The following is a 72,089-nucleotide window of genomic DNA, read 5'->3' on the forward strand; positions in this document are numbered from 1 at the left end:
GGAAGGTCAGGGACAAGGACACTTCACCCTTCTCACGGTCAGGGTAAAGGTCCTTGGTGTCCGTATATAGAGTCAGTGAGCAGGTTCATTTACCATAGGGTACGTACAGTCCGTCTGAAGGACGAGGAGGAGGAGGAGGAGGAGGAGGAGGAAAAGAAGAAGGAGGAGGAGGAGGAGAAGAAAGAGGAGGAGAAAGAGAAGGGGGAGGAGGAGGAGGAGGAATAGCGTCAGCTTATGCCCAGGGGTATTTTAAGTCACAATGGGAGGGGTATGTTCTTCGTGGAGTGGGTATTAATGGTGTGGGTATGATTGGAGACCTGTGGTGTAATGGTCAGCATTCTCGCCTCGCAAGCGAGCGGACCCGGGTTCGATCCTCTAGCAGGGTGAAACTATGGGCATGTGTCTTTACGCCATTTGCCTCTGTCTCCCCAGCAGTAATTGGGAACCCTGGATGTTAATCGATTTGCGTGTCGTATTCCGGGGTAATGGTTAGCCAGTGCAGTTGGCGAGTTGTCCGGTCTTCTCGGACTATTCCTTGACACTGGGTCATGCAACTCGTTAACTTGGGGTGTGGTTGTTGTGTTGGCGACAGCTTCTTCACCTTAAACAAATTCACGCCTAGGTGGCCCTTGGGCCGGCCATCCTCGTTACTCGAGGGGCAACCATTATAATATTATGTATGTATGTACAGTATGTGTGAGTGTATATACATATATATACCCCGAGAGGGTGATGGGAAATGGTGAAGGGAGGATAAGGAAGGGAGGAAGGGGACACATTACGAAAGAATAAAAATAAGAAAATCTAACTAGAAAAACAAAGACAACGATAAACAAAAAATAAGAGGCATAAAAAAAATTCGAAACTCGTGAGAAAGATTCTGTCTGGTTAGATATGCACTAGAATCAGCGTCAAAAATAAGGTAGATAACAGGTTTAGGTTTAATGGTATAATAGGAATAAACCTTTTGAATTCGTGAAGTAAAGTAAATGTATGTGTAAAGAATGATAAATGGTGTTTGGACCTCCCCTTAGTTTAGGTGGTAGAGTAAGAACCGGGCTGGTCTCCCAGTTAAGAACCACCTGAAAGCCCTTAATTACCTGTGATGGTTATACGTGGGAGGTTAACGAGCCATCATCTGCAGTTAAGGTTGTTAGACGTTAAGTTCTTTAGTGGTTGGTGGGTGGGTCTATATGCTAGTTCAGAGAGAGGGAGGGAGGGAGGGAGGGGTGTTCTTCAAGGTAAGTGGAGGGGAGGGGGTTGTTCTTCTAGGCAAGTATAGCCGGGCGGTGTACCTTGTATGTAATTAGCTCCAGGTAATGTATACACCTCGTGAGCTGAAGTAGTGCCTCAGTTGACAGCTGACGAGCACACACACATATTCAGTTCCCATCAGTTAAAGCATCACTAAGAACCAAGACCATTACCTCCTGACAGAGAACAAATTATCTAAACGTAAATAATGTTTAGGTATTGTTTACAAATACTCGTCCATACAGAAACCAAACAACTTAGTGATACTTCGACAAACAGACAGACAGACAGACAGACAAATAACTAAGAGACACATAGACAGACCATCACACAACTTATAAGACACAGACAGACAGACAGACAGACAGACAAATAACTAAGAACCATTCAAGCAAGGATCTCACTGCACATTCCTAGCCTTAAATCCCATCCCTAGGCACATCTCTGATCCACGAGATGTGTATGAACTTGTGGATAAAATAAATGATTTTTTTTTTATATATAGAAACTCGATACAGGAAATGGATCAGTCTCATTATACATTTGCTTTTGTTTTCCCCGTGATAACTCTCCCTTCAGGCCCGTATAAGAAACCCCTGTAAGGAAAAACAAAACAAATCCTCCTTCGTCGCCTTCACCAGGAAAGAAGTACAGTACCCCTCCCCCTTCTCACCCTCTCCTACCCTCCCAGTGTATCAATTACTACGTAGGATGGTAAGTTTTTTTATCCTTCTATCCCTTAATGCTTCATGTGACTCCTCCTTCTCCTCCTACTTCTCCTTCTTTCCCTCTTCGTATCCTTCCTTCCTCCGTATTCTTTTATTTTACTTCCTTCGTCTATTCTTTCATATTCTCATACTTTACTCTTTTGTCTTTCGGGTCTAATTTTTCCTATCTCTTTGTGTCCTCTTAATCTTCTTTTCCTGACTTTCTCTTTTTTCCTCCGTTTTCCTCTTTCTCTTCTTTTTTATTTTCCTCTCCCCTTCCATCTCCTTTTTCAAGTTCCCATAGATCTCTCTCTCTCTCTCTCTCTCTCTCTCTCTCTCTCTCTCTCTCTCTCCACTCCTCTTCCGCCACCCCCACACCCGACCTCCCACAAAAACAGAGATGATGCTATACTTAGTTATCTCAGCAGATGGACATTTTAGTTCTACGAATGCTGTTTAGTCACACGCGAGACCTTGGGTTTATGCGTATGACTGAGTGCTTGTGTCGGCTTGTGTGTGCTTGTGTGAGCTTGTAAGTGTGATTATGTGTGTGTATGTGTGTGTGTGTGTGTGTGTGTGTGTGTAATTGTGTTTAAATGTGTGTTTGTGTATACTTGAGGTCATGTGTATGATTTGTATGTACGTTTGTGTAATTGTGTGTGGTTGTATGTGTGTTTTTATGTGTGCTTGTGTACTTTTATGTGATGTGATTGATGTTATTGTGTGTGTACTGGTGTTTGCGTGTGTGTGTTTGTATATGTGTTTCAAAGTGTGCGTATGTGTACTTGAGTTTATGTGTTTTCGTGTGTGTTTGAGTGTGCTTGTATGTTTAGGGGTTTATATCTCTGTCTGTGTTTGTGACCGACTGATCTTGTTTGTGTGCGTGCGTGTGTGAAAGCATGACAGAACGTAAATTACACACACACACACACACACACACACACACACACACACACACACACACACACACCTCTAAGACCCGATATTTATGCAGCCCACAAAGCAAATGTTTGTAGAAACACGACAGACGCTCGTACTCTGCCATCAAGACCCACCAGACTGCTTGCCTGCATGTCTGCTTACCTGCCTGCTTGCGTACCTGCTGGACCACCTTGGCATACCTGTTAGGCAGCCCCTGGAATCCCCTCCCTCCCCCCTCCACGCCCCTACCCTCCCTCCTTCCCTCTCCTAGCGGCTTTCCTATTCTTAGCCACCATGATCAGCACCGCCGTAAACAGACTATCTTACCAAGCTTTATCACCTCACAGGCAAATTGGTTATTACTCAATCGTCAGCTGTACAAGACGCCAAGGTGAGTGGATTTCTTCATAACATTCTATCAGAGAATTTATATTTTACTCTCTCTCTCTCTCTCTCTCTCTCTCTCTCTCTCTCTCAACATTTATAACAAAGGGAAAAAAATACTTGGTTGAGAAACTTAAAAGCATCTCTAGAGAGCGAGACAAAATGCACATCAGGACAACAAGTAGAAAAATATCCACATATTCTTGTTCATATCCTCAACACACACACACACACACACACACACACACACACACACACTCATCATTTACAATACACTATACTACACTACTACCTGTTCGTTAATGTTAGATCCTAACCTAACGTAACATTAACTGAACCTAACTTAACCTAACCTAACATTAACCTAGTCTAACCTAACCTAATATTAATCTAACTTAACCTAACCTAATATTAACTTAACCTAACGTAACATTCACTTTACCTAATCTAACATTAAGCTAAGCTAACCTAACCTAACCTAATCTAACCTAACCTAACCTAACCTAACCCCCCAGGTAGCGTCCGGATGTTTTAAGTGTCAGAAGAAATAAATTGGAGTGGCTAATCTTCAGGTGATCTTAAATATATAATCATTCTTTATTTTTCTCGGTTCTCTTTCGAGTTTAATCTCTCCATCCAATCACCAAACCTCATCCTAGCATCCAATCACCAAACCACATCCTAGCATCCAATCACCAAACCACATCCTAGCATCCAATCACCAAACCACATCCTAGCATCCAATCACCAAACCACATCCTAGCATCCAATCACCAAACCACATCCTAGCATTCAATCACCAAACCACATCCTAGCATCCAATCACCAAACCACATCCTAGCATTCAATCACCAAACCACATCCTAGCATCCAATCACCAAACCACATCCTAGCATCCAATCACCAAACCACATCCTAGCATCCAATCACTAAACCTCATCCAATCATCTAATCATAAACTTTGTAAGATACACAAAAAAAAAACCCTCGACTTCCCCTAATCACTTCACGATTCGCAGTGCTTCGTATGCTAATCACTTTTAGGCTGAAAGAGGATGAGGGAACAGATCTATTCACTTTCAGACTGACTTATTCTGTCGTTTACACCCACCTCTTGTCTTCCTTCCCAAGAACGTCTCGCTATATGAATTCTCAAACACATCGTCAGGGGTTTTTCCTAGTGATGTTCTTGCAGCTAAGAAAATCAACCAGGGTGTTCAATGTCCGCTTGTTACTGTATATCCCTGGTTGGATCACATGACGATTAGCCCCCCCCCCTCTCCTCCAACTAATTACATCGGAAAGTCACCCGATGATTAAACACCTGACGTATATTCACCTGACGTATTTCATATTTGTTTACACTTATTCTTTATCATCTAAGAATATTCACATAAAACATCATATGCTTTGGTATCTCTTATTCTTTCATTAATCGCTTATTATCATTAGTCCTGAATATAAACACCACTCCTATGATTCAAAATGACAGTCACACACACACAAAATTGCAAAACAAAATCTGTCGGATCAATAAGACGATTTCGCGACTACAGATTTTACCAACAGTATTTGACTCGACTCTTTCAATAACTTTCACATATTTCTTGTTTTTTTTTAGTACACAAACCTGTAAGCTGAACACAAAACCAATTACCTGGAGAAAACGATTAGATTAAGTACTTTTTTTTCTCGATACATTTCTGTTAACATCTTGACTAAAAAAACCATTTCAATTAATTTGGTCACCAGGTGTAAATTACTGCACCTGCATTGTGTACCTGAGTACGTAATTGGTATATTTCTGTATAATGCCTTATTCTACGTTACGTCCAGTTTCGTACACAGATCAGCTGACCAAGGACCATAAGGTCGTGTTTACCATTTGTTCAAAGGTCATCCTCGGCACTCGGGATACACTAAGCAGTTCGTCATTCATGAGGTACTGCTGTGGATGGCGTAGCTGTGTGTAAGAATGGACCATAATTCATCGATCCGTGCCGTCTCTATCTCTCTCCCCTGACCCGTAGCTAAAAACTTGCATCCCTCCTCCAATCACATCTGTTAATAGGGATTATGTGCAATCAATTGATTACCTTACAATCCCTCCCTGATCACCTGATTCGTTAACATGTCACAAGGTACAGGTTTACGGTCTTCAAGTGGCACTCATGTTGAAGTACACACAGTTAGTATAAATTAAAGCCTTTCCTCTCACTTCTTTCACTCCTCCCTGGACAACCTGAACAACAATCAACCTTCAATTGCAATACGTGTTCGATATTACATTGCTCCAGACACAGCGAAAGAGGTTTATTGGCTGTCGTAGAATAATTTAAGAAACAATACTTAAGACACGGAACAATTTATTAGTCATCTCTTTGTATAGATGTCGAGGACTTCCACCAAAGAACTAATGAAAGAAATTGGTAGCGAATCTGAAACGCCCATTCCATCCCGACGCAGAGGTATTCGGATTGAAGATATTTTAGAGCCACGATAAGAAAACAAGACAAGTCACAGATACCTTAAACCCCCTTGAGTACGATGTCAACCCTCCGAGTACGATGAATTAGTCCAATGATATAAATATGTTGAACCCTAGAGTACGATAACAAAGCCTAATTACAATAAATTATCCCAATAATGAGTATATCTTAACTCTTTCAGTACGATGACTTAACCCCTCAAGCATAATAAGTTAACCCCTTGAGCATATCTTAATCCCTCGAGCACAATATCTTAATCCCTCGAGCAAAATATCTTAATCCCTTGAGCATAATATCTTAATCCCTCGAGCATAATACCTTAACCCTCTGAACACCACCATCATCTAATTCCTCGAGTACCATACCACACAATGTACTCGAGGGATCAAATCATCGTACTCAGGGAAAGATTATGCCTTGATGTTTTAACCCTAAATATATTGATGATTAAACCTCGCTTGAGAACACTGGGAAGGTTTTGAAAATATAGTATTTTTTTTATTTGTGACGAAAACTATTACTTATATAGATACTTTTAGTTATATAAAAAAAGACTTAATATACAATTTTACTTTTCAATAACCGTATAATTTGTTCACTGTTCATAAGTAACTTCAATCACTTTAAATGCTATACACTGTCAGTCATTTACTTTACGTACTGTCAGTTTGTTACTTATAAACTGCAAGTCATGATGATGCGGCAATATTCGTTCTCATCATCGACCCTAAATACAGAGACCCTAATGAAGACCTTAATTAACATATTAATTAGTATGATAATTGGTGTAATAAACAAGGGCTCACGAAATGGAGTATAATTTTCTTGGGTGAAGTAAAAGGCTCCTTTCATCATTAATGGCATGACGTCACCAAATACGTCACAATGATGTCATCACCGCCGTGTTGATGGTAGTTCCCGTAATGCCTTGCCTAACATTCCCCGCTCGCAGGTGTGTGTGTGTGTGTGACGCCAGCGAAGGTATTCAACACACACACACACACAACACACCCACACGGTCTAGCTTCGTCTTAAACCGTCGAATGAAGTTTGGATTATCTGTACATATTAGCAGAAAATTCTAAATCCGCCTCTCTCTCTCTCTCTCTCTCTCTCTTTCTTTGTTTGATTTACCCTCCTTCTTACTTTCTCTTTACAAATGTCGATAAATTTTGTAAACTTGAAGCCAAACCTGTTGCTGTCAGACACATGAAGACACCCATCTTCTTTTCCACAAACCCACCCACCCACCCACCCACCCACCCACACACCTCTTGCCCAAGCACATCCATACCCACATACGAAGAATTAATTTCCTCAAGAAAAAGACAAATAACTTTCAAGAATTAAAACCCGTAAATTGTCTCGTATGTTCAAATGTTCTTCAATAAAACGCTGGGAACTTCCTCAGGTAACCGTAATTCGGTACCAGAAACACCAGGTACCAGGAAGGGGGGCACAGGTGAGAGGAGACAGACTGGGTACCAATACCTCGCTGGTGGGGTGTTTGGTATTCCCGCGGCGCCCACACTAAGGTATAATTTGGGCGGGCGTGGGCGTCCTCCTCTAACTCCGCCACCATGCTTATTATAGATCCACCCCTCCACCACACACTCTCCTCCACCACATCTTCCCCTCCACATAGCCTCCACCACACTCTCCCCCGCCACCACCACACCTTCCCCTCTACCACATCCTCCCCTCTACACCCTCCAGTCCACACACGCGTCACCTCCACACCCATCATCTCCACCACATCCACACCAACCTCCCTATCACACCCACACCACCTTCCCTACCACATCCCCACCACACCTCCACCATATCCCCACCACATTCGCAGTACCTAATTTACCACACATTCAACTAACACACACACACACACACACACACACACATACACCCGGAGAGGAGATGGACCAGAGTGAAGCCAATTCCTGTAGGTGCGTCGACGACATGATACGCTGGTGGGCGGTGAGATCAAGGCGTAGAAGGGAGTGGGGGGCGTAGTGGTCACCTGAGAGAGGGGGGGGGGACTTCTGATGGATCGTTAACAGTTTTGTAGAATCAAGAGAACTTAGAAAACAACTCCTTGATCGTCGTTGATGGAGACAAAGGAAAATGTAAAGTCGAAGTGAGAAAAATATCCTCAAGTGAAGGAATCTTTTTAAGAATCCAGAACAGAGTCGTCGAGGAATCTAAAACGACTTCGAATGATCATCTAGGGATTCTTATTAAGGTGCTGGAGGAAGGGATTATATAATACACACACAGAGGTTAGGTTAAGTTAGGTTAGGTTAGGTTATAGCCGAGGACGACAGAGAATCAGCGAGCAGGTGAAACTATATGTTTTTACGCCATTTGCCCTGTCTACCCAGCAGTAATTGGGAACCTGGATGTTAATCGATTTGCGGATCGTGTTCCGGGGTAATGGTTAGCCAGTGCAGTTGGCTAGTTTTCCGGTCTTCTCGGACTATTCCTTGACACTGGGTCATGCAACTCGTTAACTTAGGGTGTGGTTGTTGTGTTGGCGACAGCTTCTGTACCTTAAACAAATCCAAGCCTAGGTGGTCCTTGGGCCGGCCATCCTCGTTACACGAGGGGTAACCATTATATTTGTATTATGTGTGTGTGTGTGTGCGTGTGAGGTTACCATTATCCATGAACAACTACGTTGGACTGGCCATGTTACCCGCATGGACGACAGTAGAAAACCAAAGCAGCTACTTTACAGTCACCTAACGAATAGCAAACGTAACGCTGGCGGGCAACTGAAAAGGTATAATATAAGGATAGTCTTAAAACAAACCTAAAAAGGTGCCAAATCGACCCCCTCACCTGGGAGTCGATTACTCCACACCGTAACGCTTGGAGGAGCACCATACGGGAAGGTGTCATTACTTTCAAGTTAGCCCGACTGCAAACCGAGGCAGATAAGCGCTAACGTCGGAAAAACGCTGCCACCGCCCCTCCCACAGTAGATGGAGCCCTCCACATGTGCAACAAATGTGAACGAAGCTGCGGGTATCGGGCTCTTTAGTCACCTCAAAACTCACTAACCTAGGTGATATCCCTAATAACCCATATCATTTTAACATAGCTGGATGATCGTCATACTCGATTCCGAGCGACAGCAAAGTAGTAGTAGTAGCAGTATGTGTGTGTGTGTGTGTGTCATATAATAAGTAAAAATAATAAAAAAGAAGAAATAAAATATTACGGCAAAAGACGAGAAAGAAATTAAAGTATCACAGGTGGGACCGACCTGTGTTACTGTCAGACAAGGCGGGTCACCTCACGATGCTGGTAAGACGCGTCTATGTTGATGACGGCTGAACTCACACACACACACACACACACACACCAAAAGCTACTAAGAGAACTACTTGTTTAAGAAGCTTCAGACTCAAAAGCTCAAGAGATTCAGTGTCCATATTACTCCAGGTAGGTGTCTACCAACTTTTGTCCGCGAGTGTACAGTACCTGAGGAAGGCTTTTAGTAAGGTTCAGCTGTGTAGTTCAATTCACCCCCCCCCACAAAAGACCTTAGAAGCGTCATTAGAGAAACTTAGAATTGACTTGAGACTATTGAAGAAATCCCACTATAAAGATTGGACGACATACACACAAGATCACAACACTGAATCTAAAGGGAAACTGAAAAAAACCCGAAATGTTAAAGCGATGGGACCAAATTAATACTTAAAAAAAATAATTAAACAGAATGGGGGTGGAGGTGAGAGAGATGGAGGAGTGGGAGAGGTGGGTTAGTGTGAGAGATGGAGGAGTGGGAAAGATAGGCTAGTGAGAGAGGAGTGAGAGAGATGGGGGTGTGAGAGATGGGGGCGTGAGAGATGGGGGCGTGAGAGATGGACTTCATAATGTTTACACAAATTACAGGATCATCAGGAGAAGGCTAAGTAAAGCCGTGAAGGAGGCGCAGAAGATGTCACAAGAACAGAGAGAGAGAGAGAGAGAGAGAGAGAGAGAGAGAGAGAGAGAGAGCAAAGAACAGCAGCAGCAGTAGTTAAGAGGTTGGGGAATTTTCCCTGGTACAGAGGCGTTGACTGGGTGCTCGTGTTGCAGGAAGCGGGCGTGGGTGAGGGAATGCCGCCGGGACATAGGCGTGGGAAGTACAGGAGGGAGTGTTCAGGCGTGGGGGTGCTGACAGGAAGCCGCTCATAAAATACAAATATATTATACAATTTCTTGAATATAAAACTAAAGAAAGACATCACCATTCACCAGGTTTAATAGAAAGTGACTTTTTACCGATATGGCCAAACTTTCGATACGGAGAAAGTTAAAAAAAAATATTTATTTAAAGCTACAGTGGTGGATCTGTGATGTGTCTGATCTACACCCGACCTCTACAGAATATATGAATATTTAACTACATAAAAACAAAACAATCATATTATGTTTTAAGCGAGACACCACAGCTCTCATGTCCGTTCGTGTGTATGAGTGTGGGATATATGTCCGTTCGTGTGTATGAGTGTGGGATATCTGTCTTATTATCAATTATTTCGTGACCAAAATCCTCGACAAATAAAAAAAAATGTATTGTTACGTATGCATATTTTATACCTGTACTATTAATGTATACTGTATACCTGCACTATGTATAATGTATTATTGCATTGTTTGTATACATGGTGAATCAGTGTGAATTTATATGACGATTTGACTTAAAAATATGTATGTATGTATGTATGTATGTATGTATGTATGTATGTATGCATGTATGTATGTAACTACCTATCTACAGTGCTAATGATCTCGATTTTTAGCATCACAGGATATGTTTTCTCACAACTTAGACGTGTGTGTGTGTGTGTTTGTGTGTGTGTGTGTGTGTGTGTGTGTGTGTGTGTGTGTGTGTGTGTGTGTGTGTGTAATAATAATAATAATAATTAACGGTTTATTGAAAAAGTTCTGCAACCCGAAGGATGAAAATATACATTGGACATAAATGACTTATTACATACAGTGGTGGTTTTACAAAAGCCTTCATTAGAGAAAGGTAAAGGAACATACAGTGAACATATAGATTAATGTTTACAGTGGAGGTCACGTAGATCATGTGCGCTGAGGTGTTGGACAGCAGACACGTAGTGTAGTAACTCCCTCCCAGATGGTGTTATGAGGGACCTGACGTGGTGTAGTAATTCCCTCACAGATGGTGTTATGAGGGGCCTGACGTGGTGTAGTAACTCCCTCACAGATGGTGTTATGAGGGGCATCACGTGGTGTAGTAACTCCCTCACAGATGGTGTTATATGAGTGAGGTGTGGTCCCAGGCCTTCCTATCGTAGACGATTAACACATCGCTGGTTGTTGTTGGGTCTCACGGGCAGTTATCACTGGGTACCCTCTGTGTGAAGGTTAACTTGGGTACGACTCGGCTGTTACTGTTGAGTTGTTCTCACTGACTTAAGTACTGTTCACCACTGTTCACCACTGTTCACCACTGTTCAACACTGGTTCCATTCCTTTACTAAATGAAATTATAACTTCTGGCGAGAACTTGTTGATATTCCGGTGGGGAGGAGGGTTCAGGGGAGGGAGTTGGTATGGGCCAACTTAACAGTTGACCTGGCTGCTGCCAGAGGAGCGCCAGGTACGTCTTGACCCTTCGGTGGTCAAGGATATAATGTGTGCGTGTGTGTGGGTGTGTGCGTGCGTGTGTGTGTGTGTGTGTGTTCATCCCGGGTACACTTAGTTGATAATCCTCTACTATTGACATGCATCTAGGCGCGTCAACCAACACACGCTGTACAGTAACTTTTCCTGGGGGGGGGTCTCTCATCTTGTAGAATAATGAATCGTAAATCTCTGTCATGTCTTTCATCATGTTGTACAGACCGACGTCATTTTGTTTTGTTTTTAATTAGAAAGTTAAATAAAATAGGATCACATGAAGATTAGTCACCCCAGCTTATTACACCTGATGATTAAACACCCTAACGTTACCTGCAAATGGGTAGGTTAGGTTAGGTTAGGTTAGTGTGTTTAATCATCGCGTGATATAAACTGGCGTGTCTATTATTAATTAGTATATTTAACTACTACTGCTACTGCTACTACTACTACTACTACTACTATCATTATCATTGTTGCCATTTTATCATCGATAACTATTGTTCACGAATTTCTTCAATACCCAGCCATTCCTCTTCTTAAGATAGACAGTAAACCAAATGTGACAAAAAACAAAAACAAACAAAAAACAAGTCAATGAACAAGTAAGACAGACAGACAGGCAGGCAGACAGACAGACAGACAGCTTAAGTCAGTACAGCTGTGAATTACAACTTAGTCTCGTCACACAATTTCCTGGGGACAGTGACTCCTTCCCCACCCTCAAGATTCCGACCGACTGCTGCAACCACCTCCACTCAGGTCACTCAAAACTGGTTCCCCGCTACACACACGACAACAGGTAATGACTGACCAAGGAAGGCGTGTGTCTGACTGGCTGGCTTGCTTGCTGGGCTAAACAAAGGGACGTGACGGAAATATTGTTGGACGCTATATTTCATTTTTGTGGGTTACTTGAAGATTAGTCCCACTAGCTTATTTCACCTGAAGATTAAGCACTCTAATATTAACGTAATCTAATCTAACCTAATCTAACCCCCTCACAGGCAGCGTACTTAACATAATATTTGATTACTATTGTCTGGTTAGTTATACGTCAGGCAGCGAGACCTACGGACTTATACGTGGCAGCAAACATATCGTACAGTTTACATAATATTACTGATTATTTATATTCTTCAGACATTTTATTAATATTTATAGAAGCTAAAACACGTACGTTATTTATGCTACATGGAACGGAGTAATCAAATCACCTGGTAATTAGGGTTAATAGCTCATTTTACCTGTTAACATAACATCCTAAGGGGGGAGGGAGCAGATTAATGTAAGGTAGGTTAGGTTAGGTTGGTTTAGATTTCACTATGGTTAGGTTAGGTTTAATTATATCGTTAGGGTGTCTAATCATCAGGTGAAATAAGTTAAGGATGTCTAATCATCAGGTGAAATAAGTTAAGGATGCCTAACCATCAGGTAAAATAAGTTAAGGATGCCTAATCATCAGGTAAAATAAGTTAAGGATGCCTAATCCAGGTTAAGTAAGTTAAGGATGCCTAACCATCAGGTAAAATAAGTTAAGGATGCCTAATCATCAGGTAAAATAAGTTAAGGATGCCTAATCCAGGTTAAGTAAGTCAAGGATGCCTAATCATCAGGTAAAATAAGTTAAGGATGCCTATTCATCAGGTATTTCGGTTAATCATCCAAATCATATTCGTGTATCAGAAATCCAATAATTGTTGTCCACGTGTATGACAACAAGGAACAAGTTATGGTCTTTCCTCCTTGGTCGGGAAGGGAGGAGGAGGAGGAGGAGGAGGTGAGGGAACAGGGAAAAATAATAGACCGGTTATCATGAGCCATAAATACGGCTCACACACACTGGCTGATTCAGTGAGGAAACCTGACGGGGAATTGAACGGGTGGAATCTGACGGGGAACCGATAGGGGAAACTGACGGGGTGAAACCCAACGGGGCGGACTTAAGATAAAAAACACCAAAATAACATCCAATATGGCACGTAACTTATACTGAGACTCTACCTTAACTAGATACATTCACTTACTACTATTTAGAGTCCGTGAAATAGGACTCTAGTATATTTTCGTACTCTAAGGTACTGTAGGATGCTCCGGGCAATAAGGAGACAAGCGACAAAGGGGTGAGGGAGGGAGGCGGGTGTCAGATATGTTTAATATATTATAATATTTATTTCATTAACTGTGACATCTAGCTGATTATTTTACTCCTGTCGCTTGTCTCCTTCTTGCCCGGAGTGTCTCATGTACTCAAATAATAGATATAAGAACAAATGAGAAAACACACACACACACACACACGAGCTATGAGTCCCATCAACCTTAAAACAGAAAGAAAGATAATATTTAAAGAGAAAACAAAACGTGATGGTGAATTAAATAAAAAAGTGAGAGGCGAAGGAATACATAAGAGGGAGTGAATGATGGTGCAGGTGTCCAGGTAAATTATTAACCTGGTAAATTATAACTAATACTTTTAACATGTAATATGTTAAGGTATTTTTTTATAATAACTTACGGTATTTTATAATAACTTAAGTTATTATAAAAATACCTTAAGTTATTATAAAAATACCTTAAGTTATTATCAAAATAACTTAAGGTATTTATATAGTACCAACTGGAGGGAACAACAACTAGAAAAATCAATGTATTTTTGGGTGGTTTAAATTTGTTCATAATTTGTTTTTTTTAAGCAAATGTATTTAAGGGGTTAAGTCAGAGTACTGAAATATAAGGTAGCGTTAATTAATTGCCTAATACTTCGTAATTCGGGAGTTAAGTCAATGTACTCAAGTGGTTAATTCCTTGTTCTTTGGATGGTTAATTTATCGTACTCAAGGGGTTAAGTCATCGTACTTAAGAGATTTAATCACAGTACTCACGGGGTTCATTCATCGTAATTAGGAGGTTTAGACATCGTCCTCAACGGGGTTAAAATAATCATTGTACTCTGAGGCATAAAAGTTCATCGTACTCAAGTGAATAAGGACTCATCGTAACCATCCCTGAACGAAGAGAGAGATGGTGATGAATGCTAACAGCTCGTTCCATCTTCGTCTTTCATAATTCTTCGTCTTTCATAATTACCCGTGTAATTTCTTTGTATACCAGTGGATCAATTATCGAATTTCTCTCTGATTGGTGGGAGTGTTTTCATGTGTGTGGTGGGGGGAGAGCAGAAGACAGGCTGTGAGTTAAACAGTATAATTCGCATCACAAATACACTGACAACTTAGAAAAAGCGGATTTTCCTGCCTTCTCCTCCCCCTCCCCACCCCTCATCCTCACTCTCCCAGTCTCTCCACCCCTCCCCCTCTCACCCCTCCCCTCCCTCCCCTCCCCCTCTCTCCACCCCCTCCTCCTCCTACCTCCACCGTGAAATTAACGAGAGAATACCTAAGATGTCAGGTAGAGTTCCCGTGAGAAGAACCACCTTTACCCCTCAAGAGTGAAAGTCGCAACAAGAAATTGAATCAACATATGTGCTTCCTACACGCTCCACCAGGTGTCGCTAGTGAGGATGTCATACCACCTGTGTTGACAAAGAAAATTAGATCACCTGAGGATTAGGTGAGGTTAGGTAAGGTATCAACACTGCCTCGTGGACACTACAGGTGATTACATATAAATATTGGCCACTGACCCACGCCACTCGCCATCTATTTACTAAACAGACTTTGTTCTAACCTGTTTGCAGAGGTCACGAAGCCATTGCTGGAAATTTCTTCACGACTCGGTACCTGAAGACAGCAGAGTCCAGAACCCCCGCTGGAAGTCATTTGGCGATCTGATTGGCAACGACAGATCTCCCACTTCCTAACAGAGATGCTCAGCTTCTGAAAAAAATGGACAATGATACATATTAATATCGCTAAACCCATAAATAACACTCTCTATAATCACCGGTAATGTACAGGCAACACACGAGAGAATAATTGTATTTTAAGCGATCATAGTTACACACCTTTGTGGTAATTCGTTAGGATAATCACAGGTAAATTCATTGAGACTTTATAATGCTACAATACCTTGCTGACGATAATTAAGGGGGTAGCCTCAAATACCTTAGCATAACCAATTAAACATTTTGTAATTCTATGTACGTAACATCATTTAACCTAAAGACTGTCGCTATTTAAAGGGTCGTCTCATAAATGGTAAAATAAGACATCCTCAGAGGCTTCACACTGTCGGCACGTGACGGTTCGAATACACTTGAAAATATTGGTGAATGTTGACGCTTGATATCACGGCCACCCTCTCAACCTACCTCCTTCCTCTTAACACTACCTCTCTGTCTCTCTCACTCACTCTCTGTCTCACTCTCTGTCTGTCTCCGTCACTCACTCACTCTGTCTCTCACTGACTCACTCTGTCTATCACTCTCCCTCACTCACTCACTCTGTCTACCTCTCACTCACTCTGCCTCACTTACTGTCTGTCTTACTCACTCTGTACCTATCTTACTCACTCTATCTGTCTCTCTCACTCACTCTGTCTGTCTCTCTCTGTCTCACTCTCTGTCTGTCTCCCTCACTCACTCACTCTGTCTCTTACTGACTCACTCTGTCACTTTCCCTCACTGACTCGCTCTGTCTCTCACTGACTCACTCTGACTGTCACTTCCCTCACTCACTCACTCTGTCTCTCACTCACTCACTCTGTCTGTCTCTCTCACTTAATCTGTCTCTCTCACTCACTCTGTTCCTGTCTTACTCACTCGCAGTCTCTCACTGTCTGTCTCACTCATACACACACTGACCCTCACTCACTACTCTTTGTCTTACTCACTTCATCCTTCGTTTACTCATTCTCTCTCTCCCTCTCTTATTCATTCCTTCTTTTACAAATTAATTTCATCTGTCACTCATCCCTTGCCTCCCTCCCTCCCTCCCTCCCTCCTTCCCTCCTTCCTTCCTTCCCTCCCTTGCTTAAAATCTTTGCTTCTCAATCCTTATCAATTACAAGTTTAGCTTCAGAAACACCCAGCCAGTGTGATCGATCTTCATTATAAAGAAAATAATAAACATTTCTTTTACCATATCACACTAAGAACAACCTAACCAGCCAACGAGCTCCAATTGGCTCTTTACGTTACCCTCGACCAACCAATGGCAAGGGTAAACGAGGTAACGAGCCAGTTAAAAACCCTAAAGACTCGTTACGTGCAAGGTACTCAAACAGTCATCTCTATTTATATAACCTACACCTCGTTTAGCTCGTTAACCAGGGAGGGCAGGAGGGGGTGGGGGTGGGAGGTGAGGGTGGGGGAGTGGGGGGAGAGGATGGAGGAGGGAGGATGGAGGGAGGGTAGAGGTGGGAGGGGGCAGGGAGGAGAGTGGGGGTGGGAGGATAGATGGGGAGGAGGAGCAGAGGGATAATGGGGGGAGGGAGGAGGATAGAGGGGAGGCAGGAGGTGGAGAGGAAGGGTAGGAGGTAGGGTAGGAGATGGATAGGGAAGTAAGAAAGGGGTGATAGAAGGAGGATAGGAAGTAGATGGAGACAGGGAGGAGGAGGAGGGAGAGGGAATAGAGGGAAAAAGGGGAGGGCAATGATAGAGGGAAGAAAGTAGAGAGGGATAGAGAGGGCGAAGGAGAGGATCACCAACACCGCCGAGGACTGTGTCTCTCTTACTGCTGATTGCCACTTTTATTCCATGTTCTGTGTTATTGTCTCTTTTTATTCTCTTCCTCCTCCTCTTCCCTGTTCATCTTCGGCGGAGTTAGTGTTGGACGAAGGTGATTACGTGGTTGAGTCTCCTCCTCCTACTACTCCTCCTCCTCCTCCTCCACTGTCTACTAACGGTATTGTGAAGAAACCACCTTCCCTGGCCTCCAACATCGCCCAGGTGACATAACTACCGGGCTTAGCAATACACCTGCTTATAACACCAAGTAGATTTATCACCTGGGGAGGTTGACAGGGAGAGGCTGGTAGGATTAGGCCAACAGCTCGTAATGAAGTCTAGGGTTGATTAGGGTGGTGGCTGTGAGGACCCTTGTCTTCTGCCAGTTTAACAGCCACGAGGGAACAGGTAGTGGCATCTTGAGACCTGCTGTCTTGTGGTGCTGTGTTCAAGGTTTAAGGAGAAAGTATTTATAATGAGGATCGTTCTTTGTGTTTCATCCAGGTTAGGTTAGGTTAGGTTAGGTTAGGTATTTAAATCTTTAATATATGCGGTTACTATATTTCTCATCTAAACAATATCTCGTTTCTCAACACAATGTTCCTATAACGTTACTATACTAATTACGTCCGTTTGAATGTTAATACTATGTAAAAGAGTGAATTCTTGTACTTGTTAAATATCGAAGGACTTGAGCCTTGAGTTTTCAGTCGTTTGTTTTTATTAATTAATCTAACAATAAGGCGGAAGGGAAGATGCTGACGACAGAACACAATATGATTCATATATAAACTAATGCTCTTTTTTTTTACACTTTTCAGGGAATCAAAACACTTTTTTTTAAATTTTTCAGGGATGAAGACAATTTTTTTTTTACACTTTTCAGGGAATCAAGACACAATTCTTTACCTAATTCCCTGATATTATCCACTCGAAGGCCTTTTTAACATTATATAAACAGATGATGGAGTTACAATTACTTTCAATAACAATTAGAATAATTTTTTACTAACCTATATATAAATGACTGAATTACAATCGACTATATCATTACCTATAATAAATTTACCTGTAATAACTTTATCTATAAATTATAGATAAAGATATTATAGGTAAAGTTATTATAGGTAAAGTTATTGATTATAGATAAAGTTATTGATTATAGGAAAATGTATTGCTAATAGGTAAAGTTATTGATTAGGGTAACGTTATCAATAACTTTACCTATAATCAATAACTTTACCTATATTCTCGTGTCGTATTTCAGAACGAGTTACCCTCACCTGTGATGACCACCCTGATGTAACCTGTCCCCCTAATGTTCCACGATGTCTCTTACGCCCCCTATTTATCATGAACGTCGCCTGCAGGTGTGTGGGGGGGAGGGAGGTGGAGGTTGGCGAGGAGGGGGGGGGGGGTTGAGGGAGGGTTTCACAGGGCAGGGGTTGTACACGCCTTTGCATACCTGCGCGTAGGATTGAGAGAGTTTGGCGGGGAAGTATACGACAGGTCACACGAATATCCCCGATCCAGAACGCAAGACATGAATCCCCATATTAAAAGAGTGGATTGGGTTAGGTTAAAAGGGGGGGGTTTGTTTAGGGGATAATTAGGTTATATTAGGTGATGAGAGGGGGAGTGAGAGGGGATGTGAGTGAGATGAGTGAAGGAGAGGTGTGAAGAAGTGAGTGAGTGAGTGGGGGAGAAGGTGAGTGAAGGGGTGAGTGAGTGAGTAGGGGAGAAGGTGAGTGAAGGGGTGAGTGAGTGAGTAGGGGAGAAGGTGAGTGAAGGGGTGAGTGAGTGAGTGAGTGAGTGAGTGAGTGGGTGAGTGAGTGAGTAGCGAGGGAGTGTCACTGTCTGCTGGGATGAGTGCCCTCAGGCACCCACACCAGTCTCCACCAACCTTCAACACTCGCATGTAAAAAAAATAAAATAAAAAGTAAATAAATAAATAAAATATATATTAAATCTTTAACTAACACGAAATACAAAGAGAGGGTCGAGTCTCAGGGTATTTTAGACGCCATCTTGGTCCTAATTATATCACTTACGATACCTTTTTCCACGTCAGTAATCAAGGGAGGTATTTCATCTTGCGTTCCTATAAGAATCTGAGACAACAGGTGGTGTCTTGGTAATTAATCCTAATCTTCTATAATCTAGTATAATCTGTTATATTATATACCGTTGTGGTTCTGAGAAAGATTATTTAATGTGTTTTATAGATTTTTACTTTCATTATTATTATTATTATTATTATTATTATTATTATTATTATTATTATTATTCATTGAGGTTCGATGGAATAGAAAGTGAATTTATTGAGGGTGTTTTATCAAGCGTCACTTAACACACGCACACGCACACACACACACACACACACACACACACACTTATAAGCTCCTCCACCACGTATAATTTTGTCTCGGTAAGAATAAATTAAACTTTCATCTCAAACATGAAGGGATGTTCTTCCTCTCCCTCATTCAGTAACTCCATAGCGTCCGTGGTTCCTCCCCTTCACGTTATACGTCCGTGGTTTCTCCCTCTTATCCCAGAACGTCCGTAGTGTCCGTAGTTCCTCCCCCCTTAATCCGTGAGAGAGACAGAGAGGTTGAAAAAAGCCACTAGACTCGTACTGACGAAACATGATATGAAAAAAAAAAAATTCTAATTCTTCAAACTCATAAAAAAAAATTGATACACACATTATGAGTGGGTGAAGTTGGGAGGTGGGTTATGGGGTGGGTGAGAGGGTGGGTTATGGTGTGGATGAGGAGGTGGGTTAGTGAGTGGGTGAGAGGTGAAGGGGGCGAGGCAGTGAATGGGGGTAGGTGACAAAGTGGAGTGGCCTAGCGGAGCAGGGTGCGGTGGCCAGGGTGGTGGTGTGGGGTGGCCAGGGTGGTGGTGTGGCCAGGGTGGTGGTGTGGGGTGGCCAGGGTGGTGGTGTGGGGTGTGGTGGTGTGGGGTGGCCAGGATGTGGTGGTGTGGGGTGGCCAGGTGGTGGTGTGGGGTGGCCAGGATGGTGGTGTGGGTGGCCAGGATGGTGGTGTGGGGTGGCCAGGGTGGTGGTGTGGGCCAGGGTGGTGGGAGGGGTGAGATGGTGGTGTGGTGGTGGTGGGGTGATGGTGGTGTGGGGTGGCCAGGGTGGTGGGGTGTGGGGTGGTGGTGTGGTGTGGTGGTGTGGTGGGGGTGGTGGTGTGGGGGTGGCCAGGATGGTGGTGTGGGGTGGCCAGGATGGTGGTGTGGGGTGGCCAGGATGGTGGTGTGGGGTGGGCATGGTGGTGGTGGGTGGTACCAGGATGGTGGTGTTGGGTGACCAGGATGGTGGTGTTGGGTGGCCAGGGTGGTGGTGGGTGGCCAGGGTGGTGGTGTGGGTGTGGTGGTGTTGGGTGTGGGTGGTGGTGTGGGTGTGGGATGGTGGTGTGGTGGCCAGGATGGTGGTGTGGGTGGCCAGGATGGTGGTGTGGGTGGCCAGGATGGTGGTGTGGGGTGGCCAGGATGGTGGTGTGGGGTGTGGGGTGGTGGTGTGCCAGGTGGTGGGGTGGGGTGGTGGGGTGGGGTGGCCAAGATGGTGGTGTGGGGTGGCCAGGGTGGTGGGGTGGGTCACGGTGGTGGTGTGGGGGTGGCCAGGATGGTGGTGTTGGGGTGGCCAGGTGGTGGTGTGGGGTGGCATGGTGGTGGTGTGGGTGGGGATGGTGGTGTGGGGTGGATGGTGGTGTGGGGTGGCCAGGATGGTGGTGTGGGGTGTGGGGTGGTGGTGTGGGGTGGTGGTGGTGTGTGTGGATGGTGGTGTGGATGGTGGTGTGGGGTGACCAGGGTGGTGGTGTGGGGTGGCCAGGATGGTGGTGTTGGGTGGCCAGGGTGGTGGTGTTGGGTGGCCAGGGTGGTGGTGTTGGTGGCCAGGGTGGTGGTGTGGGGTGGTGGTGTGGGGTGGCCAGGATGGTGGTGTGGCCAGGATGGTGGTGGGTGGTGGTGGTGTGGGGTGGCCAGGATGGTGGTGTGGGGTGTGGTGTGGTGGTGGTGGGGTGGCCAGCATGGTGGTGTGGGGTGTGGGATGGTGGTGTTGGGTGGCCAGGGTGGTGGGGTGGGGGTGGGGTGGGGTGGGGTGGGTGGCAGCAGTCTCTCATCACCAGGCCACAGATGCACTGATTATTCTACAGAGTTTTTGTAGCATGGCGGAGCCCCCCACCCACGCCCGGCCCTGCAGGGAGGCTTGAGTGACACTCCTGCGACACACGACCACCAGGCGACACCCACACGCCCACTTCTCTCTCCCTTCCTCCCACACCTCTTGCAGGCACCAACACGTCCACTCCCTTCCTCTCTCCCTCCCATGTCTACTGCAGATACCCACACGCCCACTTCTCTCTCCCTTCCTCCCACACCTCCTTCAGGCACCAACATGTCGACTCCCTCCTCCTCCTACAAGCACCCACAATGTCCCTGAGGCTGTGATAAGGTCATGTGGCGATAGGAAGCGGGAAGGGAGAGAAAGCATAGGTGTGTGTGTGTGTGTGTGTGTGTGTGTGTGTAAGTGTGCGTGAGTGTACACACGTACTCTCTACTCTTGATTCAACAAAGGTACAGTACACCGGGCTACTCCCTGCTCGGTCTTAAGACACCAGTACTTGAAAAGACAACTAGACAAGCATTGGACAGAGCAGGATAAAATGAAATGGAATCCACGCTATGAACACCTTGAGGTAATTAACAAAGTGTACGCAGCAGGTGACGCTTCCACTCCTGTGTTTAGTATTGTTCCATTAGCAGGTAAGGATTATGGGGGTCACACATTACTCTGTCACCAAAGGAAACACAAAGAACGGAAGGAAAATTACGTGTATAAATCCGCACAGTCAACATAACACTCCTCAACTACGTCTGCACACACACACACACACACACACACACACACACACCACAACAAAAACAACCCCCGGCAACAACAACAACCACAAACACACCCACACATCACAACAACAACACATCTGGTTAAGACTGGCGGCGGAGGCAAGACAAGGCGATAGTATAGACCTGGGGGGGGACAGGGGGAGGTCGACCTTCCCAACCCACAGGCATTAGTCCACCAGGGTAGTGACAAGACCCGAGTACCAGGAAAATAAGCGACCCTTCACTGATTCATCTTCACCGAATACATCTCTAAAAACCCACTTACTTCCTCCCTCCTGTTGCTAGGTCAGAGGGGCCCCAGGACTTAACAGGGCTCTAGTGCCTTATCCAACCGTGAGTATTGGGGCACCTATTATAATTGGAGTCTAAATTCGTGATGGGGTCTCATAGGACTCTATCTCCAATTTTAATAGCTTTAATAGGTAAGGTTAGGTTAGGTTACGTAGGAGGGTATGGGGACTGGCGACGAATTGGAAGACAAGGGTCCAATAAGACAAGGGTCCAATAAGACAAGGGCCCAATAAGACAAGGGCCCAATAAGACAAGGGTCCAATAAGACTAGGACCCAATAAGACAAGGGCCCAATAAGACAAGGGGCCAATAAGACTAGGGCCCAATAAGACAAGGGCCCAATAAGACAAGGGCCCAATAAGACTAGGGTCCAATAGCATAAGGGTTTAATAGGACAGGGGCTCAATAAGACAAAGGTCCAATAGAACGGGGCTCAATCTTCATGCTTTAGGTTAGATGGGGTTAGGTTAGGTTAGGTTAGGTTGTTGCTCATTGCGCCTTCGTGTAAAAGCAACACCCTGGGATTGAGACCCTTGGCGATAATATAACATATACACAAATACATACATAAATACATCGTAAACTTACATATATCTCACATATAAGAAGTATATATAACTTAGAAACACCGGTTAACCTGAAGATTACACTCCAGCTTATTTCACCTGAAGATTAACCACCCTAGCGCTACCTGGGGGTTAGGTTATGTTTTTTACAACCATAATTGGAAAAGATTCTCTGTGTGTTGTCAACAAATTGGTGCTAAGTGAAGGTATCTGTAGTTGAAGTAAAGTCTCAGTTTAAATGTGATTGGATTTTTTTTTCAGTGTGTGTGTGTGTGTGTGTGTGTGTGTTCAATCTCTCTCTCTCTCTCTCTCTCTCTCTCTCCTTCGCCTACACACCCCGGATAAGACACACACACACACACACACACACACCAACCTCGAGTGTTCGGTTACAGCTGTTCCGAATCATTAGTCACGGCAGCTTCTCAGTATAATAGCTGAGAGCGTAAGAGACAACAATTAACTCATTCATTACGAGCGGTTCATTCATGATCTCAGTGTGGTGGGTGGTGAGGGAGAGGGGGAGGGAGGTGGGGGAGGAGAGAGGTGGTAGTGATGGGTTGGTCAGTTCTTCAGCACCTCCATCTGGCCTTCCAAGAACCTGAGGCTTATGAATGTAGTGGTGAGAATAGAAGCTGACTTGCTTTGTATTTTAGTTGAGAGGTGGTGGTGGTGGTGATGGTGGTGGTGGTGGTGGTGGTAGTGGTGGTGGTGGTGAGAGGTGGAGGTAGTGGTGGTGGTGGTAATGGTTTGGTTAGGTTAGGTAATTGTATGTATTAGAAGGTATATGATTGTGGATGCTGTAATTGCAAGATTAAAAAAAATTATTTATATTTGATGGAAAAAATTTACATGTTTTGTATTTGGCCAAGGTAATTAATTACCTTTAAATGGACAATTTAACTTCTTTGCTATATCTGAATTAATAAGTAATTTTGCATGAAGGATTCTGTATTTTTGCTTCACTACATCAAACTTACAAATGCCTTTTATGATTACAATTATCTACACATTAAAGTAACTATTGTTAATGTACAGTGGGGTATGCTATAACGAACGTAATTGGTTCCAGAACCTCGTTCGTTATAGGATTAATCCGTTCCAGGCCCCCAAATACAACCACTTAACACTGAAAAAATTCTGTGGAAAATGTAAAAAATACGGTACTTTATCTTACCTTAGTGTTATTCAGCTTGCAGGTACCCCTAAACACTGGCACATCACTATCACTTCCACTGGGAGTCTTGGCTTTAAGGTCCTCAAACAATTGTTTAGCCTTCTCACAAATTATCACTTCACTAATGTTACCACCTGCCATTTCTTTCTCCTTTATCCACACTAAGAGTAAATTTTCTATCTCTTCAATCACATTACACTTTGCTTTGCTAAGTCTAAAGATTCCCTTAGCCACTTGCACAGTTTTTAACTCCTCTTTATTCTTCAAAATCGTACATATAGTCGATTTAACCATCCCATACATCACTAAGTTTCGCAATGCTTCTTCCATTCTCACGTTTCTTTATAATTTCTTTCTTAGTTTCAAGGGTTATTAGCTTTCTCACTCGCTTTGGACGACTCATTGTTACAATTGTATACATGTATAACAAAATAGTTATACAAATAACTCTATTTCCACATCAAAAGACGAAATTTCAACAATAACACTGGTGCACTGGCTACACAATGAGACAAAGATGGCGCCTGACGCTCTTGTTGTGGTCGCGGTACAACAATATTCATGCGCCAGGCGAAGTAGTCCCGTATTCATCCGCGTTCGTTGTAGGAGTTTTTTTAATTTTATAGGTAAAACCGTTCGTTATAAGAATATTCGTAGTAGGATCCGTTCGTTATAGCATACCCCACTACCTATAAAATTGAGAATGCTATAACGAACGCAACTCCTACAACGAACGCGGATGAATACGGGACTACTTCGCCTGGCGCATGAATATTGTTGTACCGCGACCCACAACAAGAGCGTCAGGCGCCATCTTTGTCTCATTGTGTAGCCAGTGCACCAGTGTTATTGTTGAAATTTCGTCTTTTGATGTGGAAAGTCACGTTATTTGTATAACTATTTTGTTATACATGTATACAATTGTAACAATGAGTCGTCCAAAGCGAGTGAGAAAGCTAATAACCCTTGAAACTAAGAAAGAAATTATAAAGAAACGTGAGAATGGAAGAAGCATTGTGAAACTTAGTGATGTATGGGATGGCTAAATCGACTATATGTACGATTTTGAAGAATAAAGAGGAGTTAAAAACTGTGCAAGTGGCTAAGGGAATCTTTAGACTTAGCAAAGCAAAGTGTAATGTGATTGAAGAGATAGAAAATTTACTCTTAGTGTGGATAAAGGAGAAAGAAATGGCAGGTGGTAACATTAGTGAAGTGATAATTTGTGAGAAGGCTAAACAATTGTTTGAGGACCTTAAAGCCAAGACTCCCAGTGGAAGTGATAGTGATGTGCCAGTGTTTAGGGGTACCTGCAAGCTGAATAACACTAAGGTAAGATAAAGTACCGTATTTTTTACATTTTCCACAGAATTTTTTCAGTGTTAAGTGGTTGTATTTGGGGGCCTGGAACGGATTAATCCTATAACGAACGAGGTTCTGGAACCAATTACGTTCGTTATAATATAATGATAAAGTTCCTCGCGATTTCAGCTGCCTTTTAAGATAATTCTTACTATTGTCAAAATAATTGGATTATGAGGTCACGAAATTCCTCTCTCTATCTAGCGTAATGTATCGTCATCACTGAGGGCGCAGGTGTCTGTCTGTATTACTAAATTATGCATTCCAGGCCCAATTTAAATGTGTGTGTGTGTGTGTATGTGTGTGTGTGTGTGTGTGTGTGTGATATACCTTAGCTCTAGCACTTCCGTAACACACTTCCACGTATCTCCTCCTTGAAAGAATTCACAGTATCAGCGGAGGACGGGGCGAGTGAAGGGGATTATAGACACAGTATCGCTTTTAATCAACCCAGCTTGTTGACACGGGCGCTGCCACGCTCCATATGTTTCGTTTGTGTTGTTTATATTTCTCTATTTAATGTTTCCCAGATAAGTCGACTGTTAAACGCTAAATATCTTATTGTTAGTGTAAATTATGTTCCTTATATGATTATATTCACTAAAACAGCGATTATAACATGAAAATAAACAATAAAACGTCGAGTGGAGATAATTTATCAGCTGGCGAGCGGCAACTCCCAGGATCGCAACACACACACACACACACACACATACACACCCCCAAGGAGAGGCTTGGTTTCATACCCCGAATTTATGACGTATCAACGGCGTCATCACCGTGCTAGGGTTATGACATCACCATGCCATCATCAAACCATGACATCATCAACGTAACCAGCTGATTCTGGCTGGCGGGAGGGAAGGGCCGCTGCTGCTGTTGTTATGCATGCGAGCTCACACACACACACACACACACTCATGGCAGCCTCCCAGCTTGGCTACCGGGAACTCTCACTAGTGACGAGGAAGAAAAACACAGCCGTCAACGATAACAATAGAACCTTGGTTGGTTTTAGCACCCACAGAGTTGAAATTAGGCGGCATTAAATTGCTCTCGAAAATATATAATGGGCGGGGTGGGGTGGTGGGAGCGTGGGCAGGGGTGGTGGGTGCGTGGGCAGGGGCGGAGTGTCATAAACAACACGAGTAAACACACATGCCACCACCATCTTCACGACCTCCCAGGCCCTCGCCGGGGTGGGGGTTGGGGGTCAGAGAAGAGGGGAGGAGGGTTGTTGTGGGTTGCTTGCAAGGGGTGGTGTGGGGTATAAGGAGGATGAGGGGGAGAAGACGGAGTGGGGTGAGGGGGTTTGAGAGGTGGGAGTGTTAGTGATGAGGGAGATGAAGTGGGGGAGGGGGGTAAGAGACACGAGGAGGGAGAGGAAGAAGACAATTAAGAGAAGGAGGATGAAGAGGAGGAGGAGGAAGAAGAAGACTATTGAGAAGGTAGTATAGGGCAAGTGAGGAGGAGGAGGAGGAGGAAGGATTGGGGCTGGTCATGGAGGAGGAGGGGTCAGAGAAGACACTTAACCTTGCCTATTGACTCAAGTCCTGACGATGAAACAACTCATGAGAAAGTTTGTGTATATTTTAACATTTTCTTTTTAGCGGCCCATTTTCTGTAACTTTCCCGTGTTTATATTTCTGCCTTTATTTAACATTTCATTTTCTTTTTGTTTCTATGTTATTGATGTTAATAATAATGGTTATGTTTTCTGTTGGTGCCGTGAGTGGTATATTAAAATAGTGTTTATTATTTATACAGAGGCAATGGGCCCCAATTTAAAACCATTACAAATAGGGTCCTAGTTCTAATGGGCCCCTATTGTAATAGTTAAGGGCACCTACTAAGACTGGGTTCTATTTTAACAGAAAACTTATCCTACCATACACTTTAAACTACTTCAATTATCAATGTACAAATTATAGAATATAGTTGTATATCTATAATCTCAGGGCCAATAACGTGATCTGATGATGATTTTAATAAGACAATGAACGAAACATTTTCACATTTCAGAAGCTGTTTTTTTTTTCTACCCCGTCAAGCAAGAGGTCAAAGACTGCCCCGTGTGGAATTTCTTGAGGTTTGTTTTGCTTTGTAATTTTCATATAACATTAGCCCGGGTTTGACCAGTGTTTGTCCAGTCGCATCATCAAATACTCTCCCTAACGAAACAAGGCAAAGTAACATATATTTTTTATTATACTTTTCCGTATTCCTGAGAATTTTAAGTTATACGGTCAACCATACATACCTGAGACACACTGATGAATTGTGTACAAGGATAATTAATTTAATACACACACACACACACATGTTCAACATCATAACATTGTTTGAACTAAAGGCAAAATATAATGTGCATAAGTTAATAACAATAACCGTAATATGTAATTTTCAGTTCATACACAATGTTATAAAATCATTAATCTACATTTAACATTTAATTTCGATCCTGTATAAGATGAACAAAAATAAATACCTGTACTCCAATATAGAATCTGTTATCAGAGGTGACGTACAGATCTAGTTTATTTTAATCTCCTCTATCACAGACAGAGGCAGGCAGCACCACAATGTGACGCGTTACTGATAACAACTGGAAGGCTACTTGGTAATTACTTCTTATCACTGGTTTAGGGGAAACACCGTTAAAATGACTAAGGTTTGTGGACACTGTTTATCGCGTTCTCGTGAAGACAGTGATTCATTTATAAGACTCCAGCCTTCACTCTAAATATAAGTCCTACCCAAGCGTTCTTCCGGCGTGTGGATGGAAGTCCTCCACACAAACACAAGATATTTGGTAAAAATAATCCCTCTGGCAACACTCGCCAGACGCAACGTCATCAAATTCCTAACCAATGGGCGTTTTTCCCGCGTAATTTTTGACCCCGCTCTGGGTATGACGTGATGCAGTTGGTATTACTACAGCGCTGATGAATGATCTACATCTGCGTACTTTAAGTTGACACTGAGTTGTCACATCATAATATCATCCACAGGTAAATTAATTAACACTGTAGGAAGACATAATACAAAACAGAAACAATATAAGCAATATACACACCCATTCTAGCAATTACTTTTTTACTGCCCACCATACATCTTGGCATATCCCTCGATGACCTCATGGCTACGTCATTATACGTCACACCTATGAGATCACTGGTAGTATAACCAATGATGTCACATCCTGAAGATGAGCCAAGTGCGGCGCTTAGAGGAAGCGTGTTGAAGGGTGATTTTATAGTTTTGTTTACAAGTGAATATTTTTACTGAACTCCATTTTTTGATTACTTTTCTTCTGGATGTGTCTTTTTCTTTCTGAGGCATCCTGTACATAACAAATAATGTATTAATAATATCTTGGTATATGAGAGACAGGTGCAATATTTAGAGTGGCGTCTGGCAACACTTGGCAGGGATCAGTTTAGGTTAGTCATAAGGAGACGATGCCATAGATGAGGACGCAAAACATGTCCGTCGCTGGCATAAGATCTTTTCATGTAAATTTCAACGTTCTGATATAAGAAAGTTAACGAACTTAAACACATTACGCACATAAATAATTTAATTTAATCCTTAGTCAGTTACCGCTATGGTTACGTATCTTGTTTTTCGTAAGTTTTGGAATGTTTATGCGAGTGTCATGAGTGTGTGTGCCAGGCGTAGGATCATTGTCAAGGTCTATGGTTTGATTACTTGACAACTATAATAACTCAACATCTCATTAAATATTAGATTCCTTCTCTTAAATCATTACTAAAGTTTTTTTTTAATTACCCTCGAAGTTTTTACAGTAGGTTTTCACAACTAAGGAGATGGAGGTAAGAGTGTGTTTTGGGTGTGGGAGGGTGGCAAACAGCTGATGACAAGTGGTTGTTGCCGCTGGCCGCACACGTAACCTCTAACTCTTTATACACAACTTACAGTCCTGCACCTCACGTGTTAGAATACATCTCCATGAAGTTTACAAACGTTAAAAAAAAAACTCAAATGTGTTTCTCTGTCATCGTTTTGTTCAAGATTCGGTTAAACTGAATCGAGAACAAAAAAGAAATGATTCAGGTTACATATTTATCTACTAGTACTTTTAGACTCACAATTATCAGGTTACAATCGTTACAAATATAATTGTCCCCACATTAAAGTACCGGTAACAAAAAGAAGAACTGTGGATAATAAAGAATTAATAAAATACAATAACTATTCCGTAAGCTTCACCAATACAACCAACAGGTCATATACCCTCAAATAAAGTTACTAAGACTTCAAAACACTAACACAATCTCAGCAGAGGTTCAAAATGACTGCGTATCAGAAGCATTAAATTCCAACTTGAGGAGAGATGGAAGCCAGATAGCCATAACCATACATTAGAAATAATATCTTGTAATCTCAGGTCATGTTCACAACAGCGGCAGAAGTTATTCAAGTTCAGGCAGACTACACACACCCGTCACTTAACAAGCAGTGCTGCAAGAAACTACTGTAATTATAAGGCCATTGAGCATTCCGCCAGAGGTTCTTACGGAGAAGGAGGGAGGAGGGAGGGCGGGATGGAAGGAGGGAAGGAAGGCGAGAGAGGTCGTTGGCAGTCTGGGGTGAGCAAGTGATATTCATATGCGGCTTTGTGGTATAAAGCACCGCCTGCTTACATATTTATAAGAGGATCAGCTTTCCCGAGTGATGCTAACTTGTGGCGAGTGGTGTGGGGGAGGGAGGGAGGTTAGTGTTGAGGGAGGAAGAGCGTGGGGGAGGGAGAGAGTAGGGGAGGAGTGTTGAGTGAGGAGGAAGAGCGTGAGGGGGGGAGGGAGGGAGGGAGGGAGGGAGGTTAGTGTTGAGGGAGGAAGAGCGTGGGGGGAGGGAGGAGTGTTGAGGGGAGGAAGAGCGTGGGGGTAAGGGGGGGAGGGAGGAGGAGGTTAGTGTTGTTGGAGGGAAGAGTGGGGGAGGGGGAGGGGGGAGGAGTTAGTGCTGAGGGGAAGAGCGTGGGGGGAGGTGGGAGGTTAGTGTTGAGGGAGGAAGAGCGTGGGGGAGGGAGAGAAGGATAGAGGGGTAGTAAAAGGCAAGTAAATATATAAGTAAAAGGATAAGAAATAAGCAATAACGATGTGAATAAGTTAACAAATAAGAAAGTTAGCATCTAAGTAAGAAACTAAATAAGCAACTAAGTTTGTAAGTAAACAAGTAAGTACAGTACGTCCGTGAGTATGTCAGGTCACGAACAGACTGGTGCACGATTCACTAAGGTTCGTGTATTAATTTTTTCTTGAAAGTGAAGAGTCGTGGACGTTATCGGACTCATTTTATCTACGACTACAAGAACGGTTCCTACTGGCTCTCATAAGTGACGTGTGCAAGGTTAGGTTAGGCTTGTTTTGGTTTGGTTACATTAAGTTAATTCAGGTTAGGTTAGGTTAGTTCATCTTAAAAGTGAAATAAGCTAAGGGATGCTAATCTTCAGGTGATCCCTCGCTGGTATAGATGTACAGTAGTTAGCCAGCATGACCTCAGCAGTACAAGGCATCACTTCTGAGTTTTCTCCCTGACTGTCCGTACGCCTGAAGGTATTTTACCAGGACACTAATGAAAACGGGAATAGTCGCTGGATAAGAGTAGAGCTAAAACATTCTTCGCTGGACCAGTTTGTTTTCACCAAGATGATCAATGTTAGAATATGATCACGAACAGGATAGATATTTTTTTTTCACTCGACACAACCAAACCAAATCGCTTAAAACTTAACCAAACCAAAACAAACCAAACCAAACCAAATCGCTTAAAACTTAACATAACCTAACCTAACCTAACCAAACCTAACATAACATAACATAACCTAACCTAACCTAACCTAACCAAACCAAATCAAACCCCAAGGTATGTAACCATTAAAGTGCTTAATTATCAGGTGAGATAAAGCTGAAACTCTTTATTTACCTGCCTCTTCTTCTCGTCTCTTTAACATCTTCACACGCCCATAAGACAAGTTTATCACAGAAGTTAAAAAAAAACAGTGTAAAATTTTCCTCCCTACTTGATTCTCAGTATCTGGTCGGGTTCTCTCTCTCCGTATTTTACTCACGAGAGAAAAACTGATAAGACTAAATATACGTCTGAAGTCATCGCTGGGGTAAGTAGATAGATAGATAGATAGATAGATAGATAGATAGATAGATAGATAGTCACGTAAATATGACACTGAATAAATCAATTACTCACCAACAGATGGCATTCATAATAGACAAAAAGTAATCATTGATAGAAGACATTCCTAATAGATCATTCACTCACCAATAGATGTTCCTCTCTGATAGATCTTACTCTCCGATAGATGCCACACCCTGTAGTTCATTATACTCCGAGAGATGGCAGTTATGAGAGAGAGAGAGAGAGAGAGAGAGAGAGAGAGAGTATACGTTATCACCTTAATCTGATCCCCATCCGGTGTTATGAGTGCCTGTGAGGGTGGTCGCGTGCGCTTGAGCTGTCATGAGAAAGTGGCTGGCGGCGGGTGATGATGGTATTTCAGGTTATGATATCATCAGCGTAAACACGAGATCCGGAGAGTGTTGCAGGGCGAGGAATCCACCGTTTCCCCGCTGGGCTCACGAGAACGGAACACAAAAGTGAACGTTTAAGTGTCCATGTTGCAAGTGGGAATGTGGAGGACTTTGGCTGGTGACGCATATTGACTCTTAAAGAACAGACGAAATCAAACAACCATCACACATACTTCTCGACGTTAAACCTCGTACAGTCACCATCCTCGGGTTATTCTGGAAACGTTTATATTATTAAAACCATAAAACTCAGTAAAAATAACATATCAACCTGTAGAAATTAAATAAAACTGATTTGATTTATAAGAAAATATAAGATGGGAACGAGAGTAAATTTTACATATACAGGAGAGTAAACTACTGTATATAAACACACCCATACTCAACAACAACTACAGTTCGTTGACTAACAGTAAATGGAGAAATTGTATTGATAAAATAACTCAGGAGAACAATATGTAACTCAGTAAAGATGTTGACTGTTGTTAGTTATGTTAAAATATTATAAATTTAAAAGACAATGAGTCATAACGAAGTAAAAAAGTTATGCCAAAATCTTTTATAAATTTACAATAAATATATTAACCTGATACACAACTATCTCGTTCAATAAAGTAAAAAACATAAAACAAATTAATATCCAAGCTTTGAATCATTAAAAAAAATGAAAAATCAAATCTAACCAATACAATAAAGTCACGAACTCAAACGTAAACAAGTGACGAAAGAAACTAACAGAAAATGTAAAGACAACATTGGGGGAACTACACTAAATATTCATAACTGTCTTATTACACTGTTTAAAGACCTTCGTTGTTGAGGCTCAGTATTAACAATATAACAACAACAATTAAGATAACCTTTTTATTATTGTTTTCATTATTCAACTTGTAACTTACTGTAAATAATTTTTTTTCAATATATATAACAAAAACTCCACTACACTGTGCCGAGATTCCCTCCCCATTTTTCCTAGGGGTTTTACCAACAGCTGCGAGGAAACAAAGCGAGCGAGCGAGTTGACTCACGCTAGGATGTTCCCAGCGAACATCTACCCAGCGCACGCACCTCACACCTCCCGCCGTGCTATCGAAGGCGGAGTTGTTTGTATATGTTGAGTTAACACGTGTAAACCTGTCGAATATTTGGTTACAATTATGTGTCGAATGATCAAATATATTCAGTGTTTTTGTTTATTGACTGGATCTATTTAATATATATCCAAGGGGGATTTTTATATACAGAGGCCAAGGAGGGACGTTTCTACAACCAAAGGGGATACTTGTCTATTATTGCCACTACGACCACTACTTCTGCTACTACTACTGTTTCTGATACTACTACTGCCTTTGTCATGGCCCCTGCTTATAAATCTAAACGTGCCCGGCCCGTAACCTCCTGCCCATACCTTTACCCCTTCCCAACCCTTACTTCCTGCCCTATCCTGTCTTGTCCTGCCCTAACAGTGCCCTCTACCCACAGCTGAGCATCACCGCCGCCCACGGGAACCCCCACTTGGGTTGAGTCACTGGACAGTCCACCATCCTGTCCGGGCACGTGCTGATGATGGCCAAGATCTGACTCCTGGTGCACGGCCTCACACGTGCTGGTAATGGCCAGGTCTAATGTTTATTCTTTATCAAAACACATCTAATAATACAGACAGTTACTTGATTTCGTGTACTCAGAAGGGATTGGCATCGTACTCAAGAAACCAACCCAACATAAAAGAAAAACCCACTGTACTGTACTCAAGGACAGTGGCATGATAACGTGGACAAGAGGAGGGTAATCTTTTGAACTCCATTACAAAACACGAAAAAAAAACATATACGTCATAGATTATAAAAAAAAGAGGTAAATACTAGAGAGTTAGTTCCCAGGACCTGCTCCATTGTCAGTGAGGTAGGAGAAAGGCAGACTGGTGTGAGGTAATGATCAATTAGGAAACTTTAACGCGATGTACACAACGACATAACTGGAACCTGGGGTTAACAATACACACATAGTGACGTCAGCTTATCGTTGTATATTGTATTTTTTGTTTTGTTGTTTTTAATTAAGTGTGAGTGTGTGTATTTATTTATTTCTTTGGAATGGGTTAATTTTTCACTTCTTTTGGTTGGTCAAGTAAGTAAGTAGTCTGTCTGTCTGTCTGTCTCCTGGTCACAAAGTTGTCATTAGTCCAAAATATCAACAAACACGTAACGTTATGAAAGTCAGACAGGTGTAAATGAGGTAATTACATGCACATTAATTAGCAGGCACCAGGTGTTCAGGTAGCATAAGTTAAACATAGTAAATTAACTCATTATAACGAATAAATGTATAATTTACAGTAAAAAAAAATATGTAATGGTGTGTTCAATATACACCGCCCTTGTACCATACCATGAACAATGTACACCGCCCCTTGTACAATACCATAAACGAAAAAAAAAACAAATTGTCAAAGTACTTGGTAATAATTGTACTGAAATTTAAGCTTCCTCGCTCAACAACGACTGATATATCGCCTAGACAAACAAGAAAACGACTAACTACTGAGTACCCAACAATCGTACCTCATATCCTCGGGGTACAAGCTTCGCGCGTCACCTGTAAACAGCATGGGAAAAAGGAAGATAGGGCAGTGTTCAATATCGCCACTAGTACGGAAATAAAATCATATTAAAACAAATCTAATTATTTTGAGTAAAGTTTAAATCAATTGACTTATTAGCAAACACTTCAAACTTTTATTGGTACTGAATATTAAAGTTTTTATTCATTATATTATTATTAATTCTTATGTCGACTCGGTTATCGTCATGTCATCCCAATAAAATAAATATCTAATAATATGGAAATTGTAATGACAACCTCTAGTTTAAAACACTCATACACGTTCACACAGAAAGACGTACATAAATACACACACACACACACAAAGACAGGCAGACAGACACATACATATTCAAACATCACGCACGTTCACAAAGACAAAGATATACACAGACACCCTCACGTTCACACCAACACGTACGTTCACAAAGACAGACACACATGCACACATTCACAAAGACACACACACACACACACATATACATACAAACGTACACACATACAAACATACACACATACAAACAGAAACACACACACACACACACGTAGTCAGTCTGGAAAACACGCTCACGTTAATATATATTTAGACAAAAATAAACCTCCGTAATACTTGTTCACTTTGTTCCGATTTCGCCTCTTGTGTTTTCCTTTTTTCTTTTCTTTCATTTTCTTTAATTTTCTTCGTTTTTGGGGCTATTATTTTTATCGTCTTCTTCTTCTTGTTTTATCTTTATTTTCTTACTTTTGTTCTTGTTTTGTTTTCTTTCTTTAATTATTCTTTCTTTCTTATCTTTATTCTTCTAATTTTCTTCTTTTTATTCTTCTAATTTTATTTTTTTATTTCTCCATTTTCTTTTTTTTTCTATTTTCTCTCCTATTTTATTCTTTCTTTTACTTCTATTTTCGTATTATATTTTGCCTTCTCATTTTTCTTTCTCTTTATGTTTTTTCCTGTCTTCTCACGTCTTCTCTTCTTACCTTATTTTTTTCTTATTTCGTATTATTTCTCAATTTCTTATTTATTATTATATTTTCCCACTAATTCTCATTCTCTTCTATTCCTTTTTTCTTCCTCTGATTTACACAAATTACTATTTATTTACTTTCCTATTATCTTATTTTTTTTCTTATTTTCTTTTTTTTTCCTTTGTTCTGTTTCATGAAATTTGTAATGGCATAGTTTGGGCATGGGTTTGACAGGTAGACATGGGTTTGACAGGTAGACATGGGTTTGGCAGGTAGACATGGGTTTGACAGGTAGACATGGGCTTGACAGGTAGACATGGGTTTGGTGAACATGGGTTTGACAGGTAGACATGGGTTTGATAGGTTGGCATGGGTTTGACAGGTAGACATGGGTTTGACAGGTAGACATGGGTTTGATAGGTAGACATGGGTTTGACAGGTAGACATGGGCTTGACAGGTAGAAAAAAGTGTCCAGGGATAAGACTTATTGCCACATACTCCTAACCTAACCTAACCTAACCTAACCTAAACTCAAGTCAAATAAAATGTTTCCCAATACAAACAACAGAAACAGAAACACAATCTCTAAATGTTAAAAAAAACATAAATTAAATAAAAAACAAAACAAATTCTCATAACACTAAAACAAGATTCTAATCCCCATAAAACAAATCCCTCTTAGCATTTAACACCCTTACAAAAACAATTAAATTCCCTTGTTTAATTCAGCCACAAAGAAAAAAAATAAAATCCTCAAGAAATTCCTAAGTTCACTAACGCAACACGCTGAAACGCAACCCGTATTTATTTCCTCGCATCAACGCCGTAACCCTGTAAGTTGTTACCAGAGTGGGGCATTAACCTTCCCCCACCAGACAGTGTTAAAGCCCCTGTCGCCTTATAAGACATTCTGGGTTTTGTAGAGTAGCGATGAGATGAGGTATATGGTAGAGGAGAGAGAGAGAGAGGGAGGGAGTGAGGGAGGGGGAATAATGGAACGGAACGGAGGAAGAAACGATGGAATGAGAAAAGAAGGAAAGAAAAGAGGTGGAAAGAGAGGGAACATAACGGAAGAAGGGATAAAAGAGAAGAGAGAGAAGAAGAAATAGAGGAAGAAAGAGCGAAAGGAAGAGAATGAAGGAGAAATGAAGGAAAGAAAGGAGGGAGGGAAGGATAAAGAAGGAAAGGGTGGGGAGGAGGAGAAGGAGGCTGCACCATCAGGAATAAGAGGATTAAGTTGATATAAATTTAGATAGCCAGCAGGGGTTCTGCCCATATGTGACGTCATAACCTAGAGAGAGAGAGAGAGAGAGAGAGAGAGAGAGAGAGAGAGAGAGAGAGAGAGAGAGAGAGAGAGACATGATTACAGTATATTTAGAAACCTTCAACATTACACATTTTAAACAACATACACAACCAACATACAATTTACCTTCTCCAATACGTCACACATGGAAGCAGTAGTGACGTCACACATGGAAACAGTAGTGACGTCACACATGGAAACAGTAGTGACGTCACACATGTAAATAAAGTGAAGGGACTTGATACTACCGAATAAACTTTGGTCTGGTGGAGAAGAGGTGTTGAGGAGATCGCTTTATGACATAGTTCATTTGTTTTCAATGTAACATCTAATTTTTCGACTAATTTGAGTTATTTTGATTTTGGTTGTTAATAATATTATTTTTTAGATGCCTTGTTTAGGTAGTATAAGATTGGAACAGATGTGTGTGTGTGTGTGTGTGTGTATGTATGTATCTATCAATTTTTTCCTTTCACTCAATACCAGTTCAACAAAATTTATTCAGCAGCACACACACACACACACACACACACACACACACACTCACACACACACACACAAAAATTACTTTCTGAATATTTAACGAAGCCATGTCGCCGAAGTATTAACTCATTATTATTTATTAATCGTCAATTATACTTTGCTCTTCCAATTCCCAATTCATCACATCTTTGACCTCCTCCTCCTTCTTTGTTCTCCCTAAAATAACACCAAAGAAAACCCCACTCCTTCAAACTCCCATTATCATTCAATTTATCACGTTTTTGCTTATTCCTCCTTCGTTGACTTTCTCTCTTTCATCTCTGTTCACTTTTATCTCCCATTACCTTCTCTCCTCTTTCGCTCTCCTCGGTAAAAATATTTCCTCATTTTCCCTATTATCATTCAATTTATCACGAGTTGGATAATTCCTTCTTTGTTTAATTTCTCTTCCGTCTCAATTTTCTTGTATTTTTCAATGTCTTACACCAAACAAAGTCTCAAAAGCGAAGAGCAATTAGGGTAGTGCTCGATAAAGAAAAGTAAGGAGGAGGAGGAGGAGGAGGAGGAGGAGGAGGGGGAGGGGGAGGAGGATGGGAAGTTGTGGGAGAAAGAGGAGGAAGAGGGAGATGAGGGGAAATGTGGAATGAGGTTAGGTTAGGTTAGGTTGGCTAATCTTAAGGTTAATTAAGCTGGAGGTGCCGTATCATTAACGCCGCCACAGGTGTTCTTGTTTATTTACTCACCTGACACCTTGGACACTTGGCTACCTGGCTTGATCAAAGAACTTTCACCAACTTCGACAAATATTCCCACGCTCTCAGCACACTGTTTGTGTGTGTGTGTGTGTGTGTGTGTGTGTGCGTGTGTGTGTGTGTCTGTGTGTGTGTGTGTGTGTGTGTGTGTGTGTGTGTGTGTGTCTGTGTGTGTGTGTGTGTGTGTGTGTGTGTGTGTGTCTGTGTGTGTGTGTGTGTGTGTGTGTGTGTGTGTGTGTGTGTGTGTGTGTGTGTGTGTGTGTGTGTCTGTGTGTGTGTGTGTGTGTGTAAGTGTTTCCTGGAGATATAATAACAAAAACGACTAGATGCCCAATTAACACCAATTCCTAATTATGCGGTCACAGCTCTCTTTCATTATATTTATCTCTATGTACCAAACCCTCTTCTTCATGGGAACAAATATTATGTCTTTTTTCCTCCACCTCCTCACCTCCGCCTCGCCTTATGAGTCAATGGCATCCAGTTCACCAATTTGTACTATCTAATCCCAGACACGTCGGTGATGTTCTGGGGTCAACTGGGGTCACCGTTCAGCGATGAGAGAGAGAGAGAGTCAAGATGAATTTGAATGACCCTTCTCATCCTTCTCACCCCCTCCCATACACCTCCTCACCCTTTCCTACACCTCCTCACCCTCTCCTACACCTCCTCACCCCTTCATACACCCTCCTCACCCACCCCCTCCCACACCCTCTCCTTCCCACACCTCCCCACCCCCCCTTCTACACCTCCTCACCATCTTCCTGCACACCTCCCCACCCCTTCCCCACACCTCCCCCACCCCTTCCCACACCTCCTCACCCCTTCCTACAATTCCTCCCCACCCCCTTCCCACACCTCCCTCACCCCTCCCACACCTCTCCTTCCTTGCCACACCTCCCCACCCCTTTTCTACACCCTCCCTCACCACTCTTTCTCACACCTCCCCACCCTTCCCACACCCTCCCCACCCCTTTTCCCTACACACCTCCCCACCCCCACACCCTCTCCTTCCCACACCTCCCCACCCCTCTCTCACACCCTCCTCACCACTTCTTCCCACACCCTCCCCACCCCTTCCCACACCCTCCCACCCCTTCCCTACACCTCCTCACCACTTTCCCACACCTCCCCACCCCTTCCCCACACCTCCTCACCCCTCCCACCTCTCCCCTTCCCCACACCTTCCCCACCCCTTTTCTAGAGCACCTCCCACCCCTTCCCACACACCCTCCTCACCCTTCCCACACCTCTCCTTCCTACACCTCCTCACCCCTCCTACACCTCTCCTTCCTACACCTCCTCACCCCTTCCTACACCTCCTCACCCCTCCTACACCACCCCTCCCTACACCACCTCCACCCCTCCAACCCCTCAAAAAAAATGGGTAGTTCCGTTAAATGTTAGTGGAAAGTGACTCGGTAAGGTTGTTTACATTCGTGGTTGTCTCTATGTGGCGGGAACGTGAACTGTGTCAGATGATGAAAGAAAGTTGGAGATATGTGACCAGTTGCAGATATACAGGTGTTATTTCTTGATCACCTGAAGATTAACCTCCACAAACTTATTTTACCTGAAGATTAATCACTCTAATGTAACCTAATCTAACCTAACCTAACCTAATCTTAATGTAATCTAACCTAATTCAACCTAATCCCCGCCCCCACAGGTAGCGTTAGTGTGTTTAATTTATCAGGTAAAATAAGCTGGGGTGTATAATCTTCAGGTGTATAATCTTCAGGTGAGTGAGTGAATGAGTGGGTGAGTGAGTGAGTGAGAGAATGTGTGTTAAGTGAGTGATTGAGTGAGTGAGTGAATGAATGAAGATATGAGTAAGTAAATAAGTAACTAAGTGAGTAAACAAATGTGTGAGGAAATGAATGATTGAGTGAATGAGTAAATGAGCAAGACAATCAAGTCACTCAGTTAGTTTTGGTAAAATCGTAGAGGTATGCTTAATTCTCTCTCTCTCTCCTCTGTTACAAGACGAACCTAACGAAGTGTTGTTAACATGTAGACAATCTCGTTGAAAGAAATGGCAAGAGATAATACTTTCCTCCTCTCTCACTTTCTCTCACTTCTCACTCACCCGTTACCGACCTGACTGATCATATTCTTCAAGTGAGGGGATATATTTTTTTTCCCAGGTGTAGTTTAATTAATCCTTAATTACTCTTGTTTTACCTGTATTTTTTAATTATTTGATCGTCAAGGTGTTTAATAATTACAAGGTATAAATCCAGGTAGTCATTTCAATTAATATTTTAAGGTTAGGTTATGGATTCTATATTTCATTAAGACTTATAATTATTCTACAAGTTAATTATGTCGATATTACCTGAAGATTAGGCACCCCAGCTTGTTTCACCTGATGAAACACCCTAACGCTAACCTAACGCTAACCTAACCTAACCTAATTTAAAGTAACCTATAATCTACCATAATCTAATCTAACTTAATTTACTATCTCAATTTCTGCCGTCAAATGAGACAGAACGTGGCAACTGTCTCACCTTCTTCTGCCAAGTGAGACAGTATGTGGCAACTGTCTCACCTTCTGCCGTCAAATGAGACAGTATGTGGCAACTGTCTCACCTTCTGCCGTCAAATGAGACAGTATGTGGCAACTGTCTCACCTACTGCCGTCAAATGAGACAGTATGTGGCAACTGTCTCACCTACTGCCGTTAAGTGAGACAGAAAGTGTCGGGGTGGAGTGGCACGGTAATTACAGGTAGCAACAGGACACCGCTCTAAGTTATTGATCAATTTCCTTTTATATTGGAGTGCCAGTGCTATCATGATCTGCCCAAGGCCTAGAAGGTGGTGGTTGTTGATAGTGGTAGCGGTGATGGTGGTAGGTAATAGTGGTAGGTGGTGGTGGTGACGACAGTGGAGGGGTAGGTAATGGTGGGGGACACACACACACACACACACACACACACACACACACACACACACACACACACACACACACACACCTTATAAGGTTCATCTGGCATTTCCAAACGTTAATTACGTGTCGTATTCATCAATAAACACCTGTGAAAAAAGTTAGACAAGTCCATGTCTTCAATTACGGGAAAAATGATTGCGTCTGTCTGCCCAGATTTTCATAAGTTCGTAAGATAAAGTTTTATCGTAAGAGGACATTGGAAAACGGAATTAGCTGGTTGATTTAAGCTAATCCTCAAAATAAAGTTCAAGATGTCATCATAAAAACGTTTGTCTTTCCTTCATCTCGGCTCGTTCTCACAATATTATTAATGAATCCGGATCCTAAATTTTAACAATAAAGACTAAAGTCGACAATATTTAGGGAAAATATGTGTAGTGCATGAAATAAAAATGATTAAATTCCTGTATTATCAATATAAAAATTATTAGGAATCGATTTGAGTTTTGTAAATGACAACAAAACTATTTATAATAATATTCTCTTTACTGAAAAAAGATCAACCAAGAAAAAATAAACTCATAAGAATTAAACTTACAATACAATAATATCACTCCACCTTTTATTAAGTATCCATCATGATACTTCAGAAGTCTTAAAAGTATCGAGCAATCTGAGTTATACGACAAGACGCGCTGCCATATAAGGTGTTGCACATTGATATATAACACGTAATTATAGGAGCGCTAAACATAGTGATGGTCTGGACACGAGACACCAGCCTCTCTCATTACTCCGCCTCCTGATCAACCGTGTCGCTCGTTCGCTTTTTTGTCAATAGAACTCATTAACCTCTACACACACACACACACACCTCTACACACACACAGACACACCTCTACACACACACACACACACCACACACCTCTACACACACACACACACACACAGACACGCCTCCTGCACACACACACACACACACCTCCACACACTCACACAAGCACACAAACACACACCACCTCAAGTGTGCCGTCTTCAAAATTTTGGAAATACATAAGGAACACACACGCACACATTTCATTATATTTCATGTAGATCCACAATGAAAACGTGCTCCATTGTTTCTCTTTTCCCTGAGTGATTTTATCAAGATTTCATTATATATATATATATATATATATATATATATATATATATATATATATATATATATATATATATATATATATATATATATATATATATATATATATATATATATATAATATTCTCGGAGGTTTAAGATTACAGTCAAGATATATGCAGATTTATGCACCAGTAATTTACTTAAGAGGGTAATTGAACGTTTGGGAAAACTATACATGTATTGTATACTTGTACTTGTATTTTATGTATACTAAGGGTTGTGTAGCTCATCATTTGTCTCAGTGTCACCAATAATGTGAACCCAATAAGACAATGTTTAGTGTTGGTCTGATCTATATAATTATTGGTAGTAAAAGATAAGTGATTTTGTCGTTGTTAAGTGAGGGAGTTGCTGGTGACGTTAGTGCTGGCGATATTTATAGGACTGTGTTGTTAATGTACAGAGTATCGGGTTGACCTCACCTGTGTGTACATTATCTCACCTGTCGTTAACGTCACGTCTCTCATGCTGCCCCGTCCATGAACACGTCACTCCATGTCCTAGTGCATGACCCTCCCTTCCTCCCTCCAACCAACTCCTTCATGACCCTCCCTCCCTCCCTCCACCAACTCCTTCATGACCCTCCCTTCCTCCCTCCAACCAACTCCTTCATGACCCTCCCTTCCCTCCCTCCAACAACTCCTTCGCAGCCCTCCCTTCCTCCCCCCACCAACTCCTTCATGACCCTCCTCCCTCCTCCTGTCCTTCATGACCCTCCTTCCTCCCTCCAACAACTCCTTCGCATTTCCACTTCTCCCTCCAGCAACTCCTTCACTTGACCCTCCCTTCCTCCTCCAACCAACTCCTTCATGACCCTCCTCCTCCTCTGTCCTTCGCAGCCCTCCCTTCCTCCCTCAACCAACTTCCTTCATGACCCTCCTTCCTCCCCCCACCAACTCCTTCATGACCCTCCCCTCCCCTCCCCCACCAACTCACCCATGACCCTCCCTTCCTCCCCCACCAACTCCTTCATGACCCTCCCTCCTCCCACTCCACCAACTCCTTCATGACCCTCCCTTCCCCTCCCTCCAACCAACTCCTTCATGACCCTCCTTCCTCCCTCCAGCCAACTCCTTCATGACCTCACCTTTGCTCCCTCCACCCAACTCCTTCACCTGACCCTCCTCCCCTCCCTCCACCAACTCCTTCGCAGCCCTCCCTTCCTCCCCTCCAACCAACTCCTTCGCAGCCACTCCCCTTCCTCCCTCCAACCAACTCCTTCTGACCTCCTTCCTCCCTCCAACCACTCCTTCGCAGCCCTCCCTCCCTCCCTCCACCAACTCCTTCATGACCCTCCCTTCCTCCCTCCAACCAACTCCTTCATGACCCTCCCCTTCCTCCCCCCACCAGCTCCTTCGCAGCCCTCCCTCCCCTCCCCTCCACCAACTCCTTCACCGTACCCCTTCCTCCCTCCTTAACTCCTTCTTGACCCTCCTCCTCCCTCCTGCGCCTCCTTCACCCAGGCCCTCCCTTCCTCCCTCCCAACCAACTCCTTCATGACCCTCCCCTTCCTCCCCCCCCAACTCTTCATGACCCTCCCTTCCTCCTCCAACCAACTCATCAAGACTCTCCCTCCCTCCCCTCCAGCCAACTCCTTCACAGCCTCCCCTTCTCCCTCCAGCAACTCCTTCATGACCACCTCCTTCCTCCCTCAACCAACTCCTTCATGGCCCTCCTTGCTCCTCAACCAACTCCTTCACTTGGGCCCCTCCTTCCTCCCCCACCAACTCCTTCGCAGCCCTCCCTTCTCCCTCCAACCAACTCTTCATGACCCTCCTTCCACTCCCCTCCACTTCCAACTCCTTCATGACCCTCCCTCCCTCCCTCCACCAACTCCTTCATGACCCTCCTTTCCCCTCCAACCAACTCCTTCATGACCCTCCCTTCCTCCCCCCACCAACCTCCCTCCCTCCATTCACTCCATCGACAACCCTTCCCCAATTCTGATGGCCCTCAATCCTAAGAGACCCAAGTCCAAATGGTAAGGTTAGGTTAGGTTAGGTTAGGTTAGGTTAGGTTAGGTTAGGTTATGTTGGGTTAGGCTCAGTTAATGTTGTTATATATATGTTATGTCATGTTATGTTATATTAAGATACTTCAGCTTAATTCAGGTTAGGTTAGGTTAGGTTACGATAGGTTAGGTTAGGTTAGACAGGTACCGAATCAACAGGTAAGGAGACTGAAACCCTCCTTGACTTATTCCTGACCGATCACGTCGTACCATTTTTTCCCCTTTCCATTACCCCTCGAGACACTTAACGTGGATCACTAATAACACCTCAAGCGGCCGTGTTACCCCCTATGGCTAAATACACTTTCTTCCTCCGCCTGTTGTTACCTGTAGCTGCGTGAGAAGTACTCGAGAAAGGCCAAGGTGGTGATGAATGGTGAAGGGGTGAGGGCGAACGTGGAGGGAAATGGATATTAGAAAATGCATATACAGTCTTCACAAAAACAAACAAACGTGTAAAAAAAAAGAGTATATGAACAATTGAACATACTTCTATCTACAAACAGGGTCACAAACACACACACAAACAAGGTCACCCAAGCATTCACACACTCCTAGTACTGACCACATCATGTATAACTATAAATATATATATTAATAGTCACGTAATATAATATTTTTACACATCTCCACCAATGGTACAAAAAAGCTGTGTCTCATGGCTACAGCACGGTCGTGGTGGTGATGACCAGCCAGTGTGTTATAGAGAGAGAGAGAGAGAGAGAGAGAGAGAGGAACAACAACAAGAACAGGAGGAGGAGGAGAAGAGGAAGAACAAGAACAAGAACAAGAAGAACAAGAAGAACAAAAAGAACAAGAAGAACAATAATAATAAGAACAACAACAAGTAGTAGAAGAAGAAAATAACGAACCTGATAAAGTTATTCAGTAAACCAATGCACTAATTAGAGCTGTCATGGATGCACAATTTATTTCCCACACTCTATCATCCTGACCAAAGTGTTGTGACCTCTGACCTCTAATTACAATTATAATTAGCCTCGTCTAGTCACCACTGCATTGCGCCTTGGCCATCATCCCTCACACTATCAATGTTAAAAAAAAAATACTTGGCACGGTATTCTGTTCTTTTGTTCCAAGTAAACATCTATTAAATTGTATGAGTCTTTATTAAACTGTATTGTGGTATTTTGTAATTTACTGTGATTTGATTTTAGTATTTTGAATTTTGTGTTAAATTTGGTGTTTTTGTGTAAAATTGTATGATTTTTGTAAGTCATGATGTGTGTTAGGGTGTTGATTTTGTGTGTGTGTTTAAGTATGTGTGTGTGTGTGTGTGTGTGTGTGTGTGGTAATATACAGTGATTGTGTGCGCTGGTCGTGTAAAGTAGATGTGTGAAGTAGTCATGTACGGTGGTCATGTATGGTGGTAGTTACGTGTGTCAGGCGTAAGTGGAAAGAGCTTTTAAGGCAACAACCACCACAGCCGCTTGTCTTCCACTAACTACCTTACGCTACCTCACCCACCACCTCCATTCTTTTATATTCCTTCTATCAACAGTTTTTCCAGATAATATAAAACACTACGATCATAAAAAATAAAAATAAAAAGTACAGTACTATGGATATTAAAAGAATGAAAGAGTAAATAATAAGACAGGGAAGGAGGGAAGTACCAAACAGTGGGTGATACTGTGACGAAGCGGCGTCCCTAAAGGCTTAGTTCCTGGTCCGTCGGTGTTTCAAAGACACTCAAGTTAACTCAGGCTAAGAAGTGTCTCATGAATAAATAAGTGAGTCAGATATATATATATTTTTTGTAGGAAGTAAATGTGGTTTAAGTGACATAATTAAATGAATATATATATCATGCCTTATGTCAGATTTTTTTAGGATTATAATTGATTGATGGAGGACATTCATTAGAGTAGCAGGTGTACATAGTGAGGTGTGTGTGTGTGTCCTGTCTCCTGTTCTCCCTCTCCCACCCCTAAAATTCTCAACAGTTGTCAGATACTAATTCAAGATATTTATATCACGAAAAGTTGCCAATATCTAAAAAAAATTATTGTTATTTATGGTTATTTTTAATTTAAACAGTTCTATTACAATTATATGTAACCATTGGACACTGAAATGATTAAATTACAAGATAAGTTACCATTTAAAGACCCTTTATACGAAGCCGAATTTCATCCACTAATGCTACTGTGACGTTATAGAAAATAGATTAATGTCAGACGCTTGTACTTGCTGCATGTTTCCTGATTATTGTAGTGTGAAAATATGTTATTAATATCAGAGGATGGGGATGAATTACAGTAGTTGTCCTTCAAAGTTGTCCTGTAATGAAAATGTGGGTCGTATGGCTTCAGGGGGACCTTCGTTATTATTATTATTATTATTATTATTATTATTGTCAAAGTGTCACCCGGTCTTGTCATAAAGCTGATAAATTGATGACCAATGGGAGTTGCCTGTCGCTGGTCACAGGCGACAGGTCATGGGTCATACGTCACAGGTCAAGGGTCATACGTCACAGATCATGGGTTAGTGGTAACAGGTTCACACGTCACAGATCATGGGTTAGTAGTCACAGGTCACTGGTCACAGCCGCTACCCCACCAGTAACCAACGGGTCCAGCAGGCGTCTTCATAAAGGTAATTAAACCCGTTCGTTTCACCTGGCTGGACATTCTTCAAGTGGTCCTTCTCACGCACACCTGACGAGCCCCAGAGAGATTCCATAATGATAAACATCTCGCTCTCTCTCTCTCTCTCTCTCTCTCTCTCTCTCTCGGGTATCTCACTCTCTCTAAAAATGGAGCGTGGGAGAGTTGGTGGACATTGTTTATCGTGGGTCAATTAAGTAAAAAAAAAATATATAATAATAATAATAATAATAATAATAATAATAATAATAATAATAATAATAATAATAACAGATACACAAGAGATTAAGCCATTATAATCAAGGGGTTAAAATAATCGTGTTCCAAGGGATTAAGAAGATATTTCACTCAATGGACTAATTCATTACACTCAAGGGGTTGGCATCACAGTGGAGGCATTAAATATGAGAAAGATATAACATAATCTATACTAATTTACCCGTGACTAAGAGGGGAAAATATTTCTCCTTGATCTCCAATTTGTTCCTCCTAAGTGTAGAAGTTAAGGCCAGGCGTGACGGGTGCTTCAAAGACCCTGGCAGCTGAAGCATCGAAACACATTAACATCAACACGAACCACAAAAAAAGAGTAAATTCGGATCACTTGAAGAATAGTCACCCAAGCTTATTTCACATGATAATTAAACACCTCAATGTTACCTGGGATTGGTTAGGTTAGGTTAGGCTATGTTGTTAAGTTAGGTCAGCTTAGGGGGTGGTTAATCTTCAGGTGAAAAAAAAAGATGAGTTGATTTGCTATTTAAACTGCATAAACCAACACCTCTGGCACGTGTTCAGGGAACGTCACACATCCCCTGGCGTCTTGGGGGAAGGTCGTCTACACTACTTACTGACGAGGATCAGCTGATAGTGTTCTGTGCTTAAAGGAGAATTCAACCCTCTTCCCTGTGCAGATAATCAGTTTATAAAAGGATTCTATACCAACTCATAAGTAAGAATCCAAACTAGTGACAAAAATGTATACAAAATTCAAATACAAGTGAAAACAGGTCAAATATAAGCTAAAAAAAGTTCAAATATAAAGTAAAAAGTGAAAAAAAAGCTCAGATACAAGCTAAAAAAATATATTCAAGCTAAAAAGTTGAAATATAAAGTAAAAAGTTCATATACAAGCTAAAAAAAAAAGGTTTAAGTAAAAAATAGTCTCATACAAGCAAACAAACATTCAAATACCCCCCCAAAAAAGGTTTCAAGTATTAGCTTAAGTGTGATGCTATACCTTGAGAAGTGTGGCAACAAGGAACACAATAACACCTGAGGAGACAATATTATCCTCGCTGATAAGACTTAGTGGAGTCTGATGAATCAAACTCTCTAAAATAAATTATTTTTAGCTGAATAAGGAACCAGAGTCGTTACTGTTGATCTTTACCTGCTAGCAAGAGACCGTCTGTTGTCCAGGGCGATACTATCAACCTAAGTTCTGTTCTTATTTATCATACCGGGAACAAAGGAAGGTAAGGCGAGAGAAAAATTAAACAAACAGTGTTGAACGAGCAGGGACAAGCAGGAACAAGCTCAGTGTTGAACAAGCTCAGTGCTGAACAAACAGGAACAAGCAGTGTTGAACAAACAGGAACAAGCAGTGTTGAACTCGCTCAGTGTTCAACAAGCATGATAAACCAAAACCACATTTACTGAGGATATATCTAAACATATATCACAGCCACACACACACACACACACTGAGAAGCATGATGCTCCCAGCTGACGCACACACACAAACACACACACAAAAACACAAAACAAAACACCTCCTCGGAACAGACTAACCCACATAAGGCCAGGGGTGTGAATGCGGGGTAATTAGTCGACAAAGAAGCGGGATGGTCGCGTGACAAAGGAACATTTATTTACGTTCTTTGTTAATAAATAGAGCTAATGTATGATATAAAACACCTGTCACTTACTAGCGCGGCACCTGCTTCAGTATATTGGGGGAAAACAAGTTAATTTTTAATAGTACAGGTGTGTTTTTGGGAGTTGGGGTGGACCATGGCGGTGATTAGGTGTGTGTGTGTGTGTTCTTGAGTCATTATATATATATATATATATATATATATATATATATATATATATATATATATATATATATATATATATATATATATATATATATTACTGTTCACAGCAGACAATATTACTCGACCTCTGGAACAGAGTGCCCTAAGAATTGGTCATTGTCTGTGTTGTCATACTTGAAAAAAAAGGTTCTCCCTCACTCGGGAATAACATTTCAAGTCAGGTCAGGAAAGACAAACTTAAGCTGATTAAAGGAAGACAAATTTTAATGGGATCACCTGAAGATTATGGAGCCTAGTTTATTTCAACTGGAGAATGACAACGCTAACCTAACCTAACCTAACTTAACCTAACCTAACCTAACTTAACCTAACCTAATCTAACTTCTGGGCTGCGTTAAGGTGGTTAATCATTAGGCGAAACAAACTGGGGTCTCGAATATTCATGGGATATAAGCTAGGGTGTCTAATATTCATGTGAAATAAATTGGGGTGACGAATCTTCAGGTGAAATAAGCTGGAGTGCCTCATCTTCAGGTAATAAGCTGGGATGTCTAATCTTCATGTGGCCCTTAATTATCCACTTGTATTTATATAGACAACATGATAGTATTACCGAGCATAATAGAAGGATAATGGCAATAATTAAATATGAAAATGAATTAATTAACCTGTGTCTAATTTGCATATAAAATTCACCCAGGGAACGAGTTGTTACCGAGTGAGACAAAAAAAAGGAAAAAATATAGATAAATGAATAAAATATAAATACATATAAGGAAAAGAAAGTAAATGTAAATGAGAAAGAAAAAACGAGGAAAAGGTAAAGAATGGAAGAAAAATAAGAAAATTTTGACCAAAAAGAAATTAGAAAAATAACAAGGAAGAATAACGAAAACAAAGAAAACAAAAAAAATTACAAAACCTAAAACAAATTGAGGAAATCTATGAAAAAGAAAACACAAGAGATAAAATTAATAAAAAAAATAAAGAATGGGAGAAAAAGTATACGAACAAGAAAAAAACCCACAAGAAAATAAGATAACGAGAGAAAAATGCCACAATGTCAATCCTAGACAAGCGTGGTAACCAATACTAACACAAGACAATATTTCTCAGTCGACACACCTTCCTACACCGGCTCTCACAATGGCTTCATTACCTGCAGGTTGAGTGAGAGAGGCGGGGGAGATCTTCACCCCGGCCACCAGAGGGCACCACTACTGTCCACCTAGGCTACTGAATCCAGTTCACAAGCCTGGATATGTCCCACTAATTACAGATAAATACAACGCTATTGGACAATGATTGGTGTAATCACGCAGCTCTGGGACGCAAAGAGTATAGTGTGGAGACAATTAAATGCTTGGTGATGTGCCGCTACTGAAACCCCACCATGAAGTAGTGAGTTAAGGAGTATTAATCGCCGGTAGCCAGATTGAAGCAGGGAGATGGGGAGTGGGATGCAATTTGGAGATGAAACTGCTTCTTGCTGCGAGTCAAGACCAGATGCGTTATGAAGGCAAATTATAGGGCAGCATGCAAAAGAGGCTGAACTTGACGATAAAAAGTCCTTTGTATAAGTAATGAGATAAAATTCTGGTAGCTGACGTTTAGGGTCCAGGAAGTAACATTCACACTCATTACCGAGGCTATTTGGGGTGCTTTATTTACAGAGATGCTGGGATACGTGCCTTTCATTTTTCTAAGTAAACTAAATTGACTGAACTCGCAAAAACTTCTGAGTCTTATAAAATCTGTTATTATTTTTTCTCTTTTTATATCAAACAATATTATTTTGTTTATATTTTAAACTACTTTTACTTTCCAAACTGTTAATATTTCTTCAGGTATCAAACTATGGATATTTTCACATAATCAACCTAGAGATATTTTTCATTTAAATTGCGTATATTTATTTACATATTAATCTATACATTGAATCATAGTGTTCAGCAGAGATTCTAACGCCTAAAGTTCTCTGGGGACATGACCAACCACAGCGATAAGGGGGGAGAACTCCAATCACAGTGGTGTAGGGAGGGAAGGACACCAATCACAATATAATGGGGATATAACCAAATCACAGTGGCGTGGGGGGTAATCCCTAAATACTTCAGCAAATCATAATGTTCTCCCCAGCAACCAGGAGAAACCTTCATATAAGACTCACTATTGGTCACCATAACACTGCTACTGACTCAAACACTCGTCTCGTCCTCCCCTCTCTAGGGTGATGGGGTGAGGACAGGACACCACTACATGAAACCGCACCAAGTTGTAAAAAATCCACCTGGTTTATTTATCAACATCTAGGAGGAGATATTAGGCAAAAAAAAAAATATTCTAGTCTTATATCGATCTTCAGTAGGAAAATGTCCTGCGTTATGACTTTTCGACTAATTACGTATCCAGTGTCCGATAACTATCCTATATCGAGGTAAATAGCCTTCACATAGCCTTACCTGAAAACAATGTCAGATGCCCAGTCACGTGATAAATACGATTAATATCAGGGTGGAGGCGAGGAGGGTGACGTTACTAGAGTGGTATACTGTGAAGAGGGGCTAAGGCAGTCAACTAGATCCCAGTTATATATTTGGACCTACAACACGACGCTACAGCCATTTCACCCATTACAAAAATAACATCCAGAGTTACAAGAGTTTGGAAACAGTGGAGAAATGCATTTTTTATTTTTTATTTTACCCTCTTTTAAGTCTTGCCATAATAAAGGAACACACACACACACACACTATACTCGTTCTCTCAACAAGACAGCATCACCCGACATCCTAATAACTCAAAGGTAACACAAAGAACTTAAAACGTCTGGGAACACAAACTCAAAATCTGTCATAAATCGGATAACGTCATAAGTAAACCACTCGCTAAATGGACATTGTTATTAATATTGGAAGGTTCTATATCGTGTGTGTGTGTGTGTGTGTGTGTGTGTGTGTGTGTGTCCATCCGTTTATCTTTCCAACACAAGAGCAAAAACAATAGAAAACAAACATATTCCTAACCGAGAGATCTTCGAGCCAATTCTTAGATCACCATTACCTTCTTCCTGACACAGACGACGAAGAAGGAGAAGGAAAAACCGCTTTATTGAGGACGTACATTGACAATACGCTTATTATCTCTTCTCTTCTCTTCTCTGTGTCTAATGAAGGGGGAATAAGTCACGGAGGACGACAGCCGTGGATGAGAGGGACAGTAAGAATGACACGATAATCATCTACCTAAATACAGTTTGGAGATTCAGATCTATCCTGTTTACTTTTTCTGCCTCGTCTGCTCGTGATCTATCCTGGTGGTTGGGGGGTGAGGGGTGAGGGGTAAGGAGTGAGGGAAAGGGGGGGGGAGGGGGAAAGGGGGGGGAGTGGAGGCGTCATCTGGTGAGCTATCTTGGTAGTCGAGGGGGAGAAAAAGAAGAAAGAGAGAGAGAAAAAGAATTGCTTAGCTCCTCACTTATACTCTCCTTCCATGTCACTTCCTTCTTACATGACACTATATATTCCTATAAGGATCGTTGTATATCGTAGGATGAGGAGAGAACATCCTACAGGCTCGAGAGACACGGATAAGAGATGAGAGATTACCCCTGGAGAAGGAGTCTGTAGGTGGGAGATATAAATGACAGGTATATACTCTGTCTGTCTGTCTGTCTGCCTGTTTCTCTCTCTCAGGTAAAACTAAAAACATAAAAAAAAATCTTGCACCTTTTGTCTCTAATTTTTTCCTCAGCTTCTAGAGAGGATCAATTATCCCAAGCAGTAATCATCAGTCAGGGAGGAATGCAACACTCAACGCCAGGTAAGAAAAGCCCTTGTAGAGCCGTGTACTCCGGGGCAGGCAAGTAGGTAGGTAGGCGGGCAGGCAGGCTGGGAGGCAGGCAGCGCAGGACACACCTCGACACAAAAAACAATCGCGCTTGATTGATTTCCCTCGTGTCGTGTTTTCTTGTGTTGTTGTGGTGTTCCCGTGACCAAATGCTCAAAGGATCGTAAGGTAAATTTTCGTTCCTTAAATGAGACTGTAGGTGGACGTATCAGAACCACCTTAAATAATCCTAAAATTCTATGTTAGTCTCCCCTCAGAAAGAAAATAAGCAGCAATAAGATTACCCTAACTTAATGAGATTTCTTATTCAGGTTTAGGAGAAAAAAAAGTCAAGCACATAAAATGTTTTGAGAATTCGTATCAAGGGGCAAGTTCTTAAATGTTTCCTTGTCGCATTAGGAGAAAAAAAAATTACTGAAGAAGTTTTGAGAGTTGGGAGAGTGAGGTGCGTCCTTGAAGTTATCCACGGCGCAGTCACGTCTCTGATAGTTATCCTGATTATGGTTGTTTGTCTGTCCTGGCCATCACTGCCTCACCAGCCACCAGTACATCACTTGGTAATGTTTGTTTCCGCCCAACGAAGAAAAAAAAACACGCCAATATCAATTTACCCGTCTTGGGGGAGGGGCATAACGTTCATACATACGCGGTGTTTTTACGCCAGCAGATCAAATCTCGCCTTATATTTATGCTCCTTTTTGTGTGGTTTGCTAGGAAATTGAGGCGATTAATACGGTCGTTTGTACTGGGGATGAAAATGGCAACTCTGGGGGATGGTATCGAAGGCCTCATAGCCCTCGGTTGTGACGTCATCACAACAAGATCCGGTTACAATAACTACAGGTGGATGTGTTACTTTATTTATAGTACTAATACTTGAGTTACCGGAGGTCAAGATGTCCAGTACAGTATGTAAGTCAGGTTCAAGCCTCGGAGCACCTGGACATTAGACACCCCAGTTAATTTCACCTGGGGATTAAAAATATAACCTAACCTTGCTTAACCTAAGGCTGTGGAGGGTGTGGTGGCTGTAGCGGGTAAAGCAACTGTGACGGGTGAGGCAACTGTGGCGGGTGAGGCGGCTGAGGCAGCTGTGGAGGCTGTGGCGGGTGAAGCAACTGTGGTAGCTGTAGCGGGTGAGGTGGCTGTGGCGGGTGTGGCGGTTGGCCTCCACCACCCGGCATCATTGGCTCACCAGCTGCTCTTAGGCCAGATATTACCTCTGATGTATTAGTCCTGCTTATGCATACATAGTGAGTTATGCAGGTACACTGTTAATAAGAACATATTTATATTTTTTACCGCGGCTAATCACTCGAGAACAGTGGTGCTTCTCTCTCAGAAGGCTGCCAGTAGAATGAGTCTTGGTTTTAATAGACCCCAGATCATTATAATAGTCCTTATTTATTAAGCCCCAGTTACAATATACCATTTCTAGTAGAGCCTGGTTCTAATAGAACCTTTCTAGTAGGCCCCAGTTCTAATAGACCTCTTTTCTAATAGGTTCCCTCCGAACAGGCTCCAAATCTAATAGACCCTATCCTAACCTAACCTTACCATTAGGATTAGAGTCAATGAGGAAAGTAAGATATTAGGACTGGGGGTCCATTAAGACTGAAGCCTAATAGAACTCGGGGTTCTTGAGAGCTGCAACCCATTAGCACCAATCTTAATGCTTGGATTGGAAACAGATTACCAAGGCAGGTCAGATAACCATAATCATATTCAAACGTACACTTTAAAATGAAGCTTAATTAATGACTTACATTCACTATCAGAGAAATAAACAATAAAAACAAATAAATTATCGGCGCTTGTGGTGAACAGATATAAAAAAAATTGATCTAAAAAAATTGAATTACAATAGAAAGTCGATAAATCACATCCAACTATCATGTTCCACCTCTCCCTTGATATGATTTACGTGCCACTGTGGGCGCTGTCATTATACAAGGGTCTAAACTTATTCTTTGTTCACTATGTAAATCAAAATGTTAAGCTGCGTACCTTGTACCACTCAATCTGCACTGTACGAACACGTCCTGTAAAGCAACAAGTATTGTACACCAACAAGTATAGTACACCAACACGTCTTGTACACCAACATGTCTTGTACACCAACACGTCTTGTACACCAACATGTCTTGTACACCAACACGTCTTGTACACCAACATGTCTTGTACACCAACACGTCTTGTACACCAACATGTCTTGTACACCAATACGTCTTGTACACCACCATGTCTTGTACACCAACACGTCTTGTACACCACCATGTCTTGTACACCAACATGTCTTGTACACCAACATTATCTTGTACACCAATATGTCTTGTACAGAGACCTCCCCTCCCCCCTCCTCACGTCACCTCACCTCAAGACACAGGTTGTTACGACTCCCCACACGTACAGGAGCCGACATTGTACTACACACTGTACACACACCATGGCGCTACATCACTACACACTATACACACACCATGGCGCTACATCACTGCACACTATACACACACCATGGCGCTACATCACTGCACACTATACACACACCATGGCGCTACATCACTGCACACTATACACATGGCGCTACATCACACTGGCGCTACACACACACACCACTGCACACTATACACACACACTAGAGACCCTGAGGACGATAACAAGTTCAATAGAGACCCTGAAGACGATATCAAGTTCAATAGAGACCCTGAGGACGATAACAAGTTCAATAGAGACCCTGAGGACGATAACAAGTTCAATAGAGACCCTGAAGACGATATCAAGTTCAATAGAGACCCTGAAGACGATATCAAGTTCAATAGAGACCCTGAACGATAACAAGTTCAATAGAGATCCTGAAGACGATTCAATAGAGACCCTGAAGGCACCAAGAAGTTCAGTAGAGACCCTGAGGGCACAAAGAAGTTCAGTAGAGACCCTGAGGGCACAAAGAAGTTCAATAGAGACCCTGAAGGCACCAAGAAGTTCAAAAGAGACCCTGAAGGCACCAAGAAGTTCAAAAGACCTTCAGATACATCAATAGGACCCATAAGAAAGGTCACCATGTACAACGGACTGGTGAGGGATGATAAGGGTCATCCTTGGGGCCCATTATATAGCTCCTTAAATCCGTCCACACAGACTGACAGCCGATATTTTACCTTCACGGAGGTTGATGCAATCGTGAATAATTAACTTCTTCTTCTTCTTCTTCTTCTTCTTCTTCTTCTTCTTCTTCTTCTTCTTCTTCTTCTTCTTCTTCTTCTTCTTCTTCTTCTTCTTCTTCTTCTTCTTCTTCTTCTTCTTCTTCTTCTTCTTCTTCTTCTTCTTCTTCTTCTTCTTCTTCTTCTTCTTCTTCTTCTTTTCTTCCTTTCTTCCTTTCTTCCTTCCTTCCTTTCTTCCTTTCTTTTTTTCTTCTTCTTCTTTTCTTCTTCTCCTTTTCTTCTTTCTTCTTTCTTCTTCTTTCTGGTAGTGACGGGAGGATGGGGAGTGGGTTTTTTTGGGGAGGATGGTGGGGTGGGTGGGAGGGGTGTGGGGAGGATGGGGGTGGGGGTTGTGGGGAGGATAGTGGGGTGGGTGGGGGACTGTATGTCTGTCTGTGTGTGTTTAGTCACCCGATTAGTTACATATCCAGTTAAGAGGAAAACTTAACTTAGGAATCTACAAGCGTCTCAACCTTGACCACTGAGCTTAAGACGACCAGTCATTTACGGGGTAGTTTATTTTATTTATTTTTTTACGATATACCTTATAAGATCTCGACGGACTTAATTCACTGTCCCGAGTTACTGTAGGAATATTATAGTAACATGTAAGTAAAGACAAGATTAAAACGGGTTACCTGAAGAACTGACCAGAGGCTGACAGAGGCTGACAGGTGGTGTGGCTAAAAAGAAAACGTTATAACCACCTTCACCGGATGTGTCGGCTGACCATCGTGATCATTAGACGTGATGTGGCGGTTAATTATTATTTCCCGCCAGGTACTGTGTCACAGGTATTTGACGGAGGTACCTGACAACACCTGGCAGCAGAGGGGGTCTTCGTCCCTCCAGGTGCTCTGGACGTAAGTAGCTCTGAGTGAAGTTCTGTGACTCAGTGTAACTTCTCATGGTTGTTGTTGTTATTGGCTGCATGGGACGCGGGAAATCTAACTGCTTATATTTTCCAGTTGACTTTTTTATTACTTAGGCGATGGGTAGTAAGTGCCCGAAGGAGACCCACCTGTAGCAGGTCAAAGGTCACATTATGAAGATCTCCCCAACGGGGATCTCCTGCAGCAGATATACAGTAGGTGTGGTACCTGACCGTGCGGGAGACCCACCCGTAGAAGGCCGAAGGTGTTCTCATCCCCTGACTTTCTCCAGCAGGTGTCACGGCTTGATTAATGAGCCTCGTTCTCCCCGGCGGCTGTTCCTTAATGTCAAGTGTTGCAACCTAGGTGATGGATCTCGGTAATTTGCCATCCACGCCCGGTCGAAAAAATAGACCCACACTGGGGTGATAAGACCATGGCGACGACCCATGACTTACGAGTACGTCCCCGGATAATCGGCACAAGGCACAAGATGTATAAAGGATCAGTAAGAGCGGGAAAACTGAAGTGAATACTGACGCAGGAACCTAAGTAATTGCGCATCCGAATAAAAGGCACGGAGGAGCTGCAGTGATTTGGGTAACGCCACAAGAGGTAAATGACTTATATTACCATACACTCGACAAGGAGGAGCGGGAGGTGTCAAGGTGTCAACAAATGGTGTGTGTGTGTGTGTGTGATGAGAGGATGAAGGGATGCTAATAAACAGGAGAGAGGACTCAGCAACAGTGACGGAGGGGGACAGTTAGGGCTGGGTCAGGATGGGATGTGAAAGGATAGATAATAATCGCCGATATTTCAGAGAGTAAGAGCGAAAGTGGATAAGTGGTTGAACACGTTATCTTAACAGTGAGAAATTAAGCGGAAGGGCTGTGGAAAGGGTATGTGGAAAGGATGTTTGGAAAGGTTGCTCTGACGAGTATGACTGTATGAACAAAGATGAACAAGGGGAAATTCTGTACAATTTAAAGTGAGTACATGAACAAGCTATTTTAGAGGCAGTGTACATGAAGGTGACCCAGTGGAAGTTAATATACCTGAGTAAAGGAACCGGCTATCCAAGAGACACATACATGGTGTTTACAAGTGAAAGTACCTATTTATGGGTATGTGGGCAGTTCTATTAAAGGTACATACATGGGGTGGATCAGTGGGTGTACAGCAACCACACACACACACATATATAATGGTTGCCCCTCGTGTAACGAGGATGGTCGGCCCAAGGGCCACCTAGGCGTGAATTTGTTTAAGGCGTAGAAGCTGTCGCCTACACAACAACCACACCCTAAGTTAACAAGCTGCCTGACCCAGTGTAAAGGAATAGTCCGAGAAAACCGGACAACTCGCCAACTGCACTGGCTAATCATTACCCCGGAATATGATACGCAAATTGATTACCATCCAGGTCCCCAATTAATGCTGGGTAGACCTTGACAAATGGCACAAAGAAACTTGCCCATAGTTTCACCCTGCCCGGGGACTGAACCGGGTCCACTCGCTTGCTAGGCGAGCATGCTGACCATTACACCACAGGTCGCCACACACACACACACACTGCAAGGCGAGGCACTATGACCCTCAATGAATGAGTGATGGAGAACGTTGGGTTGAAGACCTGTTGGGTGGGTTTAATGGGGGGAGGTGAGAGTGGTAAAGAGAAGTGGGCGGGACCTGTGAGTAGGTTTGAGTGGGTCGAGAGGCGTGGTGGTGGTGGGTGGTAGTGGTGGTGGCAAGAGGATAGTGGTGGGTGGTATTGGTGATAGTGGGTGGGTGGTAGTGATCGCGGCCGTGGATGGTGGTAGGTGGTAGTAGTGGTGGTAGTTGGTGTTCAATGGTTGTAGTAGTGGTAATGAGTTAGAGGGTGTAGCGGTTGTGATAGAATTCGAATTGGTACTGGAGGTGAAAGTTGTTGTGGTGGTGGTGGTAGTAGCAGTGATAGTGAAGATTGAGGCGGTGGTGGTGGATGAGGGGCCAGATATATAATGATAGTGGTGGTGGTTGTGTTCCCGCCCACTGTGTGTGTGTGTGTGTGTGTGTGTGTGTGTGTGTGTGTGTGTACTTTGATGTCCTTCACATTGTAGACATCATAATACAGTATACAGCAGTATGTGATTGTCTGACGGCATGGTATCTACACACGCACGAGAGAGAGAGAGAAAGAGAGAAAGAAAGAAAGAAAGAAAGAAAGAAAGAAAGAAAGAAAGAAAGAAAGAAAGAAAGAAAGAAAGACAGACATACTCATAAATTCACAGATTTCGGCCTCAGGTATTGACTTTTATGGCACCAAATTCCGCTAGGCCACCAAGTTTCACACGAGCCATAAAAACAACACAACCAAGACATCCCACTCCACCCCGCCCCGCCCCGCAGCAGACATACTCATAAATTCACAGATTTCGGCCTCAGGTATTGACTTTTATGGCACCAAATTCCGCTAGGCCACCAAGTTTCACACGAGCCATAAAAACAACACAACCAAGACATCCCACTCCACCCCGCCCCGCCCCGCAGCCTCGCCCCTCTCCCAAACAGTTGTCATCCGAAACAGATTACATCGATACATTTCAATTTAACAAGCCATGAGATGGGTGGGGGTGTGGGTGGGTGGGGGATGAGGTGGGTAGATGGGTGGGAAGGATGGGTGGGCAATAGTGTTCAATACTGAGTGTTGGGATGACGTAGCGAGAAGTCTGTTGTCAGGTGTGTGTGTACAATAAGCCATTGTTACCTGTCCGTCATGTGGAAATAACCCTGAATCGACACACAAGGAACAAATACATACCTTGAAGGGCTGTTCCACTGTTCCGCTGTAATCCAACAAGGACAAAGTATTTGTTTCGGAGATAAATAATTTTTTTTTTTAATTTGAGATATGAAGGAATTTATAACCGCTTATTTTTTTTGTTTTTGTTATAATTGAAGTGATTTACGAGTTACTGTTCCAAAACTAATGTATTTGTATAGGTTTTTGTTGGAATAGAAAGGACACACGAGAGAATAAAAACAGGGCATGGGAGCTCAGCAAAGTGTATTTGTATATTATTTTCTTGCTTAAAATGAAGAGATTTTAAAATATTTCAGTGGTGGAAACGTCTCGACAAGGACAGTGTTTGTTCATTTACTTCTTTGTTTATCGTAAATCAACGAACCTAACCTAACCTAACCTCTGTGTCATATGTCAGGTGAATAGACAAAGACTAAAGGGGAAAAACAATTGCCTCTTTGGGCCGAATATGGACAAGACGCATCAGACATGACTCGAGAGAGACTTAGGCAGTGTAGACAAAATATATAAGGGGAGAAGGGCCCATGATGGCACTGTGGTGGTGAGAGAGAGAGAGAGAGAGAGAGAGAGAGAGAGAGAGAGAGGGGGTTGGGGCTCACACAGACTAATAAAAAATAAATGACACAGAAGAAACACACCAACACAAACAAACACATCAACAAAAACATCAACAAAAACGAAAAAAAAACAAACAAGCTGCAAAAAAGAGAAACACTCGAGAGTTATTGTGTACAAACCCCGTAAAAGAAAAAAAAACCCGGCAAATAACCCCCCACAATGGTTGTCTGTCGAGAGGCGTAAAAAAAAAAATCCTTTACACAGGTTTTTGCTTGTGTCTACGACCTGACAAAAAAAAAATCTCCAACTAAAACAACTTTCGCTAAATACTCTTGGTGTTCCTCTAATTGGGGAAGATATAGTGGACCATTACTCCAGAATTTGGATAATTAAGTAGTTTAGTAGAGTTAAGTAGACTGAAGTAGTAACCCCTTGATAATATTGCTATCACTAGAGGATTAGACAACTGTGCTTATTTTACCTGTAATTAACCCCTTAGAAGGCAAAGGTATTTTATTCCGCCTAACGCCAGACGATTGTATTGAGCTGAGAGAATCATCTGTCCTCTAAAGGGTTATTTACCTTAATGCTACCTGGTGAGTAACGATACATTACATTAGATTAGATTAATTAGATTAGATTTGAATAGGTTAGTTAGATGAGGTTAGATTAGCATTCAGACAAGTGTGATTAGCCCTTGGGTGAAATAAGCTGGAGGGAGCTAATCTTCAAGTCACGCAGTAATAATAACAAACTAAATCAAAATTACACATCAATATATTAATTTGTTCTAAAAAAATGGCTAACTTCACCAAGCAATACTGAGATGAAAGTGTACGGGGACGGTAGCGCAGAGGAGGGGAGAAGAGCAGCCTTGAAGTGACTGTAACGGCGCAGTTATCAATACCAAGGATTAGCGAGTAAAAGAAATGAAAACAAATATATATAACATCATTGTTTTCGTGTAATAGTACCAGATATCACGCACAGCTGTGGGGCGGAGCGGGGAGGGCGGGAGGGCGGGGCGGGGCGACGGGGGAGGCAGGGAGGGCGGGGCGACGGGGCGTGGGAGGGCAGGGGCAAGGGGAGGGCGGGGGAGGGGCGGGCGTGACGGGGAGGGCGAGGGAGGGCAGGGCCCAGGGGAGGGGAGGAGGACGAGGGGGCCAGGTGGGCAGGGCGGGGCGGGAGGGGCGAGGCGGGGGGCGAGGGTGGGGGAGGGCAGTGACGGGGAGGGGAGGCGGGGCGGGGCGGGGCGAGGCGGGGCGAGGCGAGATGGGGCGGGGAGGGCGAAGGCAGGGAAGAGAGACAAGTGTACAGTATAGTAGTGTGTCTTGTACAGGTATGAGTTGGTTAAATGAACGCTTACCTGACTTAATCTAACCTATCCTGAACGGGGTCCATCAAGACTGGGGGGTCATGCCAACTAGGTAAGGTAAGGTTAGGTTAGGTTAGGTTATGGTGAAGGTCCAATTAAGAAAAGTGTCCCCAGTTGACTAATCGCCTTTCATGTCAGTCCCAGGGCAGTAGAATACAGACACGGATACTGGATACACAAGGTGGCGAGCACGGATCATAGCTTACCACGGTCTGATAAACAATGACGTTTTAGTACATATAAATAGTAATACAGTAAACCCAGATACCACTTGGCAGCAGTTAGTAGGAGGACGCAAAGTGGAGAGGTAGAAAACAATTTGTGAGGTTCGAGGGTGACTAAAAATTGGCTAAAGAAGTGAAGGAGGAACTCAGATACCTAAGTTACAACTCAATATAAAACGTTATCGATTGATCCAACAAAGTGATGCTTAATTATGCTCAGTACTGGTTCCTAATGCTCAGTACTGGTTCTTATTGGTCAGTACTGGTTCCTAATGGTCAGTACTGGTTCCTAATGCTCAGTACTGGTTCTTATTGGTCAGTACTGGTTCCTAATGCTCAGTACTGGTTCTTATTGGTCAGTACTGGTTCCTAATGGTCAGTACTGGTTCCTAATGGTCAGTACTGGTTCCTAATGCTCAGTACTGGTTCCTAATGGTCAGTACTGGTTCCTAATGGTCAGTACTGGTTCCTAATGATACTGGTTCCCTAATGTACTGGTTCCTAATGCTCAGTACTGATTCCTAATGCTCAGTACTGATTCCTAATGCTCAGTACTGGTTCCTAATGCTCAGGATTCATCACTACTTTGCCTATAGTCTTCAAAAACTGCACAGTAAGGTTCAATAATTCCCTTCACTACGGGGACACCACTTGTAATATTTCATTTAACTAACGAGCAGCAACACAAAGGTACTTGATTCCTCACAGGGTCTTCCTTTACCGGAGGACAATTAAGTTTTTCTACTTTCTCTCTCTCTCTCTCTTTCCTATTGCATTTTCTTTCTTTCTCTCACATTTTTTACCACTTTCTCCCTGATACACACACTCAAGAGCATTCATACATACACAAACAAACAAGTGCTGACACGACACACACACACACACACACACTCTTGTCTCACTACCTTCACGCACATGAACGCACGTCCAACAAGCCTTGTGATGGTGTATTTCCTAAGTTTACTCACACACGCCCCCCCAAAAAAACACCCAGTACAACCATCGTGTGTGTGTGTGTGTGTGTGTGTGTGTGTATGTATGTGTGTGTGTGCGTGATTTGTTTACGTGCGATCGTGGTAATGAACGTCTCCGGTCGATGTTCATTTGCATACAGATTACCTTCGCGTGCATAGTTTATATGAGCAAAGTTTACACGCACACGGGTTGAAATGTACATGGGTTTACACGAGTTTCATTCACATAAATACTCAGGCACTTGTTCACTGGCACACACACACACACACACACACACACACACACACACACACACACACACACACACACACACACACACACACGATAAGTTCAATACTTAACTATAATAAAAAAACTTACAGCCAGACCTCAACTATGGTCAATGTGTTGTGTTTTGCGTCATTGGCTGTTTTTGCGTCCTTGTGTTAATGCTTCCATTCGTGCGTCCGTGGTTTTTTGTGCGTCCGTTACTGCGTCTTTGCATTAGTACTTTTGTTTGTGTGTCCGCGTATGTTTTTTTGCGTCCGTGATTAATTCTGTGCGTCCATGCTTACGTATGTTCGTCCGTGCAACCTCTTTCAGCATTACCTCTTTCTTTACTACGTCTTCTTCCTCCTCCTCCTCCTCCGTCAGCACCTCTTCCTCCTACTCTACCCCTCCTCCTCCACTCCTCCATTGCACTAATGGTGTTTCAGATACTTGTTCCTCGTCGAAATAAATAGATGCCTACTGGAGGAGGAGGAGGTAAAGAAAATGGTGTGGGGTGAAGAGAACAGCTGGGGAAGAGAACCAAACGGAAGAGAAGAGGGAGGGAGATGAAAGAAATGCAACAGAAGAACAAGGAAGAAAGGAAGATAGAAAAAGGAAAATAAGGGGCAACAAATATATGCTGGAGGAAGAGTAGATTGTGTTAAAAATGGGAGGTAAGAAAGGTCAAACTCCAGCAATATACCTCAAGGTTGACCTCCAATATGATACAAGTTACCTCAACCTCAACATTTTCAAGTTTACATGAAGATCATAAACATTCCCTCACTAATACCGTGTTATAATCGAGATATTTAATACTACATAACCCGTACTTTAGACATATAATTATCATAAAAGTAATTCCGTGTAACTTATACTTTCACATCACAAAATTACTTTCCATGTGAGATATGACCAACATCGTCTTATCATTTCATCAACAAACTCCACATATTCATTGCTGATAAACGTATGTAAATTAGTCTCCATTATACAGCAAACGCTACATTACTGAATTATCAATTAGGATAATAAACTACTATTAGAATATTCCCAGATAATTGATTCCCCTCCCTAGATATTCATAATTTTATTTGAGGTCGGATATAAGTGGTATTAGGGTGAATCCTCCATATAACGGATTTCTCTCACATCTAACGGACCCTCGATTTAATGGGTTTTCTTCCCCATATAGTCCGTTAATAGAGTGGAGGAAGGAGAGCAACGAGAAGGAGAAGGGACGTGTATGTGTGTTGCTCCGGAGACGAGAAAAAACATTAAACACGAGTCAGTCCTCAACCAAAGGGACTTAAACCTGCATAACTCACCGGCGACTGCCATTAACGCTGGTGTGGATACCTTTAAAGCCGATTTAAATACTTTTAACGCTGATTTAAGTGTTTAAGTGCTTTCGTGGGTTGACGAAGAGGGTCTCACTTAACCAAACCATTTGTGGCGGCCACTTTTAACATCTTCACTTAACTGTCCGCCGCCAGCACCACCACCATCCATCACCGCCGCCACCATTGCCACCATCACTGCCGCCAGCATCACTGCCGCCACCATTGCCACCATCATCACTGCAGCCATCATCACTGCCGCCTCCATTGCCACCATCATCACTGCCGCCATCATCACTGCGGCCACCATTGCCACCATCACTGTGGCCACCATTGCCACCATCACTGCCGCCACCATTGCCACCAACACTGTACGCCGCCATCATCACTGCCACCATCATCGCACCGCCATCACCATCACTTCCCCCCCATCATCACTGCCACCACCATCATCACTGCCACCATCATCACTGCCACCACCATCATCACTGCCACCATCTCACTGCCACCATCATCACACCATCACACACACCATCATCACTGCCACCATCATCACCGCCATGCCACCATCATCACTGCCCCATCATCACTGCCCCAATCCTGCCCCATCACCGCCACCACCATCATCACTGCCACCACCATCGCCATCATCCACTGCCACCATCATCACTGCCACCATCATCACTGCCACCATCATCCTGCCACTATCATCACCCACCATCATCCTGCTCACCATCACATCATCACATGCGCATCATCTGCCACCACCATCATCACTGCCGCCATCATCACTGCCACCACCATCAACACTGCCGCCACCACTGCCACCATCATCACTGCCACCATCATCACTGCCACCACCATCATTACTGCCGCCACCACTGCCACCATCATCATTACTGCCGCCACCACTGCCACCATCATCACTGCCGCCATCATCACTCTACCTCCAACAATGTTACCACAACTACCATCACCAGCACCACCACCATCATCACTGCCATCACTACCACCGCCACAACCACCACCCCGCTCGCCATTACAATTTATGTAAGATTTAAGCGCCACTTACAGATCCTAGTAACTGGTGAAAATGTCGTGGGAAAGATTACCTTTAAGAATACTGCTAACCTAACCTAACCTAACCTAACCTAACCTAACCAAACCTAACCTAACCTAACCTAACCTAACCTAACCTAACCTAACCTAACCTAACCTAAGAACGTGTGTGTGTGTATCATTCAGTTACAGCGGGCCACCAAAACTATATAAATATTCGGTTAAAGAAAAAATATAATTTATAGTGAAACCTACGTTATAAACAACACTTTCTTCCCCTTCACTTCCCTCCCCCTATCCTCCCAGGCAAATAATCGCCCTTACTGTCCCTCTACACGTAACCCACTCTTCCTCCCAACCCTCTTTCTTTTTTGTAGATAAAGAAGGGGTGAAAGAAGAGTAGGGATGGAGGGAGGAAGCTAGAGTTCGGAAATTGAAGAAATGTAGGAGGAGGCGCGGGCTGACCGCCTAAGCTAAGCTAATAGTGTGTTAGGGTTGTGTCATGGGTTAGTTATTGTCCATCGGTACAGGCACTAGACAGCCTACCCTATCTCATATATGGGTGTTTTAAGGACCTTATTTCATATTCCGCCGACCCTACTGGCGGATGCTGGTCTAGGGAGGTTGTCTATTGCCCCACTAAATCTGCTCTCCCTACTCTACCCCCACTACACCCACCACTCCCTTCACCCCTACCCTACCACCTACAACCATCCATATCCCCCTACACTCACTCTTACCCTCACCCTTACCCTACCCCCATTACACCCACCCCTCATAAGAAAAATGCCTCCCCCCCTGACAGCAGAACAAGCCCCCTTAACTCATATGACGTCATCAAACCCCCAGAGACCCCAACAGAGAGGAGTGAAACCAGTCAAGACAATGACTACCACCATTCTTAATTATTATGAACAGTCTACATCCGGTTCAATCCTTACTATTAATATTACCTGTTATCAGTCACGCTCCGGTGCACCTGGCTACTTAACTGGGCCTTTCACTTTGTACTTGTAAGCTCTTACTTGTTTACACTTACGACATGAAGGTGTTTAGGTGAGCTTGATAAGTATGTTATGTTGGGTTGGGTTGGTATCTTAAGTACTTTTGGTGTGGTAAGTTTTGTAATCTCTTTGAATATATTTACTGTAATTTTATGCACACACACACACACACACACACACACACACACACACACACACACACACACTGGAGGACTGTCTTATAAGATTACGAGTGACAACTGACAACGAAGAGAGAGGCAGTGAGGATGGGTTCCCAAATCTCTCTCTCTCTCTCTCTCTCTCTCTCGTTAGCTCAAGGACATGGGAAAGCTTCTACAACCAAAAATAAGAGCGATAGTAATTTACCTTCAATACAGAAAAAACACATACACAACAATCATCAACATACCTGCATCTTAAGAGCTCACAAGACGCCAAGGTACACAGATTCTTCCCCTTCAGGACCAAACATGCCAGGAGAGCCAGAGGAAACTGACGGGAAGAATCTTAGGAAATTCTCCGATAGCAGGGTAGAAATCGCCCTTTGGTACAAGTGGGTCAGGGATAAAAGTGTGCGGGTACATGACCAGGCAGTGTGGTAGCCATTGTTCGAGATGGATCTTAGGATATGATGATGAGGTGATATCACATTCCCCATCAGGTTAGATAATCTGGTTATGGTGGCTAGTGGAATGGGCTTCATTCCTTGTAGGTTGGTGTGTTTGGTTGTTGTGGTGGGGTAAGGTGTGGTGTGTTGGTGTGGTGGGGTAGGGTGTGTTGGTGTGGTGGGGTAGGGTGTGTTGGTGTGGTGGGGTAGGGTGTGTTGGTGTGGTGGGGTAGGGTGTGTTGGTGTGGTGGGGTAGGGTGTGTTGGTGTAAAGTAGGTATTACAAAATTATAAATACTTAGACAATAGATATTTTTTAAGAGATGATTTAATGGAAGGGAGCGTAGTCTTTACTCGGATGGGTGGTGGTAAGTTGTTCCACACCTTGATACCAAGATATTTTAAGGTCTGGGATTGAGAGGAGCGCATGGGGGGTGGTCTTAGTAGCACTGGGTGTCTTAAGTTGTATCTCTGATTATTCCGGAACTAGAAATAATTATTGTCAGTCAAGTGATTGACAGATTTGTAAACAAATCGGGCACAACAGTAGGTGTTAATATCCTCGAATTTTAACATTTTCAATTTTGCAAATTGTTCGTTAGTGTGATAAATTTTTTCAAGTAGGTCATTGTCCGCACAACTCCATTCTGTGCAGTAGTCAGGGGTTGTGTTTTTGAAGCGCCAGAGGCCCCCCATAGTGTGTGACAATGTATCAAGTGTTGGTAAACAAGATCATAATATATTTCTGTCATTGTTGCAAGAGTGAGTGACTGACGAGTGTGATACACGATACCGCACTGTTTATTGACTTTACTGTGAATGGCTTGTGTGTGTGATTTTTCCAGCTAAGATTCACATCAACAACAACCCCAAGGAATTTAGTATTTTATTCATGTTTGAGGACTGTATTACCAAGGTACAGGGGGTTCAAATCTGGGGGTAGGTTTTTCTTTCTGTGAAAGATTGTGTAGTGGGTTTTGTCGAGGTTTAAGGTCTGTTTACTACGTATTATCTAGGTCCTGACTTTAGTCAATTCCGTGTTCATAGTTCTCATCAAGGAATGGAGATCCGAGTTGCTGGGGTAGAAATCACTATCGTCTGCAAATAAGTTGTATTTTATGAGTGTGCTGGAATGGACTATATCGTTTATGTACAATAAGAACAGTACGGGACAGAGAATGGAGCCTTGAGGGACGCCATACAAAACTGGTGAAGAGTCAGATCGATAATTATTATAGCAGAAATACTGCTTCCTGTTATACAGACATGATGTAAAAAAATGTGGGATAAGCCCCTAACGCCGTTATGTTCAAGCTTTGACAGGAGGATGGTATCGCCGACAGTATCAAAGGCTTTAGTGAGGTCCAGGAATTCCGACTGTGATGTCATTAGTAAAGGATAGCAGAGCACTCAGTCGACCTTCTAGCTCTAAATCCAAAATGAGAGTCTGTAAGGATGTTATTGACACTGCAGAAGGAACTTAGTCTCCTACATGTTAGCTTCTCCAGTATCTTACTTAAGGCTGGGAGGACTGATATAGGGCGGTTATTCCTGAAAAAACCTTTATCCCCAGATTTTTTTATATGCTGGGCGAACTTTGGCAATTTTCATTTTATCCGGAAAGACACCAACAGTGAGGGAGGAGTTACACATGTGTAGGAGAACAGGTAGTAATAAGTGGGCTACTTTCTTAATGATGCTCATGGTATATTGTCGTCGCCTGCTGCTGCATCTCTGGAAATTTTTATGATGGTCATTAATTTATCTGCCGTGACAGGTGATAAGAACAGCTCATTTTGCTGCCATGTTTTGCAGGTAGGCTCAGAATTCCTTATGGTGATCAGGGATGCTCTATGCAAGATTTTTGCAAACATTGATAAAATAGTAATTTAAGTGGTTGGTAATAAGGGAGGGTTCCGTTACAACTGAATCATTTATCATAAAAGCCGAGTGGGTGGCCGAAGGTTGAGTGTTCCTGTTCTGAATAGACTTGATGACATTCCAGGTTTTCTAACTGTTGCCTGATGCTGACTGGAGCTTATTTGTATAATAGCTACGCCTAGCATTTCTAACTGCTTGAGTTACTCTATTTCTGATACTTCGGTAAGCATCACCGAAAGTTATGGGTTTTTTTGCCAATTTTCTTTGGAGTTTGCGTTGTTCTTTTAGCATTGTCTTGATTTCACTTGTAAAATAGAGGGTTTGGAGATAGATACAGTTTTTACTGACTTAGTCTTGGGGGGTAGGGGGGTAGGGGGCATTTATCAAAGCAAGCATTGAAGATGCAAGAGAAGTTGCAGCAGCTCACGTTAGGGTTGTTGGAGGCATAGACAAGATCCCACGTAACATTCATTAAGTTGATTTCGAACAGGAGCATGTTGTCGGCGCAGTAGTCTCTGTATTGTACGGAGACTCTACTAGACCTTTCAGTTCTTGTAGCTGTTTTATAGATGGCAAAAACTGGGAAGTGATCTGAGATATTGTTATAAATAATTCCACTTACAACATTGTTAGGAGTGTTGTTAGTCGAGATACGATTTATCACAGTGGCGGAGGTGGCAGTTACTCTGGTGAGTCTGGTTACTGTGTTGAAGGACGAAGTGGTGGTGGTAGTGGTAGACAGTGGTTGTGGTTATGTAATAGTGGATGTAGTGGTAGGAATGGTAGCTAGGGATTGTGTGAAGGTAATAGTGATGGTGGTAGTGGTAGAAGATAATGGTTGTGTGAAGGTAAAAGTAGTGGTGGTGGTATGTGGTAGTCGTGGTTTAGAATGACCATAACTCACTCAGTCGTTGTCATGTAGTTGAGATAAAGTCATCATAAGGATGGTTCTTTATGGCGCACATAATGTAGTCTATGGCTGCTACAGTTATAATGGCCTCAGTGGTCATAACTACTCAAGTGACATGGAAACACAAACCTCTGACTCTCCACACTACTTCACTACACTGATGACAGGTGACGGTGTCGTAAACCCACAAAGAGAAAAAAAAGGAAAACAAATTAATATATGAAGTTGTGATGCGAGGGCCTCCGCTTCTCTTAGTTTTATAACACACTTGAGTTCATGTGAGGTCATTGTAGAAAGTGTATATGGTTCACAATCCATTTACAAAACTCAGTAAAGAATAGGTGATGACTGATAATGTTATTTACAATTAAAAACCACCATAACATTACCATATATAAACACCATTAAGAACGTATGTAAATTTGGTATAAATATGATGAACCTTGGACATCTGTACCAGGGGTCATAGCCTTGGCATACACCCTCTCAAGTAACGTGCAGTGGAAAACTCATCAACGCCTCCCACCCAACTATTACAGGAATCTTTACGTTGTCATATTAAACCCCCCAACCCTATGATTCTCCCTCAAGTACACACCTCAGAGATCGTGTTGATGTTTCTCTTGTTTATACGAATTCCATGACAGGGGACAAAAACATCCCTCCACAGTGTGTATAATCATGACTCCAACTGATGAACCAAAAGTATCCAAGATCGTTTCCTTTATTACCCTCTGCGTTCATCACACCTCCATAGGCTGAAAGAGGAGCGTTTAGCATCAATTACTCTGATGACTATTTTCCTCCTTATATCACACCCAAGACAAGGATAAAGCCCTGATATACGTTTCATGATGGCCTCCTACTTAAGTACCTTCAATTAGCACCCAGCATTGTCAGGGAAGGATCGTGCGGCCGCGGGCTGCTAAATGCGAATTCATCTGACATCTTTGCTACATAGTGATTTGGTTTGTTATGACATCCAGGAGAGAGAGAGAGAGAGAGAGAGAGAGAGAGAGAGAGAGAGAGAATCAAATTGTCGTAATGGTGGGGTTCATGAAGTGGTTGTCTCCGTGGTCGCGACTGAGAAAGAGAGAGAGAGAGAGCGACAGAAAAAGACACAGCGCGCACCTGTCCCACCATCATGTAGGGTAGAGGACCACCTGGCTGGCCTCTATCAGTGTCGCCGCACCTCTCTGCTTGCTGGACACCTCGAGGCACAGCTCACCAACCCTCTTATTAAGCACCCAACCGCCTGATTGCTCGTTACGCTCGGAATTGCTCTCGCTAGGACCACTCACATTCCTCACTGGCTGACTAGCATCTTGTACCACGACGACCACCATTCCCTTCACTTGTGCCACGATTTTAGATTTACTCTTGGTCTAATTCACCTGTGGGAGTTACTTGAGAAACCTGACCCTGGGATTGGTGTCTTTGAGTGGGTAGCAAGTGTCAAGACAATATAGGTCACATGTATTATTAGTACGTGAAGTTATATACAGTAAATATATTAGAAAAATAATACTTTTCATGGGGTGCAGCCGTCCAGTGGATATTACGCTCGTTTCCTGTCATAAAAATCATTGGTTTGCGACCGAGGCACCCCTAGTCTGCCCAGATGTGAATGGGTACCTAAGATACAATTGAGTTAGTGAAGCTGTGTGATGGAAGTCCTAACCTAACTTAATCTATAACCTAACCTACCCTAATCAGCCCCCCCACCCCCATCAAGGTAACGTTAGGATGTTTAATTAATCATCAGATGGAGCCAATCTTCAGGTGAATCATTCTATTAATATAATTATATAACTAATCTAAACTCATGCATACTATTAATTATATCATTTAAACAGTTACGATGATCATTACTGTCTCTATTAGCAGCTTCTCTGGGTCATAAGTCTACTCTCAGAAGACCATAATAATCGACAAGAAACTGATATTCGCGGAGTAAAATAATTTCCCCAAAATATCACATGAATCCCAAGTTACATTCTGACCTGAGAGTCCCTATGAAGTGATGAAGACACCGAAGGAACTAATGATTCAGGTGGGCAGGTTGAGTCGGGTGAAGAAAATGTCCTATTTTTCTACAAAAGAATCGTAATTGCTCTTAATACATACACCCTCTCACAACAAAAATATTTATGGGGTAAATTATTTTTTTTTTCGTAGAGATCGTGTATACAGGAATCGTCTAACGTTGCAAAAATAAATGTTTTTTTTTTAAATATCCTCCGTCACGGTTCTTGTTCGTGCAATACGTGAGTGCAATGTGTAATGTTGTTTTAGGGTGGTAGAGGTCCTGGGGGATTTTTTATAGTGAATGTCAAAGGAAAAAAGATCCTATGATTAAATGACTGGAGGATCACAATCAGTCAATAAGTCTGTCT

Source organism: Homarus americanus, unplaced genomic scaffold (assembly GCF_018991925.1).
Source record: "Homarus americanus isolate GMGI-L3 unplaced genomic scaffold, GMGI_Hamer_2.0 scaffold57965, whole genome shotgun sequence".
In the NCBI taxonomy this organism is placed as follows: domain Eukaryota; kingdom Metazoa; phylum Arthropoda; class Malacostraca; order Decapoda; family Nephropidae; genus Homarus; species Homarus americanus.